General features: G+C 35.9%; 3 protein-coding genes across 5 annotated transcripts; 1 reads left to right on the plus strand and 2 right to left on the minus strand.

The window, feature by feature from the left end:
• Window positions 1-3,936: 3,936 nt before the first annotated feature.
• LOC128217276 (host cell factor 1-like) lies at window positions 3,937-32,693 on the minus strand. Of its 3 annotated transcripts, none has more exons than XM_052924307.1 (25): window positions 32,528-32,693; window positions 31,337-31,558; window positions 30,866-30,953; window positions 29,642-29,850; window positions 28,836-29,027; window positions 26,863-27,042; window positions 26,395-26,544; window positions 24,490-24,615; window positions 23,305-23,364; window positions 21,870-22,003; window positions 21,003-21,180; window positions 20,066-20,274; window positions 19,402-19,569; window positions 18,532-18,805; window positions 17,738-17,854; window positions 16,315-17,537; window positions 16,040-16,163; window positions 15,560-15,618; window positions 12,752-12,995; window positions 10,901-10,986; window positions 10,490-10,642; window positions 9,877-10,041; window positions 9,249-9,549; window positions 8,118-8,178; window positions 3,937-7,994 (listed from the first exon to the last, which is right to left on the minus strand). In XM_052924307.1, the coding sequence occupies exons 1-25, from the start codon at window positions 32,685-32,687 to the stop codon at window positions 7,931-7,933; spliced, it is 4,947 nt and encodes a 1,648-aa protein (XP_052780267.1). In that variant the 5' UTR covers window positions 32,688-32,693; the 3' UTR covers window positions 3,937-7,930. The 3 variants fall into 3 exon arrangements, with proteins under 3 accessions (XP_052780267.1, XP_052780266.1, XP_052780268.1); XM_052924306.1 differs by having other exon boundaries at window positions 9,865-10,041; XM_052924308.1 differs by lacking the exon at window positions 23,305-23,364 and having other exon boundaries at window positions 9,865-10,041.
• A 3,657-nt stretch (window positions 32,694-36,350) lies between these two features.
• Window positions 36,351-56,672, plus strand: LOC128218072 (urocanate hydratase-like). The gene is made up of 21 exons (XM_052925602.1): window positions 36,351-36,619; window positions 38,418-38,548; window positions 39,264-39,417; window positions 40,015-40,143; window positions 41,389-41,450; window positions 42,752-42,818; window positions 43,289-43,345; window positions 43,977-44,063; window positions 44,766-44,917; window positions 45,807-45,915; window positions 47,429-47,499; window positions 47,833-47,930; window positions 49,021-49,129; window positions 49,814-49,902; window positions 50,822-50,892; window positions 51,978-52,076; window positions 53,528-53,627; window positions 54,581-54,662; window positions 55,240-55,288; window positions 55,697-55,747; window positions 56,221-56,672. Exons 1-21 carry the CDS (start codon window positions 36,494-36,496, stop codon window positions 56,359-56,361), a joined length of 2,034 nt encoding a protein of 677 aa, XP_052781562.1. The 5' UTR covers window positions 36,351-36,493; the 3' UTR covers window positions 56,362-56,672.
• A 9,662-nt stretch (window positions 56,673-66,334) lies between these two features.
• Window positions 66,335-67,615, minus strand: LOC128215840 (lipase ZK262.3-like). Its single transcript, XM_052922451.1, has one exon. It carries the CDS (start codon window positions 67,598-67,600, stop codon window positions 66,593-66,595), a length of 1,008 nt encoding a protein of 335 aa, XP_052778411.1. The 5' UTR covers window positions 67,601-67,615; the 3' UTR covers window positions 66,335-66,592.
• Window positions 67,616-72,089: the final 4,474 nt, after the last annotated feature.

The following is a 72,089-nucleotide window of genomic DNA, read 5'->3' on the forward strand; positions in this document are numbered from 1 at the left end:
CTTATATGAAACTCACAAAAAAAATTATAAGCTAGGTCAGCTAAAGTAAAGACATGATTGATTTGCCTTTTAATATGGGAAAAGAAATTAAATATAATAAATACGGTTTTGTGATTTTATAAATGTTATGACTTTTTCAAATAAAATGAAAATATAAGTGATAGCGCTGTCGATATTGGTAATATTTGCATTTTGACATTCAAATGATTGTAACCTTGATTTCAAAATGCGTATGTCAGTACGAAGTACAATATGAAACAGTTATATCATCTATTCACTAAAATATGTTGCGTTTTAAAGATGCACTTTCACAGATTTACCGTTTTGACAACTTTTTTTTATTTTTGTCTCAGATCGCAGATTTTCATATTTCCGTTCGAAAATGAATGTTTTATGGCTATCACCGTTACTAACGGTTTAAGAAAAATGCATAAATCATCAATTTTTGAACTTCAAAAATCTGCGATCTGAATTTTTGTAAGCAGTCTTATATCAATGGTTTCCATGCATTTTCGCATAAATTGGCTCGTTCCAAGACACAAAAAAAATGAAAACACAAGTTGTCAAAACCTTCAATCTGAAAGAGCGTAGCTTTAATGCCGCGTTGGCAATTTTGCACCTGAGGTATATTTTTGGACGCGTTTATATGGTTAATGATAGCATTGTGTTTGTTTTCATGAAATCCATTAGTTTGTTTCGAAAGATCATGATGTATAATGATATCACGTAAAATATCAATATATGTATTTAATTCAACTCTTATTCACTAAGCGATATCATGTTACAGTAATTTAAGGACATTGGAAAATATACCGTTGTCAGAAATCGTTTAAACTGCTCACATCTGTTTCTTTCCAAAATATATATACCAAGAATTAATAATGTGTTTAAAGTTGATATTTTCCAACGTATCAGCTGAAATCTGAGTGTGATAGCTGTAATAAATAAAAGTATTTGAACTGTTAGCAATCCATTTTGTTAGTATTTTAATCTCAAAGAAGACCAAAGAGAAATTAAAATAAAAAATAAAAATGATATTAAAATGGGGTATTTTTCATAATCTGAACTTGAAATGACGATTGCACACGTGTACCTTGAAGTGGTCAATGTTGTTCCTATATCAATTTGAAGTACAATTTTAGAGAAGTCATAACCATGTGGTTATTCATCCTTATCTAAGTAAAAAAACAACCATATTTAAAGGGACTGTAAACCAGATTGGCATCAAAAAGTTTATTTATGTAACGAATCTCAGGACAATTATCTATAGAATGAGTTACGCTTTGATATCATTATTGTAAAAAAGTACCAAAATGTAAAAAAAAAAATGTGTCGGAGACCGGGTTCGAACCCGTGTCGCCAAAATTGCAGTCCAGCGTCGTACCCACTGAGCTACGAAGGCTTACTCTAATTGGGTGACATAATTAAGCTATAAACCTACCTCTGTAATATCACGTGATAACACTGACTAGCCAATCGCGCATAAGGAATGAATTCTACCTGGTAGACATACCCAGTAATCTTTTTTAATGGAAAAATACGAAATAACTGCTAAACTTAAATAAATTGTAAACTATGTGGTACTTCAGTTAGTAAGTTTCAATGCATTGTACACATCGATGCCAAGTTTATGTCAGTTTTCGACAATGTTCTTTTTCCCCGCTATTTTATCATACGGAGTACAGCCCCTTTAAACATATATACTAAATTGAAATTTTCGCGGCAATGTTGGACGCCATCTTAGATTTCTCGGGCCACACAACACTTTTGGAAATTTAGGCCATCGCTTCCATATACTTTTTTTTTTGCTTTGCCGAGTATTTTGATATATAACACTGCCTATAACCTACTCCATGAACAAGCCACTTTTTACCTAACTTAAACTCCATTGTTATTTCAAGTCATTTCAAATGATGATAACAAGGACAAGATGAAAGAAACTTTGTTCTGTTATTGCATTGATTTTATTGGTGCAATTTACTGCGTTCTTTAGGTTGTTTCCCATTGCGAAAAAATGTCCATATTCCCCCAAAACTTATATTTTTCCCAAATTTGATAAATGCAGATTACATTAATGAACACAAAAGAAAAGCAATTAATCTTTTGAAAATAAACAAAATCTTGACAAGACTTACTCTTTCACAGCATAATGAATGCATATAAAAGTCAAAACATGTATTTTTGCCATCATATTAGCTATTTTGGCCTGATTTTGCCTAAGGTCGACTGTTTCCCCAATTTGGAAAGCACAGGCGGTGAAAATAATTCCTAAAAAATCACGGTATTGAAATTTTTTTATCATCCTTTCAACATCAATGACTCAAAATAATAATGACAACATATATTCTATACTTAAGCTTACCAAAATATCTACAAAAAGAAGTAAATAGGTTGTTAAGAAATTAAGGTCACCAAGACATTGACTCGTTGACCTCAAAATGAATATTAGTGTAGCAAACGGAGAGTGGTTTTGTGCACTCGACCGGTCTACGTCAGATAACAGTAACTTTTATATATCAAATTATTCGTTAGGGCCTGTAGAATATGGAACAAGATTTCATTTTTACCTATGGTTTTATATTCTTATATGGTTCACCTGCTAGTAATGAAAAACCTGCCTACCAAGTTTGAGGGCCATTTCTCACAGAGCTCTTCAGTTATACACCGGAAAGGGCAAAGCATCACATGCTGGCTCTTCGCATAAGCTACAAACGCACCAACTTTCATAACTATCCATTAATTCTATTTTTACATTGACCTTGACCACAGCCCCTCAAAATCATTCCCAAGGAAGCTCTTCACATACGCTACCTACACACCCATTTGCATTACTATCCACCAATGAAAAGCTTATGGTATTGGACGGAAACGAATGGTTGACGTTATGCTCCGGACAAGAAACAATGGGCAATAACTCTGTAATTAGCTGAAATACATGTATGGTTCTTGCATTCTGACTTCCTCTCATTATGTTCTATCACTGAATGAAATTTTATTGAATACCATCCAGTAGTATATAATAAAGTGATGCTATGGACAAGAAAAAGTAACAAAGGGCAATTAGCCAAGTCGAGTTATGTTTCATTAACACTGCACTTCCTCTCAATGTGCTTTACCAATGTAGGAAGGTTAATTAAATTCCATCCTTTAGTTTTCAAGTTATACTGTGGACAAGAAAGAGAAGCAATGGGCTATAACTCTGTAATAAGCTAAAATACATTTATGTTTCTGAAAAACTGTACATTTTTTCATTATGTTTTATCATTGAATGAAGTTACTATAGAATGCCATCCAGTAGTTGAGATTTTGCTCTGGACAAGAAAAAGTAACAAAGGGCAGCAGTTGTGTTATTGGCTGAAATAGTTATGGTTCCTGAACACTGCACTTCCTTTCATAGGGCTTCATCATTGCATGAAGTTCAAATAATTTCATTTCTGTAGTTTTCGAATAATGATTTGGACAATAAGGTAACAAAGGGTGATTACTCTGTAATAAGCTAAAATAAAGTTATGGTTCTTATAAACTTCTCACCCACTAATCATATTCTATCATTGTAACAAGTTTTATTGAATTCCATCCAATAGTTTTGAAATTATGCTCCAGACAAGAAAAAGTAACAAAGGGCAATAACTCTGTGATTAGCTGAGTAAGAGTTATGGATCCTGTACACTGCATTTCCTCTCATTGTGCTTTACCATAGTATGCAGTAGTCCAGTAGAAGTCATCTTTCTGTGAAAGAAAACTGCAACAGACCGATCGACCTACCGACCGCAGAGTGACTCCAATATACCCTTCAAACTTTGTTTGGCGGGGGAGGGGGGGGGGGGGGGGGGGGGGGGGGTGGGGGGTGGGGTATAAAGACAAATGGTTCCCACTTTGGTTCATTTGCCGTAATAATACACAACAAGGTGCAGAAAAAAACACATGAAAACATACATGACTAAATGAATATTTAATATGTAATATACATGATTTTTGTACAATAGATAGATGTTAGCATTTATATACATCAATGAGTTACTCTAGGACAATATCGATCATGGTTTGATATCTGGTCTACTTATGACCAAGTTTTATTCGAAAATGTACACAGTTTTACTTGGGGAAAGAGACTACTGCTGCTGTTCATAATACAATTGAAACACCTCGGCCATTTTCCATGGAAAACAACCTCGGATGTATATGGACGGTTTACAATGTCAGAATTCTTTACATTTAACTAAGCTGCAAGTAGATCACTTAACAATTTCAATTACAAGTATGCAGTTAAGCCTAAGGACTTGACTTTTAGGAATCTTAACTATTTATGCTATGGCATACATCCTACGTTGTTCTCGATGGAAAAAGGCCGAGGTAATCCAACTTAATACTCCTCAAGCGCCTAATAAACAGTGTACATGATTAAAAGCAGCCAAGTAAACTTTAAATAATATAAAAAAAGATACCTTCGTAACTGAAATGTTAAAAGCTGATTTGAAATCTGCTAATTCTACCATTTCAACATGGTAAGAAATGGTGTTGTCATTTTCGGGCTGAGATCAAAATTATCTATTTTTAGTTGTTCTTGGTTCTAGTGCATACAGTTTATGTAGTACAACAATTCAACCTTTTGGTTTGAAAGGAAGTACTTTGACAAACAATATTGTTAGACCCTTGTGTGTTATTCAGTTCAGCATTGAATTAATACAGCAATGAATCTGTCATCTCCATGATGATGATGATGATGATGATGATGATGAATTTACAGCGATGTGATTTAACATATCAAACAAATAAGGGTAATGATGATAATGATGTTGACGACGACGACGTTGATGATGTTGACGACGACGACGATGATGATGATGATGACAATGATGACGATAATGATGATGATGATGATGATGATGATGATGATGATGATAATGACAATGATGGTGATGACAACAAAGATTATGATGATGATAATATTGTTAACAATGAAAATGATAATTAGTGATAATGATGATGACAATGATGATGATGATAATGATGGTGATGACAAAGATTATGATGATGGTAATAATGATCAATGATAATGATGATGATGGTAATTAGTGATAATGATGATGATGATGAAGATGACATGTAAATGATCAAAATTTGGTTATTCAGATATCAATGAGGATTGAGAGAAATCAGTGAGTTTAATAGGATTCTTAAAATGGCTGATGAAAATGATATTATAAACATGGCATGACAAGAACTAATTCATATATTTCAGAAGGAATAAAAATATACATGAACATGTACATAAATAGAGCAACGATGAATCAATTTCTTATCAAATTTTATAGCACTTAATTATTAGTAATAAAATATTCGCATGAACATGAATTTATGACCTTCGTGAATGGGCGTAAGTATGTTTAATATCAAACTTCATCATTACATTATGAAAGTTATTTATAGTGAGCCATCCATCATTGGGATGAAAAGATGTGTTTTTGCATTTCAGATCTAACATCCATATGATTTTTCTAAGTTGAATTTATAGTGATTAATCATTATATTTTTTTTGCGAGGATTACTTCTTTATTAAGACCATAATGACGCGACTTTTATATGATTTATTCAAGGAAGTTAATAAAACAAAAATTTTACTATGATTATATAGCAGTTTTAATTATTTGTTTTTTTAAGATGCACTTTTACACCCAAATAAGATTTACCACAATTAATACAAATGATATAATATACAAAAAAGAAAGAATAAATGTAGAAAACAAGGGTTCTTAAAAGTAACACTGAGTTTAATTTGTTAAAAAACACGGTTTTTCTACCTTATGAAACGATAGTAGATCCTAGTAAATCTTTAAGCACTCACCAATCATTTAATAGTTTTGCGTTTTCAGCAGATAAATACACGGTAACAATCTTGTTATCAGTAGCTTATATTTTCCATAAATGCATTGTTAAGTAAGTAGTTAAAGGTTTATCACTCAATTTTTTTTTTGTTATACATGTGTATGTATTGATTTTGAAGAAAAGTGTCACTTTACATAACATAATGAATTTATCAAAAAAAGCTCTCAGTAAAAGATAAACAAATATTTGATTTAAACATTTTCTAACTTTACAAGTAGCATTTTTTTTGTTTTAATGATGGATGGCTCACCCTAATGGTATGTATCTGAGATATAACCGATCATGATAATGAAAAACACAAATAATGGTAAATGCTTCAACATTATGTACATGTAACTCAGACAAAAACGAACCCTTGCAGAGGTCAAATAAAAGTATACTTCGGTGAAGGCAGCGGCATTTCATCTTAAACCAAAAATAAATGGTTTGGTTAGGGTTACATCCTTTTTAAAAACACTTTGGGTGGGTATTTTTTTTTTATCAGGCTTTATAGTCATCATTAGAGAATGTTGTTCAAGTAATCTTCTGTATAAAGCTTTGAAGGTTTTAAACCATGTATTAAAATATGGTAGGGTCTGCATCTATTCTGTAGGTTCCTGTAGAGACGGGTAACCTGAACCAATTTTTTAAAATTTATTTAGGCCCTATAGTAAAAGAGGTAAAACTGTCCTTAAAGTTCAATTGATAAAGCTTGAAATGAAGTTAATACATATATAGACAAGCAGAATATTGCTTCAAACATCCTTTGAATAAATTAAACTACATTGTATTTCCAATTCTCCACAACTGCCGAAACCATAACATATTTTTCTCGACCTTTTCAAGATGAATCATGCTGCCACATAACGTTGTACCCAAAATAATTCAACTCCTAAAACAGATTCAGAAATAACAATCCATTCTGAGTATAATGCCATCAAAATATCCTTAACAACTTATTTACAAGTATGTATACACGTTAACAACCACAAAAAATTAAAACATTCATCCAATTTTACCTAGATTAAGGCCACAATTAACAGGAATGTGATTCACCAGATAAAATTATTTTAGCAATAAGATTTTGGGTACCCTTAAGTTCCCTTTTTGGGGCTGGCCTCAGAATCCAAACTGGCCTTTTCCAAGCCCTTTTAAGGGCTATCAGGCCTTCAAATTTGCTCCCTGGAGCAATTAGATCCTCAGAAATTTATAAATAGATTCTTTTATAAATCCATACCTTCGTTTTTTAGGCATGGGTTGGTAGGTGTTTTTTACTGCTTAACTCATTAATTCCAGAATAAAAACAAAAATGGCTATCAGAGACTTTACAAACATTTGAGTCGTGAATTTTTTACTAGCTGGTCAGGAACTGGCAAACAACCTTTTTATTAATTGTGGCCTAATACTCAGAAATCTATCTTTTAATTCGAGGTAAAACATCTTCTAAATTATGGCACATTTGTTCCATCGAAACTACGGTGTATTTCCCTTGTTAAAGAGCTGGTCAGGTGTATTGCTTTATATTAAGAACAACCATATATTAATATTGCCATAATAACAATAAACTTAAAACTGAACTGATCATTTTCATCCATTTTACATTAACAACATCATGCTAAAATAACAAATTTCATTCAAGGTATTTTATAGACTAAAGTCTATAGCATTTTCATTACAACAATCAGCAACTAGAAAACAGTAACATTCATTAATAGAACCAACAACAAAATGCTCTGAGACAATTTTATATACAACTTTGAAACCTTCAGTCTTAATCATAAATCAGTTAAACTTTATACATCAACAAACAAGTCGACATTAGGATGCTAAAACCTCAAATCTCAACCCCATCCATGGTTAACACATGTTGCGGTGTGAAAGCAAGATGGTGTCAAATGATCCTGATTTAATTTCACTTGCAACCTTTTTCGCTTTTCACCCCCTTATGTATTAGCAACACAATGTACATGATATATTGTGTTACATTTAATTTTGACCATCCGTTTTAGCAACACAGTGTATATATTATATTGTGGTACATTCATTTACGACCACCTGTGTGCAGTTACAAGCCTTCTTCGTCTGGTCTCATTTTCTTCATCTGAGAGAGTGCTGTTTGCAGTTGTGACCTATGAATAGAAAAAGAACACAATTAAATATTCTGAGTGTGGTTGCTGGATGTTGGGACAAAATGGTAAATGAAACCAGTTTAGAGACAGTAAATAGTGTGGCTAGTAATAAAGATAACTTACGAGTCTACAGTTCTCTTGACAGCCATCTTGGTTGCAGCAGGCACTGCTCCTTGAGCTGCGTCTAAAATGGAAAACATTAAAGATATACTTTACCTGAAGATATAAAAATCATATTATAACCAAACAAAATGATCAAACAACAGATTGACCTATGATCAAAGGAAGGTATTCAAACACAGGGTGAGAAAAGTGTGCTGCCAGACTGGTGCTCGAACCCCTAGCTTACAGGATGAGTACACTACAGACTGAGCTACTGGGCGGCTTACACACTTCTCAACACCTGTATAGGTTATGACACTGTGACAATTACTTGCCATAAATTGCTTTTCAAACTATCACACTATCTACCTCTATTGTCTCTGTTCATCAGTTTAATATAAGGTTTTACACTTGAGTTCGCCACTGTTGCCAAATGCGACAAGATCAGAAATGTTGGGACAATTTTGGCAACAACATATATTTTGATTGTCCGTATAATTTACTTTCAAAATGACATATGCAACACTGAGTTGGCTACACAAGTTAATGAACGTCTCCATTATCAAGTTCTTGACAAAATAAGTAGTCATGAGATTGGCAACATTCCCTATCTGATAAACAATTATGAGCTAATAATGAGATCATTTTCATGACTTTAATCAAAATGATGAGCTTTACAATGATGGGAATGAAGCATGCTTGTGGATTTGATTCGGGTATAAGCTACGTTTATATTCTAGAACAAGAGCGCTAACTGTCACAAAACATGCTGGTCTTAATTTTAGGAGACAAAGATTAGTGATAACGGCTGTACGTTTAGCCAAATTTAGAGAGCAGACAATGTAAATTCAGTTTTTGCCCATTCAAGGGCATAACTCTTGAGCAACTGAGCCAACATGACTGGTTATAGAACCTGACCTAGATATTCTGCCCATACATATTCTGACCAAATCTTTTGATGATGGTAAAAGACTTCTTTAAGTTATTGAAACGACAACATAAGGAACTACGATGGTAGCCCACACATATGCTGCAGGTAAAGCTACAAAAAGGTGTATTAAAAACTGAAAATGAAACCATGAATGTACCATTCATGTACTTGCTTATGAAAACTTTATAATTATACATAAAACTCCAATATTAAACCCCCACCTTGCAGCCAGCGGACTTGAGTAGCTGGGCCATAACCTTTCTCATTTCTCGCAGCAATACGGAAAATAATGGCTGGCTTCGTCGTGTAGTCAATATGTGCTGAAGAGAGACTGCTAGAGTTCACCACACACGAGGCATTAGGCCCGCAGTACACACGGACAAATGCGAGCTGGGCGGCTGTACCAGGCTTCTGTTCAACTGGTTGGGAAGAGTTTCGTACCGCAAGATAGACAGAGTACTCTGTAATCTTCCCCGCTGTGTTCTGTGGAGGTTCCCAGGATAGGTGCGCTCCGTCTGTGCTCTGATAAAGCAGAACTTAAATGTGACTAAATAATATCAATTTGCATGTATGTGAGTCAAAGTCATGGAACTTGCTTAATGTCATAGTTGTACTTGTGTGTACCAAGTTTTATGTTCTGTTTTCATATTTTAATCTATTTTTGGAGTCATGGGTAATATGAAAGGTTTTTTAACACTATTGATGGTTTAAAATGAATACCAATTCAGAGCTCCAGGTAGGCGTAAATAGCAGGGTGAGGCACCCTGCTGTGCCCTTTTGTTTGACAGAGACAATTTTAAATTCAGTAAAACCAACAATAATTGGCCTGTTACTTACAATAGAACCCACCTTGCTGATCTTGATGGCGGATGGAGCCCCTGGGTAGCCGGGCAGGCACGTCTTGAAGGCAGAGATCTCGCTCCATGGCCCCCGACCACACGCATTGATTCCTGCGACACGGAACTTGTATGCCGTGCCTGGCATCAGTTCCTGACGCTTCAACACACTGTGATCCTGAGAAGTAGAGAAAAAATGTTCATGTGAATTTAGGGATGTGATTGACCTGGCAGCTGGAGGGCTGAAACTATTTTGGGGATGGGTTCTTCGGGCAATTGGGTCCAACAAAAAAAATTATTGCGATAAAAAAAATATCAAATATTTTAATTTTAATTTTCTTGAACCCAAAATTTAATAAGTTCATGTTAAAGAACTAGAATCATTAGATTAAACTAACTTCTATTTTCATAACATGCAAACTCTTTTGTAATTATTATTTTCATTTCATCTGGCAATGCAACACAACCTGTTCCGTATAATTTCTACACAAACCCGCAATATCATGCTGGACCTCTGCCAGAAGATGATAATATTAGACTAGACACAACGGCCCTGATAATCCCGTCCTACAAGAAATAAAATCCTCAATACAAAGTATGGTATCTCTTGTTGTACATATTTCTACCTTTTTCTCCATGAGATCCACGTTATCCTGCTGGCCCTCTGCAGGCAGATGATAGTACGAAACAAGACATGACGTGCCCTTGATGATACCCACGTCAAACCACTGGTTACCATCCTTCTTAGGGGTCGTAACTGTCATCACTGTTTTCAAATCCTGTGGAAGGGATCAGTTATTTAATGTTGGGTTATGGTGCAACACATCCACTTTCACTTAACAAGATACAATTTCGCTTATTACTGCGAAACTTTAAAAAAATTTTTTTTATCAAATTTGTTTAATGCTTGAATAACATCCTATGATAGATATGCTACAAAATATTCCAAGTATGAAAGTTTTTTGCAAGTTGATATTGAGGATGAGTACCATTTTGTATATAAATGCCCATGTTGTATAGTAATTAAGCTAAAATACCTGTACAGGTCTAGCTTGCTCCTGTTTCACAGCTGTTACAGCTCCTGCAGAAGATGCTGCCGCCAGGGCCAGTGTCGCTAGCGGGTCTGTAGGTGTAAAGAAATGGGCATTTAATATAATTTAACTACGAAATAAAATATTCATTAGTGTTTCGGCTAAGTCTCTGATGATCAGATCGCCAGACAGATTCTGGTTCTATCATTTAGAAAGTATTTTACAAAAGAACACTGAAAGTTTTATTTAGTCAAAATTGTTTTTTATTAAGTGGGTAATTCAATGGTTCGCTCATGTCTAGAGACATTTATCAATTTGCACCTGGCTTATGCTGATTTAATGGTTAGTTAGCGAATATGAACAATAACTTGGCCTCAGACTCAGAAGATATTTTTTTTTTCTGTTTTTAAAATTCTTTTACAGGAGCAGATGTACAGTATACTCAACGAGTTAGACCCACTTTCCTCGCTCACTCCGAGGGATAAAGTCAATTATCGCGGGTAGTAACAAGAAATGCCGCAATGCAACGAAACCAGGTTTTTAATGATTGACAGAAGAACTTCAGCCTGTGTCTGTTTTTCTATTTTTAGTAACAGTGACCTTGACCCTAGGGACCCCAAATGCAATCCCATGAAAGGTATCCATAAACTCTTCCTATAGACCAAGTTTGGTCAAGATACATGTATGTCAACCCTAACTAAAGTTATTCATTTTTAACTGTTTTTCTATTTTTAGTAACAGTGACCTTGACCCTAGTAGGGACCCCAAACCCAATCCCATGAAATGTATCTATAAACTCTTCCTGTACACCATGTTTGGTCAAGATATGTCAGCCCTAACTGAAGTAATTTAGTTTCAACTGTTTTTCTATTTTAAGTAACAGTGACCTTGGCCTTGAACCTAGGGACCCAAATCGCAATCCCATGAAAGGTATCCATAAACTCTTTCTATAGACCAAGTTTGGTCAAGATATGTCAACCCTTAATTAAATTATTCAGTTTCATAGGTGAGTTTGACGCCGCCCGGCTGCCTGCCCGCCCGAACAACAACGTTCGCCATTCAAATAACCAGGTTTCACTATGTGAAAACCTGGTTAAAAATTGCTGTATTCCTTACAAATAATCTCTGGCCCCAATTTTGCGAAACTTGCGTAGCTTATTTCAAAAGGCCAAAATACAAACTTAAATTGAATTTTGATAAATGAAAAATGGTTTATTGTGATTATCATAATGATAATTCCTATCTAAAGTATAAAAGCTCTTAGTTAATATTATGCAATTTATTGAACACCAAAAATAGTGAGCTTAGCTTAATCCTGTTATAAGGGACTTTTTTTGAGAAATCAGGGCCAGCAATATTTACAATTTTTACTACATTTATTTTGTCAAAAGCAGTTATATTCTAGATATAATTTTGAAGTATTTAAGAAATTAGTTTTCTGAACCTGAGTCTGATGCTCAGCCTCGAAACTTAAAGATGCACTCTTACTCCCAAATCAGATTTACCACAATAAATAATATTGCTTTAATATTCCAAAGAGGGTGAATAAATGTCAAAAACAATGAGTTTATTTTGAAAACAATGCGCATTAAACACATTATTTCTACCTTATGAGACTATAGTAGACCACAGTAAATCTTGTAGCATTCACCAATGATATAATATTTTTGCATTCTCTGCTATTAAATGCACGGTTAGAATCTTGTTATCAGTAATTAATATTTTTCATAAATGCATTATTAAGTAAGTAGTTTAAGTTTTATTAAAGTCAAAATTCGTGTTTGTTATACATGTGTATGTTGATTTTGAGTGTCACTTTAAAGTGAATACAGATTCTGGACGTTGAAACTTTCTTACCATTATCAGAACTTGTAGCAGCCAAGACAGCGAGATCAGATGGCTCTGACTTTGGCATCAAAAGATCCTCTGGTTTTAATTCCGCCAGTGCACCACCGTCTGACCCTGATGTGGCGAAAATCTGGTCCGGGAGAGCTGTGGACGAGCCAAGAAGACCGACACTGCTCGCTGTGTCCAGCTGTATTGGTGTTCCATTGTGTAGGCCCGTGATTGGGTCTATACTTTGTACTGGTACGGCAACACTCTGAAACATGAACCACAAAATGAAGATATTAGACTCAAAATCTTAAGCCAAAAATTTGAAATCAGTATTTGTTTAAAAATTCAGACCAAAAGCAAGGTTTTAAAAGTGGCAAAGACCCCTGGTAAGACTGTGTTCTAGGCGGTTTTCATATTTTGAGGTACTCAACTGTTTTCAATGCATATTAAAAGCCCTAAGCTCTGATTTCAGGATTAAATCATGAACATCATCTTTAGATAATGTAATATTTTTCATAGTTTAAGCATTTACTTCAAAATCCAAGTATTCACATTTCCTTTTCTTTGAGAGAGTCGCAGAGGGTTAACAACAATCAATCAAGTCTTCACAGCTCTTTTAACTGTTTGCTATTCTGCTGAATAATCGGATTATTTCCTTTTCGGTTATATAATCACAGAGGGATATGAACAATCATTTAATAAGTTTAATGTTATTTATCATTATCACAACTTTTGTGAATCAATTTACCAGTACTACAACACATTATATTAATCAGTCTTGTCGCAAGAGTTATGAAAAGATTTGAGTTCTTTTTATGTGGCAGAAACTAAAATATAAGTCCAACTTGGTGTCTACAAACCAATCTTGCACACACCAGGCCGGTAATCAAACCTTCCCGTGGGAGGCATGGTGAAAACAGTGTGCGAACCAGTGGACTTTCATATACAGTGAGTCGAAACATGCTAGGTCTTACTCTGTTATCTCGATGTTCTGGATATGTCCAAACTTTTTCGATATTTTTTTCAGTTTAATTAATCAATTTCTTTCGTATCTCGAATGTTTGTTATTTAAAAGTATTTCCCTAGGACCCAATGATTTTGACATGACGAGTTTAACTGTACACCAGGGATGTCATTGACCTGGAAGCTGGAGGGCCGATACTATTTTGGCGATGGGTTTTAGGGCACTTTAGGCAACCAATGGGGATCAATTGATGTTAAGGGAATGTGCTTTTTTAAGCACCCTGGCTTTTAAGATGCCCTTTTGAGGGCTCTCCTAAATTCAAATTTGAATCAATCTAGATTTTCAATACCAACAACTAACAAGAGCCGTCGTAAGACAGCGTGCTCGACTACGTTGCTTTGACTTAGAAGTGAATACAATAACGATGTAATATTACCAAGTTTGGTCTCTTTATGTCAAACCTAACTTAAATTATTCGATTACATAAGGTGTCTTTGATGCTGCCCTCCCACCAGCCCGCCCAAACAATGATGCAAGTCATTCAAATATTCAAAATTTCCCATTATGAAAATGTGGTTAAGAATATACAAATATGCCTTTCAAAAGAAATAAAAAAAAAATCCAAAAAAAATCATCAAGGGCCATAATTTGTATTTAGGGTTAAAATGGAGTTATGTTTCTTGTTGTAAGATGGTCGTAAATAATTTTGAATTTTATTAAGTGCATTGAATGAACGGTATAGAAGATTTTTTTATCAAAATCCCAACTTGCCCTTAACTTTTACTTGCCTAAAACTTAAACCTAAGTCAATCAGGGGCCATAACTTTTATTAAGGATGTGAAGTTATGTAACCTCATTGGGTAACGGTCCTAAACAATTGTGTAAAGTATTAAGTCAATTGAATGAAGGGTATAGAAGTAATTAATAAATATCCCAACTTACCCTAAAACTTTAACCAAAGTTCCATAGTCAATCAGGGGCCATAATTTGTATGAAAGATAATATGGAGTTATCTAACCTCATTATGTGATGGTTCTGAACAACTGTGTGAAGTATTAAGTCAATTGAATGAATGGTATTGGAGTTAAAAGTGAAAATCCCAACTTGCCCTAAAACTTTAACCTGCCCTAAAACTTTAAACTAAGTCAATCAGGGGCCATAACTTGTATTAAGAATAATATGGAATTATGTAACCTCATTGGGTGATGGTCCTGAACAACTATGTGAAGTATTAAGTCAATTGAACAAAGGGTATAGAAGTTATTAATAAATATCCCAACCTGCCCTAAAACTTTAACCTTAGTTCCATAGTCAATCATGGGCCAAAATCTGTGAAAAGAATAATATGGAGTTATCTAACCTCATCATGTGATGAACATCGGCCCTGAACAACTGTGTGAAGTATTAAGTCAATTGAATGAAGGTATTGGACTTTTAAGTGAAAATCCCAATTTGCCCTAAAATTTAACCGGACGCCGACGCCTGGCCGAGTAGTATAGCCCACCTTTTCTTCAAATAGCCGAGCTTAAAAAGTAACTACCAATAGCAAACACTTTTTTTTTGGTGCCTGGTGCCATTAAGATGGGGTGAGAGTGGTCTAGTGGTATAGGTACCCGCCTCTCGCCCAAAAGGTTGTAGGTTCGATCCCAATCTGGGTACTCTCTCATTGCCTCTCAAAAGGACACTACTGGTTTCTACACAGGAAGCAAACTCGAACGTGGTTCTACAAGCTATCTCGAAAGTGATTCTATAAGCTATCAGCTTTCATCTCAACTGAACTTTAAATAAATTAGTATAAACCATTAGATCTACAAAAATATGCAAACAAATCACATCCCCGTACATTCAATTCAATACAAACTTACCTGAGGATGTTCTGCAGTATCCATCGGCTCTTCCTTGATATCAGGTTTGGGTTCTTCAGCTGGAGCATAACAAGTTAGACTAATTAATCCATTTTCCATTTATAACTCAATTATTATTATTATTGCCAGAGCTTCAGGCCTTGTTACCATTTTTCTGACCAAATTTGGTGATGATTGGACAAAATACTTCGTGAGTTATTGATCAGACAGATTTTAGGTTATTCCTATAATTAAAGGGTGGTAACTCTCGAGTGACAAGAGTGATATGGCTGGTTATCAAACTTGTCTGAGATATTATGCCCATACACATTCTGACCAAATTTGGTGAAGATTGGACAAAGGCGTCTAAACATATTGACCGGGACAAAATACTGGACAAACTTAGGTCTCGTTCTATCAACGGGCATTTGAAAATAAATACAATGAAACATATTTTAGTCCCACTATCTTCAAAAAAGGCTTCATTAACATTACACCCACCAGTTTCTGGTTGCTGTTCAAGTGGTGAACTCTCGGCCCCTGTAACTCCCTGATCTCCTTCCGTTCCTATGGAACCATCCCCAGCTTCCATAGAAACCATAGCAACCTGGTCTTCTTCACCACCCTATTTAATAAGAATAATTATTATTTTTATCGATCTACATGGCCCAAATTCTCGAAATATCTTTAGAATTGAGCTTAGCTCTTTGAGACTCTTTTGAACCATTTATTTGTAGAAAAAAACGCAGAGAAAACAAAACATGATCAGAATTTACCTCTGGTATGGGAGATTCTTCAGCTGCCTGCTGTTGTTGTAACCCTTCTGTTATTGGCGCATTAACTGATTCCTCGCCATCTTGGTTTTCTTGCTGTTCCTGCTGTTCCGCTTCCTCTTGCGGAGGTGGAGTGCCACAGTGTATTCCATCATCACAAGTACCCTGTGGTGGTGGCGTGCCACAGTGTATACCATCAGAACATGCTCCAGTGTTTTCTTGCGGTGGTGGAGTGCCACAGTGTATTCCATCATCACAAGTACCCTGTGGTGGTGGCGTGCCACAGTGTATACCATCAGAACATGCTCCAGTGTTTTCTTGCGGTGGTGGAGTGCCACAGTGTATTCCGTCATCACAAGTTCCTTGTGGCGGTGGTGTGCCGCAGTGTATTCCATCGGAACATGCTCCAGTGTTTTCTTGTGGAGGTGGTGTGCCACAATGAATTCCGTCAGTGCAAGGTGGTGGGGTACCACAATGAATACCATCATCACAAGTACCTTGAGGCGGTGGTGTGCCGCAGTGTATACCATCAGAACATGTACTGTCTTTAATTGGTTGAAAATGAGTATCTTCTGAGGGGGGTGGTGTGCCGCAGTGTATTCCGTCAGTGCAAGGTGGTGGTGTTCCACAGTGTATTCCGTCAGTACAGGGTGGTGGCGTGCCACAGTGTATTCCATCGGTGCAAGGTGGTGGTGTGCCACAGTGTATTCCGTCAGTACAAGGTGGTGGCGTGCCACAGTGTATTCCGTCAGTACAAGGTGGTGGCGTGCCACAGTGTATTCCGTCAGTACAGGGTGGTGGCGTGCCACAGTGTATTCCGTCAGTACAAGGTGGTGGCGTGCCACAGTGTATTCCGTCAGTACAAGGTGGTGGTGTGCCACAGTGAATTCCATCAGTACAAGGTGGTGGCGTGCCACAGTGTATTCCGTCCGTACAAGGTGGTGGCGTGCCACAGTGTATTCCGTCAGTACAAGTTCCGTCACCTGAACCATCAGCCGGTGTTTCAGAAGTTTCCATAACAACTGGGGCCGCCGCAACCTGTCCCTGGGGTGTTATGGTAATCTGAACAGGTTTTGACTGCGATGCTGAGCCAGATTGGAAATGACTGGCCCCGGTGACTACGGTGAAATTTGATTGGTTGCTAAGAAAGGTGGGCGTGGTGCCGGTTGCTGAGGAGATCAATTGAGATGCAGGGATGGTTTTGATAATGGTGTTTCCTGATCCTCCTGAAAAACAAAATTTTGAGAAAAAAAATTCTAGCAAACAATATGAAGGAATTCGTCTAAAAAATATGCTAGCTCCCTGCCATAATGTTAGATTTTGATTTCTGATGACCCCAGCGCTACAGCTTATGTGTATAATCGCAATAACTGGGTTGAGGGTGCCATAATAATACAAATGCATAAAACAATACTGCATTACATACCTGGTGTTGTGGTAACTATGGTGATGTTAGACCTGGAAGTGGCTTGTGAGACGACATGCGGAGATTGGACCACGCCTTGCTGTAGGGCCGACACATTGATAGTCTTAGCATGACCAGCTGAGGAAAAAACATGTAAAACCTTAAAATACCATTTAAAAGACAAATATTTTAAAGATAACTGGTGCAAAACAGTTATCGAGGTTAGAATGGATAAAAACAAAATTCTGAAACTTTAAGCCAGAGTTGAGCCTAAGACTGCATTTATACATATCTGAACTGGGTTGTGTTTTGTTGAAAAACTCACAGAAATCTGTGAATCTGCATACAATATTCACCACTAAGTAATACGATAGTTACTGTTAAGGAACTTGCTTTCGATCGCTATTATTACTAGAACATTTTGCATTTTTATAGCTGTATTTTGACCCCCTTAAAGGTGCCTTTATTCTATGAAATGACACTGTGATCAATAGCCAGATGATATTTCATTTTTGAAATGCCTAAAGATTTTGCATTGTTGAAAACTTATATTAAAATTATACATACACACTTTACATATCTGGCAGTGGCAACCTAATAAAACTTCAATGAAACACAATTTCTAACATTTTCTGCCAAATTCATTATGTTCAATTTCTTCAAAGCCCGATTCGATGTGCCCTTATTACCATTAGCAACCTGTCCCTTTTTTGCAGCACCCAGTCCTTTTTATTTCAATCCATGCTAAAACCCTACTATAAAAATCACCAACAATCCCTCCCCACCCCCAATTCCAAAAACAAAAATTCACTCACCAACAGCAGAAGCAAGAGAGGATGACCCAGCAGTGACTGCAGAGCTGCCCTGTGGACTGACCACAATAAACTGTGTATTGCCCTGACCAGCGATCTTCGGCATGGAGGAGAGGATCTTTGTAGGGGTCTGCCCGGCACCTACACCCCCTTTAGGGGCTGCTATGACAATGGTTTTGGCCCCTGTGGATGTGGTTTGAATGCTTGCCTGTCCGGCCTTCATTGATGACAGCATGGAAGATGGGATGGTACGAATGACTGTCTTTGTCTGTGTTTGCTGCAAAAATGTTCACAATGTTTTCTCCTACTTTTTTGTTCAAGTTCTACAGCACCAAAGAAAAATTTATCAAAATTAATGCGGTTGTAACTGGCTTAAAATATGCCGCAACAATACTGTTTACACCAATGACCATGGGTATTGGATTGAAATATGGTGTGACTTGTTCTTGGAAAAGTTTGACTATTTAGAATAACAAAATATAACAGTGATAAAAAATTTGATTTTACATACTTTTCAATAATTCAAATACAAATACATTTACAGGGCTTTAAAGCTGCACTCTTGCAGATTGACCGTTTTGAAAACTTTTTGTCTTGGAATCAGCCAATTTTGCATAAATGTATGAAAAACGGTGATATAAGACTGCCGATAAATGATCGGTTCCCAGTTTTAAATATTAATGCTCGAAAATTGATGTTTTAAGACAAAAAGCATTACTGTTACTTTAAAAAATGAAAAATTTGGCCTATATGACTGATTTGAAAACACTGATGCCAAAATCAGCTGATTCTGAGACAAAAAATGAAATAGTTATCAAATCGGTCTATCTGTGAAAGTGTAGCTTTAAGTCATTTATCCACACCCTTACTCACCCCTGCGGGTCTTGCGCCTTGTGGTTGTACAGAACTGAGCCCGATGATGTTCGATGGTGTCTGTCCTGACTGACTTGTGATGATCGCTGTTGGTTTGCCTTGGCCCCCAGCCTGAGATGTGACCAGCTTCACTATGGTGGCTCCTTGTGGGAGGGTCCCGCCTTTGGTCTGAAATTAACAATGATTACCTATGTTAAGCTGTTTGGGCCAAATATATAATTTAAAGTACATAAGGAAGAATTTGGAAGAATATTACTCCCTAAAAATATTCTCTCAAAACATTGTAAATGACTTCTTGGATGTACAAAAACTTACACTATGTCGGAAAAAACTTCCAAAAGTAAAGGGTTGCAAGTTCAGAATATCAAAACCTGGTGAAAATGTTACATTATGGCAACATTTTCAATAAGTCATTAACTATAATGAATTCTTAAATACAATTTTGTGAAAATTGCGAGTTATAATTACAAATTATTTATATTTTAACGTATCTACATGTTGTTGGTAAATAGTGGAAAATTCTCAAGAGTTCAGGAGGCGAAAACTTCAGAGGAAAAAACTTTCAATACTAATGTCAAGGTAGTTCATACTTCCAAGTTTTAAATTCTTAATGAAACTCTTGGACTTTAACCAATACTTCAATTATTAGACAAGCAACACTCACCGTAGCCACTGTCATGCCTTGCGATGTTTTCACCAATGTGACAATCTGTGGCTGGCCGCCTCCACTCCCTGATGTTACATTGCCTGCTTTATGCACTGTTATGATCTGTTTAGAGCCTGGAGTCAGTGTTGCCCCGCTAGCTGCGCGGATTATGGTACTGCCAGGTGGGGCTACTCGAATCGTCTGGTTTCCACTGAATGTGGTGCCAGCTGGAACGAATTAAATTTTACTACATGATAGATTATAACCCAAATCTAATGGTAATCACACACAAATTGAAATTACCTACAAATAAAAGAATTTTTTAATTTATCCTTCAATGTCAAAATTGATTTACTCAACCTTTTTAATACTGGTATTTTATTTTGTAGACTGGTTAACCAATCTCTCCCACCAATTTTTTTTATTATATCCAGAGAATATTTAAAGGGACTGTGTACACACCAGATTGGCACCAAAAAAATACTTTTTTTCTGTAAAGAATCTCAGGACAATTATTTAATGAAATGATTGATATCATAATTGTAAAAGAATACCAAAATGTAAAAAAAAAAAAATAGAGTGGGAGACCGGGTTCGAACCGGTGTCGCCAAAATTGCAGTCCAGTGTTGTATCCAACTGTGCTACGAAGGCTTACCCTATATGGTTGGAATATTTGGTAATATCACGTGATAACATTGATTAGCCAACCACGCATAAGGAATGCATTCTACTAGGTAGACATATCTAGTAATCTTTTTTAATGGAAAAATACGAAAAAAACTGCGAAAAATAAATTAATTGTAAACTATGTGGTACTTCAGTTAGTAAGTTTCAATGCATTGTACACATCGATACCAAGTTTATGTCAGTTTTCGACAATTTTCTTTTCTTTTTTTCCGCTATTTCATAACATGGAGTACAGTCCCTTTAAGAGAAATCAATCCAAGCCACTTACAAATCTGTCTTGACACGGGTGTAACTTTCATGCCCTGTGGTGTAACAATGGTTGGAGTGACCACTTTTATTCCCGAATTCTGTGATGTAAGGACTTGTTGCTGCGTTGTACCAGGGATTTTCTGGGTAGCGGCAGCAGCTGCAGCAAGTGCTGCAATACCGGTCATTCCACCACTTGTCTGAAGAACAAACACATATGTAATGGAATCACAGATGAGAACTATTTAGAAATTATTCTCATGTACAGTATTAGAAGCAAATAAATTCATATTTTGTTATAATAGCTGTACTTATCAGTAGACAAAAAAATCGTAAGTGTTCCTCGTAAGGATAAAAACTTCATAAACTGATGGCAAGGAAGTTCAAACTTCAAACTCTTCAGAGAAGCCTTGTACGGCCCTTATTCAGGTCTTGAAGTGTGCCTAATTTAACCACAATCATCCCCTACCTTGGCGAAACTCTGTACAATCTGCCTTATTCCTGACTGTTGCTGTATAATTTGGCATGAGCCAGTTTTATTGGCCCCTGATAGCATCTGTACTGTGATAGCCCCCGATGAACTCATTTTTAACCTAAACACCACTCACCATAGTAGAACTCTGCACAATCTGCCAGATTCCTGACTCTTTGTGCATTATTTAACACGAGCCCGTTTTATTGCCTCTGATAGAGTCTGTACTGTGGTAGGCCCCCGATATACTCCATTTTAACCATATCATCATTTACTGTAGCAGTGCTCTGGACAATTTGCCTGATCCCTGCCTGCTGCTGTATAATTTGACATTAGCCCGTTTTATTGCCCCTGACAGCATCTATACTGTTATAATGAGGCCCTAATGTACTCAATTTTAACCTAATCACCACTCACCGTAGCAGTGCTCTGGACAATCTGCCGGATTCCTGCCTGCTGCTGTATAATTTGAGGTGAGCCTGTTCGCATTGCCCCTGACAGGGTCTGTACTGTGATGGGACCCCTGATCTGCGGTCGTGTCATGCTGGTCACTGAAATGTAGAAATGGGAATTCAATGCCTAAGAATTTTTTAGGAGTAATACAAGAGCAGAAATGAAGCTTCAGGTATATGGAAATTGAAACCTGAAAGAAAAATCTTAATAAAACATTGAACTTCTCACTGCTTAAATTTACATAAAATGTTTTCCTCAAAATTACATAAATTGTTTTACTCAATGTAATACGTACATTAATGTATGTAGTTTGTAATGACATGTGTTGCTTGATCTCATTCAGGATCAAATGGATTTCTTTAAGCAACCAGAAAATTTATCATTTAATTAACTTACTTATCACCTGACATTCTAAGCATAAAATATATTATTATTTTTCCAATATTCTTTAACAAAATAGTATTTTAAAAATTGCATTATTATGATATCTGATACATATAAAACCATTATAAAGTAGTTGTGGTGAAAATTCAATTGAATATGTATTGTAAAATAATTATATGATTTAAAAAAAAATGGATCATGCACAGTTATTACAATTTGAAGAAGCACATATTTTATTTCCGACATCACAATTGCCTTCCCTTGTACAAGAGTATCACTCATGCTCTAAACTATTAATACTGGCTAAACAATAATAAAGCATACAATAAGAAATAACCCAACCAGGGCTTTCGTTAAAGGACGTTTGGGAGTATACAATGTATTTCTTCATAGAAATGGGTTAAAACTTCCAAAGTTGAAAACTTGATGAAAGTTCAAAATATCAAAAACTGGTGTCAATATTACTTATATGGTCAATTGTGACCGTCACAATTTCAATCAGTCTTGATGTAAAATGAATTTTTATAATATACATCTGTGAATTTGGCAAGTACCGTAATAGTTGCAAATTATTTGATTTTTATTATTTCAAGGCAGTTGAAAATAAGTGGAAAAAAAATTGTATTCAGGAAACTTTAACTTCCAAATTTCAGGGAAAAACTTCCAATACATTGATGTTCCAATTTCAAATTCCTAATTGAAGCTCTGCCCAACACAAATTCCCATTACCAATTTTGTCTCTAGTTTCCAAAATGCAGTCAGCCTAGGCTACCTCAGGCAAGACCACAACGGTCTTCTTTGTTAAGCAGACAAATGAAAAACAATTTTGATACAATATAGATTCCCATACTCAAGATCTACCAAATTTCTTTTGTTAGTAAAATTACACTATAATGCATGCAATTATACTCTCCAGCATACGATGACTAAACCCGACTTACATATTAACATGCAAGCAATTTCCACAAGATACAAGTATAATGGTCGAATACACATTTATCGTGCAAGATAGTACCTCTAATTGTGTGAGGAGAGGCTCCGGCTAATTGGCCTCCGAGAGTTCGAATCTGAGTAACTAAGATTAGAAATTTTGCATATATTAGAATCCACCTAAAAACATGAACAGTAGATTTGCACAAAGTTTTAAAGAATACAGATGCGTAACTAAGATTAGAAATTTTGCATAAATTTGAATCCATCTAAAAACATGAACAGTAGATTTGCACAAAGTTTTAAAGAATACAGATGCATAACTAAAACCAGAAATTTTGCATATATTAGAATCCACCTAAAAACATGAACAGTAGATTTGCACAAAGTTTTAAAGAATACAGATGTAGCTATGGACCACTGAAGTTTAAAATGTCGAAGAAAAATCAGAAATTAGATCGTGATGTCAAATTAGATTTGAAGAACATAAAGAGCAGCTAAGTAAGTAATAGGATAAACATGAAAATCTTAAGATTTCATCTCAACATAAACAACACTTCAGAACTTTTAATTGTTATACCACGGACAATGAGAGATCAAGGACCTCATTCCTGAAAATTTTGTTCCATTATGAGGTATACAGGCTCAAATCAAGGTTAAAGGGTTAAGACCTCTGTTAAAATTTAATCAAATTTAATATCAATTCTGAACACTGCAAAATTCTTGCTTCCAAACTGGTGATGAAATTCACACTAGCCTGAAGGTACAACTAACAAACAAAATTCCGGACAATTCAATTTACTTATATATTTCTTAATGAGTCATGCGTGTATGCTCAATGCTTCTTTTACATACAAATATAGGAATATGGGCTAGTGCTATAATGATTTTTCCTGGTGTGATTACCTGCCTTCTAAAGGCTGTGTCCCCTTGCGAAAAAAATGTTCATTTGGAAAATCATAATATTTTCCCAATTTGATATATATACATATTCTGTTCATGAATAAAAAGGCAATGTATTTACTGGAAAAAAAAAATCTTGACAAGATTAGCTTTTCAGCACAATGTATTGATATACATACAAACTTATAACCATGTAAAAGCCCTATTATATTAGCCATTTTTAAATGATTTTGTACTTTTCCCTAAGTATTATTCCAAATTTTGAAGGCACAGGTGGTGAAAATAATTTCCAAAAAAATCACTGTGCTTGAAAGTCCCATTAAAAATCGCCCCGCCCCCTCCAAATCTGACTTGACATTCCACTCACCTGGTACTTGCTGCCTGACCACTTGGGCTACGGGTGTGTTTGTTTGAAGAACCTGGGGCTGTTGTGTCTGTTGAACCGGTTGTGAAACTGGCAGTGCCTTGACTAAAGGATTAGCAACCGGTGTAGCTGTAAGTGTAAGATAGCAGTCATCAAAATCCAGAATTTGAGCACATCTGGGAAGCAGTTTAACAGTGCTGCTTGTGCCAATTTTGACCACAGAGATAGTGTTTGCGACCAAAATATGATGCGTCGCTGACAATCGATTTTAAGACATTAAAAAAACAAATTTAAACTAGAAAATCATTATTTTGGGCATTTTTTTCTATTAATGATTATTTGATCTGTAACAATTATGAAGTAAGGCTTAAAACATTGCAATATGACTGATTTATGTTCAATTCATTCGTTAAATTTGTTTGGGACAAAAGCTGATAGCTTATACACTGGAATCTGTCAATTTCTAGATAGAAGTCAGAAATCAGGTCCAATTTATGAGGCAATGAGAAAGTTCCCCCTGGAGGGAGTCAAACCGAAAAACCTCTTGGGTGAGAGGCGGACACTTATACCTTTCTCTAGACTCACCTACTTAAAGCTGAGCAATCTCACTGATTGACTGTTTTGAAAACTGTTTATTTTTTGTCTTTGAATAAGCCAATTTAAATTTTTGCAAATATCTGAAAACTAGTGTTAAAAGACTGGTGACAAAATATCAGATTGCAGTTTTTCGTTGAAAAGTTGATTTTCTACTATAAAAATTAGGGATGCAAACGAATATTCGAATATTCGATCAAAAGAATGATATTCAAATATTAAAATCGGTATTCGAATATTCGTTTATTTTTTACTTTTTTCTAAATTTTGTTCCATCTTGAACATTTATTTAACATTTATATTTAAAGATTAAAACGCTCTAATTTACCCTCGTTTCGTCAATACACCCACGCATGTCACCAATTATCGAGGCGCGAGCATCTAGACAATACACAGTGGCGCGTCAAGTGTCAATTAAGGCCCATCATCATGGCGAAATAAACAAATAATTTTACGTGTGCCGTCCCCTGCCAATTAGCGGCAATGAAATAAATAAAGTTGAAAGGGGATTGGAACCTATTTTAAACGATGCCAATTAAGGGTTCGTCATGTCAGCAATAACACAAAATATTTCTTTTGTATGTCAATTAAACTGAGCAATGTAGCTAAAATCGCACTGAATATAATGCGCATAAAATTTAATGTCCATCATTCCTTGTGAATAAGCTCTCTCGAACTGTTCGTTAAAATCTAAATATGTTGTTTTCTTTATCTTTATTGGTATAAAAACAAGTAACAAACGAAAGACGGGTACAAAATAATAACAAGTCGACGGAAACCAGACCGTGAACGGTGAAGATGCCATGACCTTGACTTTTGATATATCGACGTAGTTTTTGTAATGAAACAATATGACATACTAGTATAATTCTAGATAACATATGCAAAGTTATTTTGAAATTGCACAATAAAGCCACTACACGTATTACAGACGACGTCATACAATCCGACATCAATAAAATTATTCGGCAAATGTCATACCGGAAGTCATTATTTGGAACGCAAATGATCGATGCAATATAGAAGTTTTTAGACAATCTTGCCTGTGATCGAATATTCGAATATTCGATCAAAAGAATTACCGAATATTCGAATATCAATTTTGCCATTCGTTTGCATCCCTAATAAATATTAATACTGCGATCTGATTTTTTGTCAGCTGTTTTATGACACTGGCTTCTAGACATTCACTGTATGAGAGTGCAGTTTTTATATAATTTTGTTTTCATATCAGTTTTTTTTTCCTGGCACTATCAATAACCTGGACATGTATTTTACAATTACACCATTGGTCAACTTGATCTTATAACCAACCTGTGGGTGTTGGTGTCTGCGCTGGCACGAGGTCATATTTCTGCAGCTGTAGGAGATAGGCGTCAGCAGTTGGCACAGACCCCCAGCAAACCTCCAGGGCGTTAGTGCTCGCTCTCACTAGCTGTACTCTAGATGGTGCAGGTGGCTTTTCTATTAATTCGAAATACAAGGATTACTTTATATTCAATGTTTCTGCAGCTGTTCAAGATGTGTGTTTATTCCTATCTTTTCAATAAACAAGTTCATGCAATGAAAAAAGCAATGTTTGGGAACAATTGATTGGAACCCAGAAACACACCTCAGTCAATTCATAAATAGCCAAGACGTTATGGTGGAATTTTGATATTCATGTATTAAAGAGTGTCCCTAGTCTTTTCTCCAATGATATACATATTCCGTATAGTATTTATAGTAATAATAAAGCAAAGGTTCCGATGATGCAAATACCTCTATCAGTCACAACCTTACCTGTTTCTAGAAACCAGAGGTCCTTAAAGCAGACTTGGTTATTCCAGGCCTTCCTGTAGCCGTCACGCCCACTCCAGATGTACAGACGTGTGTGTATGGCCACGGAACAGTGGCCAGCCCGGGCCCGTGGGAGGGCGTCCTCAAATACTTCCATGGCTAAAGGCTCCCATGTCATTGTGTCTTTGAAAAGTTGAAAACATTGGTTATATTTAGTTAAAAAAATTAATGTACATTCCGTAAGTACAAACGTGTGTGTGTGTGGCTGCGGAACAGTGGCCAGCTCAGGTGCAAAGGTATTAAATTATAACTTTTCGAATTTAAATGTTCAACAAAAATTTTATGAAACATAATTACATGTATATTTTCCAACTTAGATATTATTTGGATTTATTTCTTAACCATACAAGTTTATATTAAGATGAATATCAATATTTTCACCTGAACTCTTCCTTTTTAAAAATCCTCACAATGTACAAAGCTTAGTGTAAATACATTAATTGTATACATGTTCTAAATCATAGTTGTAAATAATTATTAACAAGAGATGTTTGTCAAACATTATGCCCCCCTGAGCGCCATGTTGTCAGGATTATATGGACAATTGAATGAAATATGCATGGACCGAAATGACAGCTGATTTGTCGCTAACATTGTATGCCGTTGAGGCAGTTTTAAGATTATGACCATTCAAAGTTTGAGGATAGAGTGTGTTATGACCGTGACCTTTGACCTCAAAATCCATAGTAGTCATCAGCTGGTCACCAAAATTCTAAATGTTAAGTTTAAGGGCCATGGGTGCAGGCATTAACAAGTTATCACACAGACAAGCATTTTTTGTTCAAGGTCACTGTAACCTTGACCTTTGATCCAATGACCCCTTAAATCATAAGGGGTCATCTACAGGTCAGACACAACTCCAAGTAAAGTTTGAGGGCCATGGGTGCAGGCATTGTCCAATTATCACTTGAAACATTTTCGCATTCAAGGTCACTGTGAACCTGACCTTTGACCCAATGACTCATAAAATCAATAAGGGTCATCTCCTGGTCAGGCCCAACTTACATGTCAAGTTTGATGATCAAAGATTCAGGCATTGTTGAGATATCACTGGGAGAAGATTTGTTAACTTTTTTGCGTTAAAGGTTACTGTGACCTTGACCTTGGCCTGATGACCCCCAAAGTCAAGAGGGGTCATCTACTGGGCAGGCCCAACCTTCATGTCAAGTTTGATGACCATAGGTCCAGGAATTGTCGAGTTCGCTTTCAAGGTCACTGTGACCTTGACCTCTGACCCCTGAAATCAATAGGGGTCATCTACTGGTCAGGCCCAACCTCCAAGTCAAGTTTGAGGGCCATGGGCGCAGGCATTGTTGAGTTATCACTCGGGCAACCTTTTATCGTTCAAAGTCACTGTTACCTTGACCTTTGGCCCAATGACCCCTAAAATCAATAGGGGCCATCTACTGGTCAGGCCCAACCTCCAATTCAAGTTTGATGGCCGTGGGTGCAGGCATTGTCGAGTTATCACTCAGACAACCTTTAACCATTCAAGGTCACTTGACCTTGACCTTTGGCCCGATGACCCCCAAAAACAATAGGGGTCATCTAATGGTCAGGCCCAACTTCCATATCAAGTTTGATGACCATAGGTCTAGGCATTGTTGAGTTATCACTCGGACAAGCTTTAAAATTATTTTACCATTAAAGGTCACTGTGACCTTGACCTTTGACCCGATGAGCCCTAAAATCAATAGGGGTCATCTTCTGGTCAGGCCCAACCTTCATGTCAAGTTTGATGACTATACATATAGGAATTGTTGAGTTATCACTCGGACAAGCATTGGTCTACCGACGGACCGACCGACCGACCGACATACTGACATGCCTGTGCAAAGCAATATACCCCTCTTCTTCGAAGGGGGGCATAATTATTATATTCATTAGAAAAATCTCGACTCAAGCTGCAAACATACCAAGATTCAATGAAGCCAGTGTGTTTGTACACTTCCATTCTTTCTCGTGTGTGGCAAACTTCACATCGTCCATAACCAGTGGCACCCAGCCTCCGAAAACAAACATCCGGTTCCCAATCACTGTTGCCGAGTGGAGGCTTCGGGGGAGGGGAGGTAATCCATTTACCACCGGCTTCATCCAGGTCATTGAGTCTAAGGAATAAAATAAATATTAAGAATCAAGTCTTTTTATGGGTTGTCTGGTTAGTACACTCCCTTCGCACCAAGGCATCCTGGGTTTGATTCCCAGGTTGGAAAATATGTACACTTGGTTGGTGGTCAAAAAAAAAAGCCAGCCAAGTTTTCCCCTGGAACCTTGCCCAAAGGGCTGCATCACAAGACCACACTAAGCATAAGCTAATAAAAAGTGATTGCTGCAGTCAGTATCCATTCACCAACACTACAGATATTTAACTTGATTTGAAAATTAATTGATAGGTATAAGCCATGATCATTTAACACATAAAATCCTTGGAATGTAAAGTTTATTTGCAAACAGTAGCAACTTTCTTTTCATGTCACATTTGTTTTACATTAAACATTTAAGCAATGCAGCCTTGCTGGCTATTCTCGACCACTCACCAGTCATCAATATTAGTCTTTTGGTTGAACAAGCAAATGCATTTACTACTGCTCAAGATTACATTTATAACAAGCCCAGCTATATAAAACTCAGAATTTGAGCAAGCTCTGAAAGCATTTTACCAGTGCAGGAATTGCAGGCTTGTGTTAATTTCAAACACTGACTCACAAATCAGACAACTAACCAATTTCTAACTGCCAAAGATCACCCAGACGACATCCACTCATTCCGCCATAGATGATCAGTCTAGGTCTGCGGCCATCTTTGTCAGTGTAACCCACTGCAGTATGGGATTCCCTGGGAGGTGGGGAATTCCCAACTGTAACTGGGTTTTCCCATTGCAGCATGCTGGAGTTTGGCTTCAATTCTAGAACAACACAGTCATTCAGGTACCTGAAATTATAATGATGCTATTTGGTTACATGAATATTGAAATTTGATCAGATTCTAAGGCCTTAAAACAAAAGCTTTGCTTCTGGTTGGCAGTTACCTGATCGAACAAATAAAGCCAATTGATATATTTTTCAGATTTATTTAAAAAACACTTGTATTTAAAATCAATACATACACATGTTTAACAAACATAAATTTTGGGTGATAAACCCTTGACTATTTACTAAATTATGCATCTATGGAAAATATGAATAACTGATAAAAAGATTGTAACCATGTATTTTATAGCTGAAAACACAAAATATTATGACTGGTGGATCCTTAATTTACAGCTATTAACTACCGTCTCATACGGTAGAAATACCCTGTGTTCTGAACCTTTCTTTAAAATTTAACACGGTATCATTCATAACAACCATTGTTTTTTAAATATTTATTCATCCTTTTCGATAATTTAACAATTGTATTAAAGGGGCTGTACTCCGTATGATAAAATAGCGCAAAAAAAGAAAATTGTCGAAAACTGACATTAACTTGGCAATGTGTACAATGCATTAAAACTTACTAACTGAAGTACCACATAGTTTACAATTTGTTTAAGTTTAGCAGTTATTTCGTATTTTTCCATTACAAAAGATTACTGGGTATGTCTACCAGGTAGAATTCATTCCTTACGCGTGATTGGCTTGTCAGTGTTATCACGTGATATTACCGAGGTATGTGTATAGCTTAATTATGTCACCCAAGGAGAGTGAGCAGTCGAAGCTCAGTGGATACGACGCTGGACTGCAATTTTGGATACGGGTTTGAACCTGGTGTCCGACACAGTTTTTTTTTACATTTTGGTACTTTCTTTTATACAATTATGATATGAAAGTGTAACACATTCTATCAGATAATTGTCCTGAGATATGTTACAGAAAAATTTGGTGCCAATCTGGTGTACAGTCCCTTTAATTGTGGAACATCTTATTTGGGAGTAAGACTAAGAGTGCATCTTTAAGGAAAAGCAAACCTTGGAATGTTGTTCTTAGGATCCTCACTGTCATTAGCCAAACCACCAAAGAGATAGACCTTATTTCCAAGGAGTGTAAAACTGTGTCCTGCAATAAATTGTTTTAGTTTTTTTAAACAATCACCAAGTATACTGATAATATCTCAACAGGATTACCTTTCAGAAAATGCCAGAGCTTACCAGTTTTTTTCCCAGTCAAACAAGGCCATTTAAAGCAAGACATTTAAGACTGAGTTATGGGCCATTGGATCATCAACGACAACGTTATGACTTCACATCAAAGTTTATATCCTTGCAAAGTCAGAGGAAAAAAATATAAAGCAAAATTACATAGATAAATAATAGATTAATTAACATACAGCCTATACATTTAAATTTATTACACAAAATTTGACACAATTGGAATAAAAGTTCTTAAAAAAACTTATAACAAAAAAACAAGAACACAATCAGAGAAAAACTAATATCTACCAAGTCTTGGGCAAGGAGGTAATCCTGTGCGGGGATTCTTAGGTTTGAGACGTTTCCATTCCCACCTACTGGCTTGAAGTTCATACAGCTCATTGGAGTATTTTCCATACTCAACCATTCCACCAAACACAAGGATTCTTGTGCCATCACATACAAAGCCATAGGCAGCACATCCAGGAGGGATTTCACCTCTAACTGCAGGAACAAACCACTGGTTGGTAGCTGAAAAATAAAATACAAATGGTTCATACAGAAGCAGGGCTTTTTTTAAGCTCCCACAGGTTCGACTATCAGACGGACCATTCCCAAAGCCAAATACAAGATAAATTTCCCAATTAGACAAAAAAATCTCAATTAATCACTTAAGTAAAATCATCTACAGGTACTGGGACCTGAAAATGAAAAGGTTCCAATTTAATTTTAATTCAGTGATTTTTTTTTGGTGCAATTTGCTGCCTTCTAAAGGCTGTTTCCCCTTGCGAAAAACTGTCCATTTTTCCAAAAGTTTCATATTTTTTTCCCAATTTGACAAATGCAGTTCAATGTAATGCATAAAAAAGCAATGAATTTGTTGAAATATAAACAAAATGTTGACAAGAATTACTCTTTCACAGCATGTATACATAAATAAGTTAAAACATGTATATTTGCCAAGGTATTACCCATTTTGGCCTGATTTTGTATTTTTCCGAAAGTTGACTTTTTCCCAATTAGCAAGGCACAGGTGTTAAAAATAATTCCAAAAAAAATCACTAATTTAATTAAGGGACGACAACAACACCATTATTATTTTAAATACAAAATTGTCATTTTCAGTAAATCAAACATTAAATAATATTACATGTCAATTAAGCAAATCTTTTTAAGTTCTGACCCTAAGTATTTCGGAAAAATAATTATTTCTTAAATTAAAATTTGCTATCTGTACGAAGCGGCTGGGTGCGAAGCGACAGTCGCCATCTTGAAAATTCGGCGGAATTTCGCACTTGACATTTCAAAGAAAAAACACAATTTACTGCATAAAAAGGTTCTTGTCCTTTAGCATATAAATTGAGCAATATTATAAGTCATATATTAAATATGTGCAAATTTTACTTCCGAAGAAAAAAGCTGCGTAAATGAAAACTAATTATGCCCAGTAGAGGCGGCCATCTTGAATACTCTTCAAGCTTTCGCAAGAAACAAACTCACCAGTATTGTACACATGCAGTTCATCGACAATGCCTTCATTTCCACCGCCAAATACTACCATCAAATCTTTAATTGCAACAGCTCTGTGTCCATGACGAGGTCTAGGTCCTGGTCCAGAAGTGTTAGTAACCCGCTTCCATTTCAAGATGGGAGCGGCCATCTTCGTTTCTTCCCAGAATGCAATTGAATGCCCGGATGAAAACTATAGGGACTGATGGGTAAATCATTTCTGAAATATATATTTTTTAATAAACCGTCAATTCAATAAAACATTTGTTTCATCCCTGCATATCAATAGTAATCTTATGTTTTAATTCAATTTGTAAAATAAGATGAAGTATTACTCTGAAAATGTTCTTTTCGTTGGTTACATTACACTATTAGTTTTCCTCAGGCGACTAACGCAGTTGCTTTTCCTAATACCCACATTGATTTAATCACACATGAAACATACATTTCTTTATCAAAGCAATGTGCAACTTGTGCTTTAATCAATTTGGGTGTTCGGACCTTGTATTTCATTATCATTGACTTGTATACGTATCATTTTCATTATAATGAGGCAGACAATAAATCGTTTTGGATGTTTCAGCATTTATACGTTCGCCTGTTTTGAAAAGAAAAAAAAACAACGAACACCCCGATAAAAACTCACTCCAAGTTAACAAAGGTAAACGGGTTATGACATTCAAATCTTCTCGCCATTATATCATACAACTTCCATATATAATACATTAAAATGAGGCTGACTACATAACGCCCCCCCCCCCCTACATACACACACACGTACACACATACGCACGCACGCACGCACGCGTACACACACGCGTGCACACACGCACTGTTCTGCGGTATTCAATGGGTTATTAAGGAGCCTGAGTATTCAGTAATGTTATTAATGGGCATTAACTGGTCAATCAATTTTATAGAATGAATACAAAACTACCATTGTGTCTTTCTTGGGATCCTGTGTCAAAAACTGTTGTTGTTGTTGAGTTTATAAAGGTCTGCCCGCGCCCTATAATGGCTGCATTATGGCTTGACCCCGTCACATCCCCAAGTGTGACTTAAACAGAATTTTGAAGCCAAAAGGGGAGTTTTACCCCCATCGGTTGATGGGATATTCGTCAAAGGAGTAATTTTTTACCCAAAATGCCACGAAACCTGCGATGAATGACATCTAGGGAGGTCCCACAGCTCTGAATATTGGATATGGTTTCATTTCTCCAGTCTTGTATCTTAAAAAACATTTACGTGTAAGAATGGTATTTTTTTGGAGGATGGGCAAGACTCACGGTCAGTTCATTGACAAGAAAGTGTTGTGAGAACAGGACTTTTTGCCCACTATATGTATTAATATTTCTAATATATATATATGAACTGACCACTTTGTTGTCGATGCCCGACTATTGCCTCACTATTTACTTATTGGAAATTCTTCAAGACCAGAGAGTGCGTTGACATTACTTCGCCTACATGTTTTTTAAATGTACATGTACATATATAGAGAGGGTTATTATGGTTGTTTTTAAAAATAATAATGATTAATAATATAGGTTGTTGTTTTTTTGTTTTTTGTTGTTTTTTTGCCTGCGCCCGATTTTTTCCATTTTAATATGTATGTGCGGGATAAAAAAAATACATAGTATACTTTCTATATACAGGTATGTAGCCCCTGGTCCAGTGCCTTCTCTTTTTTATCAATAGGTCGTAACCATGTATATTTTCAAAATTTCAATATCTTTAAGTGAATGAATGAATTAGGGCTAGGATCAAAAACTGTTTTTCCTAACAATAAACCTGGACCAGAAGCGTTATATTAACACCATCACCATAGCATGTAAAATCATCATGGACTTCTAATAGCACTATGGATGTAACGGTTTAAATCGGTAGAATTGTTAACTCAAAATGTCTTTATACAGTTTATACCGATATTGGTTTTCTTTCTTGACAACTTCGCCCGAAAAATAATTTGGTTTCGTTTTAGGTTATGGTGACTTGCATTTAATAATTTATGGTTAAATCGATGTATATCATCATACTCCTTAATACCTCATCCTTCGATCCATGTGAAAACGAAAGAAGAAAAGAAAAGAAATGTTTTGTCACCATAATGTAGATTAAAAAACCAGTAATTTATAGCTACTAAAAGTAGTAGAGATCCAATTTATACGCGTTCATCTCATAACTCCAGGAATGAAATGTTTTTTTACCGGACTTGATAATAATGGATAGTCGATTTGGTATTCATCGTTCCAAATAACCTGCTTAAATCCATGAATTCCATTCGTATGTTTCGGTAATTCCAAAAGGTAAAATATGTAAAACAATAAATATTCTATATACATTTGGCTGTTAGCTTAGTATTTTGTTCATCGTGTGAATCACTATCGTGTGTGTCGCTTAAGGCACCCGCCCCTGGCTTAAGGTGCCGGTTATCGTTTCGTTCCCTCTATGCTCATTCTTGTTCAATATAATATAATGTGTTTGTAGTTGTCAGGTAAACCTGCCATATTTGTTGTTTGTAATGAACGTATCTCTAAGCAAGGCGCCGGAGGGGATCGTGATGCCCCTCACTAAGATAAAGTTTTACTTATAGGTAATTATTTTCTAAGCTTCATTAGGATGTTTGAGCAGTCATTGTATTACCACCCTTTTGAAAAGGGCCCCAACAACAGGTACACGGCGTATACAATGAACGTGCTTTATATTTTACTTAGAAAAAAAAAGAAATTATTTATGCTTTCTGTTTCTTTTGGATGATAAAGCAGTCGTTGTATTACCACCCTTTTAAAAAAGGGCCCCAACAACAGGTACACGGCGTATACATTGAACGTGCTTTTTATTTTATTTTGTTTTATTTCTCAAGTTATTATTAATATATGTTTTTTTGCTTTCTTGGGATGTTAAAGCAGTCATTGTATTACCACCCTTTTAAAAAAAGGGTCCCAACAATAGGTACACGGCGTATACAATGAACGTGCTTTTTTATTTTTTGAAGATTATTATTTATGCTTTGTGCTTATTATTGATGTCAAAACAGTCATTGTATTACCACCCTTTTCAAAAAGGGTCCCAACAACAGGTACACGGCGTATACATGTTTTGCATATGTTGTTTAATAAGTGCTGTGCTATTTAGACCCTATTTCTTATAGAACCTTTTGTTTTGTGTGGTATTAAATTTTGTTTAGGTAGTTTATTCCCGACAGGTGTGTCAAAAACTAATCTCTGTCAAGTTATTCATTTCTTCTTTCCTTCCTTTTCTCACTCGAAGTTCGATATTTTTTCAACCCGTTCTCCTACTTTTCCTTTCTTTCCCTTTCCCACCTATATTCATACTCATATGTCCCTTCTGTTCTTCTGCCCATCATCATCATCATCATCATCATCATCATCATCATCATCATCATCATCATCATCATCATCATCATTAGCAGCAACAGCAGCATGATCATCATCAGCAGCAGCAGGAGTAGCAGCAGCAGTAGCATCATCATCATCATCATCATCATCATCATCATCATCATCATCATCATCATCATTATCATCATCATCATCATCACCAGTAGCAGCAACAGCAGCACCAGCAGCAGATCATCTTCATCAGCAGCAGCAGCAGCCTCCTCCCCTCTTCCGCCTCCCACTCCTCCTCCCATCCTCCTCCTCCTCAAATGTTAAATCATCTACATTCAGCTTTGGAATAAGAAAAACCTTGACACCTTTATCGTACAGTGATAACGGCAATAGAGATAGGGCATACATAACCACACTGAACATGAGTATAATAATATATCTCTCTATAGCACTTATACAGATTTGTGTAAGGAAATGTCAGATACAACCCTTAGTATTGTTATTTCAGTCGTTGGATGTTGGACCTTTTTGTGAAAAGGGCTAAAACAAAGAAAAACGCAGACAAAAGCAGTTTTTGTTTAAACTAAAATAAATCTGAGTATAAAACATGTCGTCTTTGAAGGAGATATGTGAAGGGATACCGACAAATCCTTTGCCGCCAAGGAGGGAAAGGGAGGAGAACGTCCCGCACGCACCAGTGAGAACCCCCGGGCTAACACGAGATGAGGAAAGGGTAAGAGTATAGTTCATTAACTTGTACACAATAATATTATGATAATATTAATAACAGCTACTACTCCTAGCCTATAACCGAAAATTATCGATATACTAGTATTACGAGTAAAGCCTTAGATGATGGGACCCCGTGCGATAACTCAAAGGCTTATTGAAGAACCTTCTTGTGTATCCATATGGTAGCACTCTAAACGAGTATCTGCTTGTACACTTTTTTAATAGATAAGAAAAATACGTTCTACAATTTCATGTAGATTCTAGTATACGAACTAAGACAATATGCAGTTATATAATTATTTTGCTTCACTCGTCATTTTATGAAAGCATGTACTATTAAGTATCTTAAGTTTATTTAGCTTGTTTGTATAGAAAGCTAACAATATCTAAAACACGCTCGAGTCCGCTTTATGGGTAACGAGTGTCCATGCATATGAGAGGCCACACGATCGTACCCAGGACCTCTTGGTCGAGAGGCGGACACTCTACCTCTGATACATCCCGACTTGTTAAAGCTGCACTCTCACAGATTGAACGTTTTGACAACTATTTTGTCTTGGAACGAGCCAACTTTTGCGAAAATCCATGGAAACCAGTTATATAAGGCTGTTGACAAAAAATTAGATCTTAGATTTTTATATTTAAGTTCAAAAATTGATGTTTATGCATTTTTATTGCCATAAAACATGAATTTTCGAACAGAAATATGTAAATCTACGATCTGATTTTTTGTCAGCAATCTCATATCATTGGTTTGCAGATATTTATGCAAAAAATGCTCTTTCCAAGACAAAAAAAAATATAAAAAGTTGTAAAAATGGTTTATCTGTGAGAGTGAAGCTTTAATTGTTACTGCATGTAAACGTTGCTTGTAGAAGGCATTCGACTTGATCGTTGTTATCGTTAGACATAGATAGGTTCATTTATGGTTCATTTAAGGTTAATTAATTCGTCCACACAGTCATGTGAAACGACATCTGCTGTTTCAAATAAAGAAAGATTACTCACCGGACTGAATGTTATAACATTTATGAGCATATGTTGTTTATTGCGCTCATGGTTATGCATATACTTTAACTTAAATACGAACCTTATGTCACACCATGGTTTAAAAATAACTAAATGTTCAGCAAATTAAGTTAGTCAATAAAACACTATGTCGTTTAAAAAATCCTTCCATGTTGCGGCCAAAATTAAAATCTTCCCGAGGGGGCAAAGATAAAAAATACCAGTATTTAAAATTTAATTGAAATACATGTTTTTCTAAACTTTGTTTTACTGAGGTGGGAAAAAGGCATAAACCATGGCCGCTCGTGTATGAGTTCATCTCAACCCTCGAGCAGGGTGCTCGGTACTAACCTGGTTTCTGCCATATACACTACACCTCACACTTTCCGCCTTGAAATCCATATTCTCTCACGTTAGTGTTTTTTAAAATTAATTGTGACATTACACCAATCATTCATAAATATAAGATTGATTGCAAAACACTACTTGTACGGGTACGTGTATATGCGGACTACTTTTTGTGAACTACGTCATCAATGTATGTGTACATTGTACAAGTTAAGAATTACTTGAACGATAACACGAGAAAAGTATTTTATGCAAATATAATATTAAGCGACTCTAGAAGTTCAAAGTTGAATACAAGCTTTGTCAACGACTTTTAAACTCAATTACAACTTGAACAGTTACGTATTTTCACCCACAGGTATGTGTACTCGTAGCGTTTTTCAATTATCTGTCTTGTACTTTTCGATCTTTACTATTTTCATGATATTTTTTCCATGCTACAGCTCGCTCTGCGGAATGCTCTTCGTTATTTTCCACCTTCCGTTCATGAGACGCTTGTCCAAGAGTTTGCGGATGAACTGCGGAACTATGGCCACATCTACATGTATCGCTTTCGCCCCACCATAGAAATGAGGTAGGACACAATCTGTTCCATTTTTTGTTTAAAAAGCGCACTCTATTGGTTGATGCCTAAGAAAAAAATCTTTAATTTTGAAAGAATGCATTATTAACTCATTCGACATTAATGATCAAAACAAAAACGCATATGATTAGCGATATTTTGGCGCTTTTTAACTGGAGATTTTGTGGCTACGCAGCTGTTAATGAAAAAAATACATTTAGGAATGTTAATATCTTTAATGCAATAATTTCTAGTCTGGTGGTATAAACATAATGCATTGTATCTTTATTAAACAACCTTTTTCTTTTTTATTAGCCATACATGTTAAAAATGCAAGTATATTCAGTATAAAAGTGAATGAAAGAGGCATAGTTAAGACGTAATTCATCCATCGACGTGCATGTACAGATGTAATAATTGATACTCATGAAATAATAGGTTAAACATGATTGGAAAAACACATACACGTATTTATAGAGTGAACGTTTCAGTAAAAAAATAGCGGCGGCGTCAATGACGCTGCTTGTTTCATGGACGGCAGATTTCTTTCAACGTAATTACAATGTTATTTGACGAATAACAGTCTTTGGTTTTGAAGCTATTCTGAAGATATTGCGTTCATCGAAAATATGATTCCAATTGAAAGGATGGAAATCAAACGTAGGAATCGCAACGGAGTGTAAAATCGTAAGGCCGCCAAGTTCATTCATATGTTCTCTTTCGACAGAGCGTACCCTATCGGAGACTACCCAGCGCGATGTCGCCAGGCCGCCGCCCTGATGCACATGATCATGAACAACCTGGATCCGAGAGTCGCTCAGTTTCCCCATGAGCTCGTGACATATGGCGGGAATGGTCAGGTCTTCTCCAATTGGGCACAGGTACATATTTATGTTGTTGCTGTTGTTTATGTTGCTGTTGCTGCTTCTGTTGTCGCTATTGTTGTTGGGTTTGTTGTTGTTACTGTTGTTGTTGTTGTTTTTGTTGTAACTTCTGCTGTTGTTACTGCTGATGTTGTTGTTGTTGTTTTTGATGTTTGATTTTAATTATTGTGCTCGTGAACAATTTGGACCCGAGAGTCTATCAGTTTCCCCAACCAGCTCGTTACATACAGCAGAAATGGTCAGGTCTTCTCCAACTGGGCACAGGTACGTGTTGTTGTTGGAGTTGGACATAATGATGCTATGTTTTGAATTTGATTGTTTGCCCTTATGTTCTGAGCGATGGGTTGTATTGAGAGTTGCCAGGAGCTGAGACACTGATACGATAGTTGTTGTGGTAGTAGTGATTGGGATGATTATGATGTCTATATAGTCGTTGCGGTGATGTTGCTAATGATGAAAATAAAACCTCACAATAGTTCTAAGTTCTAAGTACATATTATGTTGCCGTTATTGTTCCATTTCACTTTATAGTGATCCAGTATATTTTTTATTTATCCAGTGTGTCCACGTTAGCATTTCATTGTTTTGTTCCAGTTCTTGCTGGTGATGAAGTATCTGTCGGAGATGAGCGACGAACAGACCCTGGTCCTGTATTCGGGCCACCCGGCAGGGCTCTTCCCCAGTAGCCCCGAGGCCCCCAGGGCCATCGTTACGAACGGAATGGTGATATATTTGTATAAAATATTTTTTATGGTTAGGTTCTACACATGCGACAAACTTATTATCTCTGTGTGAACATGGCTGCGCGTTTTATTAATGTTCTCAAATGCATTAAAGCTGCACACTCACAGATTTACCGTTTATAAAACTTGTTTTGTCTTGGAACTAGCCAATTTATGCGAACATGCATGTAAACCAGTCATATAAGACTAAAGACAAAAAATTAGATCGCATATTTTTTTTATAATTGAGTTCAAAAATTGATGTTTTATGCATTTTCGTAAACTGTAAGTAACGCTTTAGATCATAAAATAATAATTTTCGAACGGAAATCTGAAAATCTGCGATCTGATCAATTGTTAGCAGTCTTTTATATCACTGGTTTGCAGAATTTGCTCATTCCATGACCAAAACATAGTTGTAAAAACGATGCAGCTGTAAAGGGACATTAGATGCAATTATGATGTTATCGAATACAAAACATATCTGATTTTTTATAAAAACGTCATATATATTGTTAAATTCATTTCACTAACAAACTCCCAGTAAAATTAAAATACAAAATAGAAATAAAAATGCTACGCCGGCAGTAGAGGTCGAACTTGGGTAATTTCGGCCTGCAAGCGGGTGCCATGTTTTATGAAACATATAAACACAATTTAAATTTTTGGGAGATTTTGTAAACATTGAAGCGAAAGATTCTTACGTTCGAATATGTATGTTTATGTTCTGTAGGTTATTTGAACATACTTTTTAGCAAAGTCCTTATTTTTTGTCGACTTGCTTCGCTATAAATCAAAACGTATCCAAAAGACCAAATGAAACGAGTAAATTCATTTCTTTATTCGTAAATATAAACAAAAATACGGGTCAAAATAGAGTATGTGCTTTCAAGGCGCACACTAAAGATTGATGCAAACTTTTTTTAATGCATTATTATGTTTAACTCAATTGACTTTAATGATAAAAAAATGCATATAATATGTACAAATAAAATTAAAGCCTTTATTAATGAACCAGAAGTTCCCCAGTTAAAATCGCCAATATATCGCTATTTTTTCGAATTTGACTTGATGACATTATCTATGAATCTATGCCATGAACCACATACCGATATAACAACAATTATAGTTACACAAAAAACAATCAATCCGAAGACAGAAATCATACACATCTACACGTTATTCCATTAAATCACTGTACTCGTGTGAAACTTGTCAACTATATATTATTTTTTATTTATTTCAGGTTATACCAAACTATTCATCGAGAGAGATGTATGAGAAAATGTTCGCTCTTGGCGTGTCGATGTAAGTTTTATACACTGTGCATTGATAAGAATTAACTCCTGCTTTGGTATCATATGATCTGTACACAATTTAGTGACATTAAATCTAAAATATTTCATTGTTTTTCTTCAGATTTTTCAAAGGGGTCACTTATTCAGATTTAGAATAAAATAACTATGAATGACTGCAGTTTAACAAATTCAGAAAATCTCGAAATGCCTTAATATCTTTGAAAAATTTGATGAAATTAATACTTATTAATAATATTTTAGGTTAAATGTCACTACTTGTTGTATAGGTCATATTGTAACAAAGCAGGAGCTTGTTCCCATCAAACCACTGTGGTTTTATACAGTTTTCTTTCAGTTGATTTTAATACTTCATATGTCCATGAATATACAGATTAAAATTGATAAATTGTTATATATATATACGTAGATAAGTCATAGATTACAAGACATGATAGGATGAACAGCGAAAGGATGATATGTTTTTCTCATAATTCTTATATTGTATGAAATGCTTTTCGTAATTCAAACGCCCCATACACATACATTACCAAGCTTCCAAGCTTCTATTAACAACAGTGTTTTTCAGAGGTCATCGACTTAATAAACTAAATCATATTCGGTATTATAAATTAATATGTATATTTCGTTTTTCAGCATACAATTAAAATTTTCAATTAAAAAGTGAAATTCGTCTTCAAGACAGTTACAAAATACATTGACATATTTTTTTATTACCAGTAATTGCGGTTGTCTTACATGAAATCAACCGGTGACATTTTTATGTATAGAAAGAGATCATTTTTAAATATGAAGTTCAATACATATGGTCGACACAAAACCAGGGCGATGAATCATGTACAACTTAAAGTGTTTCTCACATACAGTCCTTGGTCAAAATTTCAGCGTTGCATGGTTCTACAAAAGTACGTCAATTTGAAATTTTGGCCAGGATTGCAGCATTAAATACAAGCAAATCTAAACTATTTCACACGTGTGGAAGCAGAAAAAACCATAGTATTTTATAGATTAAGAAATGTTTTCATATCTTTTCTGTCAAAAAAGATATTTAGAAATGAACGTCGCTTCTTTGTTGACATCGGTTGTGACCCGTGGTGACCCATGTAAGAACCGCAAAACACTAGTCCTTCGATCGTATTATTTGTATGCGCACGAGGGTACGTATTTGTTTTTAGAAACATGCCGGTGACGTTTTATCATTAATAATACCGTACCAGTAACCAAATTTAGAATTAAAAGGACCAAGTCGGTGATTTATTTATTTATTTTCATGATTCTTCCACCCAAATGTAGGTATGGTCAAATGACTGCCGGGAGCTACTGTTACATTGGACCACAAGGCATCGTCCACGGAACGACGGTTCGTTACCTACATTCAGATTTCAACTGATAGTATATGACACTGAATTGTCTTGAGCTACCGAAATAGTTTCATTCATTTTTATCAACATGATCTAAAAGCTGCACTCTTACAGATTGACTTTTTTTTTTAAATGTTGTCTCTGAACCAGCTGAGTTTTGCATCAATGCCTTCAATTTAGGCATATAAGATATCTCACTATAGAACAGACCTCAATGGTTTGGTAAACTCCTGAAAATTTCATTTTTTCTTAAAGCGTTAGTAACGCTTTTAGCCACAAAACATCTTTTTTTTTCAAATAAGATATGAAAACTGCGATCTGGTCTTTTGTCGGCAGTCTTATGTCATTGGTTTCCAGATATTTATAAACAAATATGCTCATTAGAAGACAAAAAAATAATTAAAAAAATGTCAAACAATCAATCTGTGAGAGTGCAGCTTTAATGAATGCAATTTCTTTTGTTTTGCAGTTGACGGTACTAAACGCGGCACGGAATCAGCTCGGCACGAGTGATTTGTCTGGAAAGGTATACATTTACTACACTTGGTCGGGTTATTAAAAACAACGTGCTGACACTGAAATATTTCTAAAATCGTTTTTCCCCACAATTTGCGGATCAAAAACAATGGAGACAAATGATGCAGCTGACAAATATAAATGGTGGCAAAGCATTTGTTGTGAAGATGTCAGCTTCATTCGAACACATTGTCAACGAATATGAACGTTTGTAGACCATGATTTATAGCATAGAAATAATGTTTAAATACAGAAATACCCATAACTAAAAGGTCCTTGTTTTTTTTATAGATCTACATGTTGACAAAGACGATATACGTCCATTTTCATTAACTTTTTATTAGTCAGCTGGGTCAGTTATCTGTATTATTCTTATACGCATCCTTAGACACGCCTCAGTGATTCCATTCTGCCTTCAGCTTATTGGCTAATGAATTGTATAATCAATTAAATAAGAAAACACACGCAGTTTCTTAAATCTGGAAAAAAAGTTCTTAATTTAAATTAATTAAATCTATGTTGGTTATTAAAAACGGTCCCATGGTGTGACAATAGGAGAATAAGCAGGCCAATACAAATTCCTGTCTTATGAGGCTATGTATAATCGCAAACAATATTTTCATCGCTTATTTATTTCCAAGATTTTCGTCACATCCGGTCTTGGCGGGATGAGTGGAGCCCAGGCAAAGGCGGCTGTCATATGCGGCTGCGTCGGCGTTATTGCAGAGGTGACATTGTTTTGACGCTATCACTTCAAAGATAATTATACACCGATATTTTTTATATTAAGAATATCTTCTTCCGGAGTATTTTTTATAGTTTTTTTTGTCAGTTCTAACATGTTTTATTTTATTTTGTCACTGAAATACTACATAACTAGAAACACACACACAAAACAGTCATTAAACAGTGTATGGCGTTGACGTCACTTCCTCTCTGTCATTGACGCCGCGTGGAAACGCGGCTCATTATTGATTACGTTTCAAATTTGTACCATGGAAGGTCACGTGATCAAAAAGGACTAGCCAACACTATTATTGTAAAATAAAACTATATGTTTGATAAAAACCAATCTTTATGAACAAACAATTGTATAAACTGATTAAAGAAAAAAGAAACATCAATATACAAAATCATTTACATGTTTGTCTTATACCGTTATTACAAACCTTTTGACACATTAAATGGATATTAAATAACTTGTCCTAAAACTCGTAGGGTACGTTTTTTAAAGCTTGTTTTTATTTATTGTATGCTTGTCGGTGGTTTATAGAGATTTATCAGTGCAACAAAACTGATATTTCACTGTTTCACCGTCATGTTAAATTGGCATACTAAACAAAATATAACCTTTGGACAACTTTTCAAGTGTTAAAGAATTGGCTGCCTACACTTTTTGTAACATACATGTATCTATATGATTTACGCAGGTGTCTGGTGACGCGCTTTACAAACGTCACAACCAGGGGTGGCTGGTCGAGGTCACGGACGACCTTGATGTGTGCGTCTCAATGATCCGGAGAGCCAAGAAGGAGCGAAGAGCAACAAGTATTGGTTACCATGGAAACGTCGTGTCTCTTTGGTGAGTTCTTAAAGCAAGTTGTTTTTTTGATAAAAGGGATTCTTATTTTTTTACTTTACGATGATCCTGTCTAAAAAGGGTAACATCAAAGCCAAAAAGAGACAAAACGAGAAATACAGACTGTACTAGACAAACGCACGTATACCACATAATAATCAACATAAAAATCCACATATGAACCACAACAGACATACAACATACAACACAAAACAAAACATAAATGCCACATAAACACCACAGAAATACTACATACAAAACAACACAGAAATGCCACATTAAAAACACCACAGATATACCACATACAAAACACCACAGATATACCACATACAAAACACCACAGATAGCACATACAACACACCACAGGCATACCACATACAAAACACCACAAACAAAACACCACAGATAAACCACGTACAAAACACCACATATATACCACGTACAAAACAAAACACCACAGATATACCACATACAAAACACCACAGATAGCACATACAACACACCACAGGCATACCACATACAAAACACCACAGATATACCACATACAAAACACCACAGATATACCACATACAAAACACCACAGATATACCACATACAAAACACCACAGGCATACCACATACAAAACACCACAGATATACCACATACAAAACACCACAAAAATACCACATACAAAACACCATATATATACCACATACAAAACACCACAGACATACCACATACAAAACACCACAGACATACCACATACAAAACACCACATATAAACCACGTACAAAACACCACATAGAAAACACCAAAGACATACCACACAAGCCCTGAAGCCAAAAACCTACATAGATCTTTTTCAATGGCGCAAGGATCAAAAAGCCAATTTGTAGAACATGTTCACTTCAGGGAGCGTTTGGCGGATGAATTTGACAGGACCGGTGACCTACTTGCTGACCTCGGCTCGGACCAAACCTCCTGTCATAACCCTTACCTTGGAGGCTATTACCCAGTTCAGGTACACGTCTCACATGATGTTATTTATTATGGCTAAAAGGCAGTAGACGGGGTTCTCGATCTGCGTATTAGTACTATAAAAGACCGCATTTCTGATCTATCAAAACAGTCTCGTAACAAACTGACCAATTAAAACGTGCAATACACAGACACCTTTGGCTTGGTGCAAGGGACCGTAAGATATGCGCGTAGTCTAAGTAATGGCTTACAGATGCCGTCAATATTTTACAATGACGCTTTCTTTGTTTACCATTGGTAATCTATTTTGACTTATGTTTGCATGAACTCAAGTTTGATGTGAAAGCGATGACCTGTATGCATGCGTCTTGTTTGCTATTGTTTTGCAAAATTGTACAGCGCCATAAAACCAGGCCTGACCTAAGTTTATTATTTGCTACTAACTTCAGCTTATGGTTGTGGCTTGTTTATTAGATTTCTGCCAATTGTATGTTTACTTCAGTCTCATAATAGTGTCATCGTTCAATATTTTCCTTCTGAACGTGTCCCTATACTTTCCATTGAATTATAATTGTATCCCTAATTTTGCCTCCTGGATGTGCCCCTGTAGTTTCTGTTTTAGTATTATGTAATCCCAAATTTTGCCTCCTGGACGTGTCCCTGTAGTTTCTATTTTAGTATTGTGTAACCCCAAATTTTGCCTAACGGGCGTGTCCCTGTAGTTTCTATTTTAGTATTGTGGAACCCAACATTTTGCCAACCGGGCTTGTCCTTTTAGTTTCAATTGTAGTATTATGTAACCCCTTATTCTGTCTCCGAGGCGTGTCCCAGTAGTATACATTTTAGTATTATGTAACCCCTTATTTTGTCTCCGAAGCGTGTCCCTGTAGTTCCAATTGTAGTATTATGTAACCCCTTATTCTGTCTCCGAGGCGTGTCCCAGTAGTATACATTTTAGAATTATGTAACCCCTTATTTTGTCTCCGAAGCGTGTCCCTGTAGTTCCAATTGTAGTATTATGTAACCCCTTATTCTGTCTCCGAGGCGTGTCCCAGTAGTATACATTTTAGAATTATGTAACCCCTTATTTTGTCTCCGAAGCGTGTCCCTGTAGTTTCAATTGTAGTATTATGTAACCCCTTATTCTGTCTCCGGGGCGTGTCCCTGTAGTTTACATTTTAGTATTATGTAACCCCTTATTTTGTCTCCGAAGCGTGTCCCTGTAGTTTACATTTTAGAATTATGTTACCCCTTATTTTGTCTCCGAAGCGTGTCCCTGTAGTTTCAATTGTAGTATTATGTAACCCCTTATTCTGTCTCCGGGGCGTGTCCCTGTAGTTTACATTTTAGTATTATGTAACCCCTTATTCTGTCTCCGAAGCGTGTCCCTGTAGTTTCAATTGTAGTATTATGTAACCCCTTATTCTGTCTCCGGGGCGTGTCCCTGCAGTTTACATTTTAGTATTATGTAACCCCTAATTTTGCCCTGTGTCCCTGTACTATCCATTGTGTTAATAAGAAACAAGTATTAACGGCAGTACATATTAAATTTCCAGCTCACTTTCGAAGAGGCCAATGACATGATGCATGAAAACCCGGTGAAATTCAAGAATCTGGTACAAGAAAGGTAAACATTTATTTTAAAGAAATACAAATTAATCGTCCTATATAATCCTTGTGTACAATTTATTTACCCATTTTAACACACTTCTCTTCAGGATGTTTTTCTCTCCGCTCACCAAAAATACTAGTTTTTTTATAACAAATAATAACTAAAATAAAAATCGCCATTTTTAGACTTCGACGACAAAATGCACCGTCATAAATGATGCCTTACTTCCCCTCATCAAAGAATTCTAGTTATCTTTGTTACAAATTATAACTTAATTTACAAGCGCCAACTTAAGACTTTGCCTACAAAACGAACCGTCAAATTAAAATAATTTGTTTCGTTTTTCAGTCTGAGGCGACACATAGCGGCAGTGAATCGGCTGGCCGACAAAGGCATGTACTTCTGGGACTATGGCAACGCCTTTCTCCTGGAGGCTGGAAGGGCAGGTCTGAATGTGTTTTTTTTTCAAAGTTGATAGCTAGTTAAACCAAGAGTGCAATGTATATTGTAGTTGCTTTTATCAACCTATGTTCTTTAGTCAATTTAATTTGGATTAGAATCATAAACGCGCTACATTTTTTTCATACTACAATATTTACACATCAACTTCCATTCCTTAAATGAACTGCCTTTCGGCAATTGCGTTCATCAATCGATGAACGCAACATCTTCGGATATGTTCGGATCGTAATTCATTGCATAACAACTATACCTGAAAGCGATTGATCTTGTTAATGGTTGTATTGTGTCTGCAGGTCCCGTAAAATATAGATCAACATTTTTAAAAGTGTTAGTTTATTATATTTTAAATATATTGGTACCAGAAGTGTTTCAATTTTACGTTTTAAAGTGATTTCAAGTGGTTGATCTTTTCCCGCGTTATTGTGACGTCATTTGGAAAAAATGTTTCCGGTTATAGTCGGGTCTTTCTATTTACAGAATGGGTAAAAACGGATTACTGAAAAGTTTTCTTAAATAAATGAAGTATTTTTTTAACGTTTCTTGAATAAAATAATGGACTGTTGGTGTAAATATAAGGAATGAATTGCGGGGTTGATGTCATTATCGGGGATATGAACGCAATTGGGTTGGTCAAAGTACGCGTGGAGTCCGTCGGACTCCACACACATTGACCAACCCAATTGCATTCATACCCCGATAATGACATCAACCCCGCAATGCATTCCTTAATTGACGCAAGAACTATCGGATTGTGATAAATGCAGGTATTGCGCTAATGTCCGATATTGCAAGACATTTCACTAAAGACAAACAAATTGGAAACTTATATCAACACGTTGTTTTTGCATTAAACTATGTCCCTTTAATTTATATAAATAATTCGGCAAAGAAAGTCCTGAGCCTTGCATCGGATTGTATAGAACTTTCTTGGGGTTTCTTAGTATCTTAGACCCTCTAGTCAAGGAATCCGTTTGATAGTCTCGCGCCACCCTTGGAGAAATTAAGTTATTCAAGATGGCGTCTAAGATGGCCGCCAAATTTTACCAAAAATCAATAATTGACATTTATCTACAGGAGCTGACGTAGGTCAGAGAACCACTCTCAACGGTACTTTCTTCCGTTACCCTAGTTACGTACAGGACATCATGGGAGATATCTTCTCGTTAGGCTTCGGGCCGTTCAGGCAAGTAAAGCACTCTTAGTTCTAAGGCTTTAAAGGCGCACAATCGAATTCAAATTCGAGTGCATGAATCATGTTGAATTCATTTGACTTTAATGATCAAAACTTAAAAGGAATATGATTTAGGTACAATTAAACATATTATCTATATTTTGGCGCTTTTTAACTGAGGAGAGTGTGGCTACGTAGCTAATAATTAAACACAATTATCAAGGTTAATAAGTTTTAATCTGGACCTTAATCGTGTACTTTTTTGAAGTCATATGAGTTAAACATGAACATGCGTTAATATTTTACGACCTATAGACTACTGCACTCGAGTTTGATTGCTTTAGAACTCGGTACTTGTTTCAACAAAACAACATTGAATTGTTGTTTTCTTCTTCCAAAAACCAGCACCAAAAACATCAGGGCAACAGGTAAAATTTATTTACCATTATCTTTCAATTCTTCTCCATTACTAAATTGTTTACCAATATATAGTCACACTCCGTTGGTTCGAACTTGCTTGGCTCGACGTTCTAGTTGGCATGAACTGGATGTAAAGGACCGATTTCTTTTTACTGGATGTTAGCATTCACTCTTGGCTCCAATTTCCACAGGCTCGAAGAAGTTTGGCCGGTCCCTGAGTTCGAGCCAACAAGGGTTTGACTGTAGATCACGTGTGAATATGCCTTACTTTTTCAGGTGGGTTTGTACCAGTGCCGACCCCACCGATCTGGACAGTACCGATGATATTGCCACGACCGTGTTGGAAGACATCATAAATGAAGGAGGTAGTTTGCTTTACTTTTAGTTAGAGCCCTTCATTTTGCCTTTTAAAACTTATTGCTGCTTAACTTCTTAAAGACATCTTTGCTTTCCCTTTTAAAACGTACCTTTTTTCGTTTTTAAAACAGATCGTTGCTTTTCTTCTTTAAAACAGATAAAACACACCTCTGCTTTGCTTTAAAAACAGATCTCTGCTTTGCTTTAAAAACAGATCTCTGCTTTGCGTTTCAATTTCGTTGCTTTTGAAATATATATTTCCTTTTTTATTTAAACAGATATTTGTTTTGCCTTTTTGCATCTTTGATATGCTTTAAAGTATACCATTTGATTCGCCTTTGGCTATTTACTACATATACCATAATTATTACTTCACATTGAAACAAATTCAATAATGCAATGCAAACTGCAGGGACAAGTTATTTTGTCGAAAAACTTAAAAAACAAACCCTACAAGTCAATGATCAAAACGACAATGAACTATAAACACCACGTTCACAAATGATAGCTCCACAAAAGACCACACATTCATAAAAATATTTACTTGTAAATTATGGGATTATCGCATTGGAACAGTCAGTGAAACACGAGTCCACTGGGAACCGAGTCTATTGGGCGCTTAAACAAGTTGGCATGGCCATTGGTCACAACATTTATCACAGATGCATTAGTTACAACCACTAAACGAGAGACAAACTACGTCATAAAACAAGAAAACCATGCCACAGGCACAGCTGCGTATTTTTTACATGTAACATCTTTTTTAATTCTTAATGGGGTAACTGCTTTGAGACGTTCAGGAAACCACGAATTCACGGGGGTTAAACTTAAGTTTTGTCCCAAGGTTTAAATAAAGGGTGAGGTTAGATTTTTACACTAATTACTGGTTTGTATTGCCGTCATTTGAATAATAACTTCATATTTCAGTGAAAGAGAATGTTAAACAGCAGTACAATGACAACATCAGGTGGATCAAAGAGGCTTCCAAAAATAAAATGGTAAGACAAACCTATTATTTTGTTACCAGAATAGCACTTGGTAATCTATATTTATTTCAAAAGGGCCTTTTAAGGATATACAAAGTTAAAGAGACACTCAATACATACACATGTATAACAAACATAAGTGTTGAGTGATAAACCTTCAACTACTTACTAAATAATGCATTTATGGACAAATATTTATTACTGATAGTAAGATTGCAACCATGTTACAATAGCTGAAAACTCACAAATATTAAATGACTGGCGGGTCCTAAAAAGTTTACTGTGATCAACTATCGCCGCATAAGGTAAAAACAACGTTTTTTTCTGCACTTTTCTATTAAATTAAACACGGTATTCTTCATAAGAACCAGTGTGTTCGATGTATTCATTGTTTTCGGTAAATGAAAAGAATCGTATTTATTGTGGTATATCTTATTTGTTTTTAAAGCATAATCATTAATTACGATTTTTCTGAGATTATAATACATAAAAGGTAAACAATTGATATATACACAAAACAAAATAAAAATCGACAGAAGTGAGAAGGAAGTATATAAGCTAATACTATGCCCCCCGTCTTTAACAGACCATTTGACAAAACTGACTTTTAATAAACAAACATATTTTACCTGTTTAGAATAAGTCAACAATTTGTATCGGTATTGGCGACTCTTTCCAGTTGCAGAATGAGTGGCAGTCCATAACGGCGTTGTTGCCGGAAATGTCCCACAACTATTTACTAACATGTTTCAATAGTTGCAATGTTTTTCTGCGGAGGGTATTAATAATTATACTAAAATTAAAAAACAAATACTAAAACGACTCTTTAACACTCTCTTCCGCTAACATTAAGTTTTACAAAAGTGATTTCCAAAAATGGGCCAAAATAGCTTTCAATATGTCTGAGGTGGAATAGGTGAGGATCCTGTACCAATTACAGTTAAGTCATGTTAAATACAAGTTGAAACTATAAGTACCCCGTATACATCATTTCATATTTCGCTACAGGGCGTTGGCTCTCGTCGGCGGGAATTTTGTATGTTAAATTATGATAAACAAAAGTGCTCCGTTTGACAGACTCTCATATTTTGCTGTAGGTCGTTGGGTCTCAGGCGAGAATTCTATATGCAGATGACAACGGCAGGGTAGCTATCGCTGTGGCCTTCAACAAAGCGGTTGCCGAAGGAAAGCTGAGAGTAAATGATACTAATTTATTACATTAAATGTTCGTACGATGTCAAGGGTACTTGTAGTAAGTTTAATTTATATTTATTTCTTAAGCTCTTGGGCTACCCAGGAAACGGATGTGATTTTTTAAAGGAATTAGACACCAGATAGTCCCAAAATCAGCAAAAAACGTATTTCCTCAAAAAAGGTTTAATATTGTCAATACGCGCTAGTATGAGACCGATAATACATCACTTGACATGATTAAAAGAATATTTGTCGCTATCTCAGCTGAGTTTACTTGTTTAAAATTTGCGCATAATGGTTTCTTAGTTTATAGTGAGTATATTCAGCATGTGAAAGTCACGTGGTTAGTTCATATACATATACCGACGCTTTTTTAAATTTACTTGTACACGTATTAACGTGGTAGACACACCCAGTTAATTTCGTTTTGGAAAAAATACACAAAAAACAGCGAATGATTCATGTGTCGAAAGCGATGTGATACATGAGTAAGTAATATTCAATGCTTGGTACGCAACAATACCAATATTATGTTAGTTTTTTACTTTTTTTTTCTTTTTTCTTGCAATTGTATCAGCTGGTGTCTAGTCCCTTCAAGCTATCAGCTTTCATCACATTCGAGAAATTAGTATAAACTTTAAACTAAAGATGATAATTTTTTCTATGGATTATTGGAGACATTACCATAAGGGAGTACTGTAGCAATTAGAAATTTGAAGATTATTAATGTCATAACAAGTTAAAACTTATTCTGTTTCAAAATGATCATATGCCTTGGCCATGTCCATGATATTTAAAAAATAATAATATTGAAACTTATTGCGATATAAATTTCATTGGATATGTAGTATATAAAACAAACATAATAAAATAATTTATTGTATGTAGAGCTTAATTCGTAAAATATTGCAGTTTAAAATTACATCCGGCAGTATATATTCATTTGCATTCATCAGAGGTTTGATAATGATAAATCTAAATCATAGCATCATCCCATTTGTTGAACGATAATGTATATTTAAGAAATATAACACACCACTGAGGGTCATATGACATTATAAGGACCGGCCAGTCAGCCACCGAAAGTGTATATGGACCGAGGCGTTAGCCGAACACTTTTCATTATATTTCAATATTTTTAAAGCGATTTAAATGTGTTTTATTGAACAAAGCTAATAATGTTTACTTGCGACATGTTTTCGTCGTTGTGAAAATAGCAAGCCGCACTTACCAATTGTATGACGTCAGCGGTCCATATTACTTTTTGGCGAGGTCCGGACCGGCCAAAAATATAATATGGACCGCTGACGTCATTAAACTGGATTTTCATCAAAATACAGTGATCTACGGACCGATCGAGTTTATATATACAAAGAAGGGACAAATTTATGTGAGGTATAATATTTCTTGATTTTCGGCGCTTTGATTAAAAGATTGTTTTGGTTGTACACAGGGTCCCGTTGTAATAAGTCGAGACCACCATGACGTTAGCGGAACGGACAGCCCATACAGAGAAACGTCAGATATTTACGACGGATCAGCCTTGTGCGCTGGTTTGTATGATTTCTTGTTACCGTTTTAGATGTTTTGTTACAATTCTCGTCGAAAGTTAACAAGGGATTTGCATTTTGTGTATGTTTATTTGTTAAAGACTATAGTGATACTCGATTTCTATTTGGTATCAATGACGGCTCAATTATTGCCATCGTCGAAATGAAGAGTACAAAGTCCGCGCCATCGTCGAAATGAAGAGTACAAATTCCGCTTTCATCGCGTGTCTTATAAAATGGATTGTACGGACTCCGTTTTCTCTTTCAAAATGCACAGTAACAATTCCGCTGTTTTCGTATTTCTTACAAAATGCCTTGTACGAATTTCGCTTTCACGACATGGCTTACAAAATGCACAGTACAGCTATATTTGTAACGCAGTTTTCGACAAGAAGCTATTGTACGCAGCTCGATCCTTTAATTTGACATTCTTTATTTAAAATTAAACATAAAACAACATTATAATAAAATAACAATATTATTAAAAAATACTTTGCCGTTAGTGACGTTTTGAAAAACACTGAACAAACAAACAAGCGAACGAGTGTACGAATGAAGAATTACAAAGAAATGGAGAAAATTGCACCATGTCGCCGCTGCATATGTATATAGCATAACATAAATCATATCACAGATTTAATTGTAATGTAAGATATAATACGACAAGTTATCCATACATGTACATTTTAACATTTTAAAAAAGTATGAAATGAAATTCATTAATGAACAAGATATACTTTGTAATGATCAAATTCTTTCTATTATCACAGGTTTTGTTCATGTTTTTCCCGCTATTTTCCCTCACGGAAGAAGGAATGTTTCTACAAATATATTTCCAATATTAGATTTTCTAAAAAAAAATCGTTTCAATTGAAAAAAATGAAAAAAATAGAGTTCTGGCCGTCGATTTATGATATTCACGACAGTGTGCTAAAATAACAAGCGTTTCTTCACAGACATGGCCGTACAAAACGCTATCGGCGATTCGTTCCGAGGTGCAACGTGGGTAGCGCTTCATAACGGCGGTGGCGTCGGATGGTAAGGATTTTCACGTTATGATACTATGTATTTACATTGCCTTAGACTGTTCCATTGATAAAAAAACAACTGAATCATATGTTGCATTATGGCGAGATTGTTTGCAGCACTTTTGTACTCTGATACATTTCATTTACTAAATGGAAAACAGCGATACAAATATCTGCCGTTCCTTTTTCTCAAACGCCATATGTCGATGGCACATTATGATTACAACCTTTATAACATACATTTAGACTAACCATTTTAGGCCGTATGTTAATGCAGTATGAACGCTCGGACGTGATCATGCAATTTTTCAGAGAAGCGCTAGCGCTCTTCTTGGATGCCCGAAGGTTCATACTGCATGCGAACACAAAATATTAGAAGATTTAATTTTCAAATATACGTGTTCACAGTGGTTTTTTAGTCCTAAACATTTTCCAGTAGTTTCGATTGCATTTTATGTATATGTATACATTGCCTTCATTCTGATGTCGGCATTAATTGTTATCTGGCAAGGAATCTGTTTCAACATTTTGGCATGTTTTATATCAACAATTTACAGTTTATGAAATACAGATATCTAATTTTGCAGGGGCGAGGTGATCAATGGCGGCTTTGGGCTAGTGCTGGATGGAACCAATGTACGTATAGCTCTGGATTGAAAGATAAAGTCAAACCTGATCGTGAGGCCACCTGTTTTAAAAAGGCCACCTTTTTTATCCGGCCACTCCAAATTTCTCCTGTACATTTTTACTTTATAAAGTACATGCATTAAGCGGCCAAATGACGCACGCGGCCGCGGTCCCTAATGGTTGATCCCATGAAGCCATATAGACACTAACTAAACGGCTACGAATCCGTAATTTTATGTTGATAAACTACAATATATTGATGTTTTAAGAAATACGCATTTCAGTCATATTCAAATAACGAAAAAATGCGTCCCTCAGATTTAGTTTTCTAACACTTACTAAAAATGTTAAGTAAGGTACTTTTTTACCCCATTTTAAGTCCATCCGGATGTTTGATGACGTGTTTGCATGTTTCAGGAAGCAGAAACTAGAGCCCGTCGTATGCTATCATGGGATGTTTCTAATGGTGTAAGCGATACGTTTCATCTTTTAAAAAAGTTTGATTTGTTCTTGATCTCAATTTTGTTATTTCATGTTGTAACTCAAGAACTTCTGGTACTTTTTACTGTGTTTTTCATGTTTTTCTGCGTTTTATTGTATCATGGTATAAATCTGCAGGAAGACATGCCGTTTTGCGATGTATATAGTATTTATTTTCTATGTCTGCTGGAGGCGTAACACTGCATAAGGCATTTCAATCGGCAAACACTACCTCATTTTGATTGCTGTTATTTGCGTATTAAGTGATATTATAAATGCAATTATGATGCTATGAATTGTTTAAATCGGCAAGGCAACTTTGAGAAGAAAAAATGAAAACAATGAGGATATTTTATGCGTTTAATTGACCGTTCATTATTAAAAAAATGCTTATAGGTATTAAAAAAGCTTAATATTTATAAGACGTAACAAAATTCAAAGGACTTTCGCTTTGCTTTCAGGTTGCTCGACGGAGCTGGGCTGGTAACACTAAGGCTAAGGAAACCGTCTGTAGAATCATGGGCGAGAACTCTAACATGAAGGTTACACTGCCGAACGCAGTCGAGAACGACGAAATACTGGACCGAGCACTCAAAGACTAAAGTCCTAAATTACTTTGATGGAAGCAGAAATAGGGATTATAGTTCCTTTTTGAAATTATCAGTTTTTGGCGTAATATATCCCTCTAAAAAGGAACACTTAACTCCGTCAAAACTTTGGCCCGCCATTAAATTTCATTTACAGAAAACAATTTCGTTATATCTCCCGCTAACGTCCCATTTGCTATAAAATCATTTTCTGTTTCTCATAATTCGATGACCGACTATAACTGCTATGTAAACTATTTAAATATCTTAGCCGATAGCAATAATTTGGTTATGATTACGTGTTATTGGATTTAGAAAAATAAAGGGTGCCGGATAAGATACATTTGGTTGTGGAGCTACGAAAACGCGTTTTTCTTCCCCCGAAATAAGGCATATATAAGTCAAACATTCCGTCCGTCCTTTACAACAGTGTTGCAACTGTATCCTGTGTGTTCGAATTTCGATAAAACATGAACATCATAATGGGAATGTGTGTCGGTCATATAATTTCGCCTCTTAGGTCAAGGCCACACTTAGAGGTCAATTAGCTATTTTCCGGCAGGGCCAAACTGTGTGATGTGTAATGTTCCTGTAAAAGCTCTTGTTTATTGTCACATTCAATTGTCATTCTGAATTACACGCATTTATATCATGAACGTATCATGAGGTAAGTACTGTCATGTCAAGTTCGATTGAATTGCTGTTATTTAAAAAAATGGTTTAAGGACCAACAAACAAATTTTCAAAGAGTTGTATGCTATTTTAAACATTTAATCTTCATCAAGCGTAATGCAAACACCCTTTCATAAATCTTTTAAAAGTTTTACGAGCATTACAAAATAGCCTAATAAGACGCCTAATAAGACTTTATAACATTTTGTTTCCATTTTGTTTGTATTTATAATTTGAATGGAATAATTATAGGTTCCCATATAATTGACATGATCAAAAAGCATTGTCCAGCTTTCTGGCGATTGTTTCTTTTTGCAAACTGTAACCATGGACGGTTTAAGTCAACATTTGTGTTGTTGAGGTAGGTATCACGATCATTAACAACTATAAAATTAGTTTACAAAATTAATGCTGTGTTATCCAATTGACAAATTGCGGACACCGATATTGTTTATGGAGGCGGCAGTTTAAGTGTACGCTTATATGCACAAAGTACATGCATATCATATAAATGATACCATTCATAGTATCATTTAGTAAGACATAAACGTATTATGTCATGTGATATTGACTGCATCTTGTTAAGATTCCCATTTCCGGAGTCTTATAAAAGAATATAGTAGTCTTATAGTACAAACTCTTAGAGGTTAAAGATTTGTTTAAAAAAATAGCAACTATAAAATGATATAACCACACAATGACCAAGTGATCAATTTATTACATTCCATTTTTTTGAAATTAGCAGGGTTTGGTATCTCTCTGTCGTTTAAAACATTTTGCTGTAAAATCTTAACCGCAGCTAGCAAATATCGATCCTATCGTTATCTTTTGAAAGGTAAAGTTTTTAGATTCATGTTAAATGTGATTGCCATGAAAAACATCGGCTCATATCATTGAAAGAATGTTTGACCTTCATTGCGTGTTACCAGGCGCCATCATTCTATTATCTCATATATTCTGTTAACGCATTAATTACTACAATTATACAATGAAAACTACAGAGACAAGCTTAGTAGTGAAACACACAAATGTATATCCAGTTTAGAGGGACAAGATTAGGCCCAAAACGACACTGCACGAAAGACCCAAACTTACAATCACCACGCACACAAGTAAGAACACCTCCAACACACCACACATGCATCGCTTTACCGATAAATGATGGGATTACTGCATTTGAACGGTCAGTGGAACTCGAGTTCACTGGAGCACGGATTTCCTGGGTGTTTGAACTAGGTAAGATTGCCATAACATCATACTTGTCCAAATATTTATTTTAATAGAATAATTAAAAATATAAGTCTCATAATAGCAAGCATCATCTTTTAAACAATGAAGAATTAAGTAAAATAGCAAATACAATGATAGTTGAGTTCAAGTATTCATCGACCGGATACAGACATATCCTGCCATAAATCAAGCTGATTTCAAGTATTCATCGACCTGATACAGACATATCCTGCCATAAATCAAGCTGATTCAAAAGTTCTCACTCTAAAAAGTACGATGCAGTCATTTAAAAAAACTTTTTCTAATAGTTCGCCTCAGCAAATTCAAGTTTTAAATATTTGTCTTCAAATGATTTAACCATGAATGAATCACTGTACAATCCAGAAATAAACACAAAAATGAAAATATAATAAAACAATAAAATATAGATAGGCCGACGAATATTATTGAATACATATTTCTGTTCGTCATTTTAAAGGCACGTTAAATGTTCGCAACATTACACATCTTACATAATTTGATATGTAAGTGCTTCAGTCGTAATTCACTAAAAAATAATGTTTCAGATTTGCAACGATGAAACAAAAACTGAAAGTTAGATGTTTGTTTTCATTGTTCGATAAGGATGAAAATTTGGAATAATCTTCCTACATACATTAAATGTCAAGATAAGCTACCAGCCTTTAAACATGCATTAAAAGGCTACTTATTGGCAAAATAATTTTATCACATGAACAAAAAATCTTGACACTTTATTTAATTCACATTATAATAAATAGTTCATTGTTTACATGAATTGTGTTAATGTACGTATATGACATTCTTGCAACAACTTGTAATGGATACTACCAAATATATAAATATATTGATTGAATGTGGTTTTACTGAATATATCTACATTATTTACAGTATGAAATTATTGTAATTTATAATCATCATATTAAACTGAGTTGTGTTTGTCGAAGAAATGTATGATAGTGATAGTGTGATTGTATGTTTTGTATGTTGCTTAATATGTAACTTAGTACATGTGTTTTTGTAATACTTTTTGTGTGAAGGCCATGCTGGAAATAAGTAGTATGTCTGTAATGATTGTACACTTAGTATGTAACCTTCGTTAAATAAAGTTCTTATTATTATTATTATTATTATTATTATTATTATTATTATTATTATTATTATTATGCAGCGTCAGACGTGGTTTTAGAATGGGATGCATCTGCAGACTTGTATAAGTTCGCTATCTTTAACCGTTTGCATTCGTCTGCCGACAAGAGCGACCACATACGAGAATGACCAGATGTTTCAGTTGATCTTCTTTTCCTTGTTTTCTGATCGCAGTAGGAACCGACTGGAATTCCAAAATATATTTTATGGTCATTCATATCTAAGAAACGTCCGCCCCTGCTGCATTGTTTGCCTTCATTGATCTCGCAGACTCTGTAATAGCTATTCATATACATGCCATCCGACGGATAAAATACTTCTGTCTTGTGGTGAAAAGGGCCATTGGGGTAATCGCACCCATACAACGGATTGCATGGAGGTAGATGTGCAACAGGGTCGTGACTGTGGACTACACGCCAGCTGGTGTGAAGCAAAATATCATGCTGGAGAGCGTATTCCTTATCGCCAACTCGAGGCATTCCAAAAGTATACAATGACATTTTCTGCGAGCTTACAATGTTTTCGTTGACCAGAGACGCAGCTGCTATAGAAGCTATAGCGCCACCAAAAGAATGCCCAGTTACAACAATATCATATTCAGGATATGTTTCCAGCAGCTCCAGTATGCTTTGTTTTGCACATGGGTAAAGTTTTTCGTATGCATTCAAAAAATACTTTTGTACTTTGCCTCCGCCGATAAAGGAAACTTTGGGAGTTATTAAAACGGAAATGAACTCATCTAAAAGTTGTAAAAGTTGAGTTGTTCCACGAAAAGAAACACTTATAACTTTCATTTCTTCGGAAACAGCCGTGAACGCGAAGCACTCTTTGTAATGAAACAATGAAAGGTCGTCACAGCGGATTGCAACAGCCTCCACCAACCTAAAACCGCTGTCGGGATAGATTGCATCAATACATTCTTGTGGATCGTCAGAGTATGCCACTGCGGACAATACAGTATTTACAAATGCTGAATTAGGATTATATACTCCATGTGTTTTCGCATAGCATTTGTTCGGCGACATTATGTTTTGATCCTCGCTGCACAAATTAACTAAAGAGGCGTGTGCGTGGCATGCATTGTCAAGCGGACACCCACGACAACGACTTCCCGTCCAACTTGTTTTACGTGAGCACGAAACACAGTCTTTTTCAATATCACAATTACTTGTTGCACTCACTCCAACGCATAAAGTGGCAACAAATATGACCAAAAACATGGTTAAAAATAAACGAATGATCCTAAAACACCTTGAAGATTGAATGAATTTATCTTCGGTCGTGTATTTTAAATGTTATTATTGCAAGCTTAAGAGATAACGATTTCGTTAGGTGGCTGATTTATGCCATATCGCGACGAAAATAGCGCGACAATAAGACAAACATAAAGACGAGAATGTTTGAAGTAACTGATAATAATTTGTTTTACAAATTTACTTAGAAGCAATGCAATGCGGCCTTTACATTAACGTAGCTCATTGTTTTACTTTTACTGATTTGAGAATGTTTTATTTACCCCCAAGAGTTCTTTTTGAGTTTTCATTGGCAGTGCAAAGGCGATTCACCAGCTCATAATATTCTCGTCAGTTTGTCAGTAATGTTGTCTTGTGACGTTGAGCTTTGTTTAGTGTTTGTTTGGAAATGATCCGTGTGTCTGTAATCAGGGTTTTGGTTACATTGTATGCTAAAGGTCTGGTATTGTGATTGGGTTTTGTTTGGTGTTTGTTTTGCATTAACCCGCGTGCCTAAAGCAGGATCTTAGTTAAATTTTAGGCTATTTGACGTCTCCCTGTTGTTTCCATTAGTTAATGTATCCCTTCCTTCTGCTAATGTTTAACATATATTTTTTTTCTTAGGTGAAGTGTTATATTTTTACATTTGTGAAGTCAACCGAATAACAAGCAGACAATCAATGCATTTTAAAAACCACCCCGAAAGTATTTCTACATATAGTGATCATTTTAGGTTAAGATAGTTCTCGTTTATTTTAGACAATCTGACCGCCTCAAATGTACTCAATTTAAATGTATATTTATCTTATATTAAGTTATCTTGATGTTCTTGAAACTATCATGATATTAAAAGTGTTTTAACCTTCTGATATCGCGCAAGATAAAGCAGATTTGAAGGATGACACGGTCTTTCACAAATGTCAAACCTTACGAGATAATGTTTGAATTGAACTTGTACTTAATAGAAATAAAATGCATTACAGAATTATAAGTATGATCTGCATATGTATGATTTGCTGTTGCACAATGTTTATGGAATAATTCAACGTGTGTTGTATTTATGTATGTAGAACTTGCAGCCAAGGATAACCCGTGAAAGTGCAAGCACTTATTTCCAATGGGGTCCTTTGGTTTTGCTGAAGAGACAGCACGCGGAAGAGACAGTGTTGGAATATAAGGAAGTCCGGTGCGATACCCTAGCCCTTTTTGAAGAGACTCCTTGGTTATTTTACGTGCTTGGTGTAAAGCGATACACGGGGTACAACTTTCCTGCGTTAAACCAGTACTGAGTACACCACTTTTCCAAGCACTACCCTTTAAATGCCGAGCGCCAGGCAATGGAGCTACTTGTACCAACTTATAACGTCTTTCGTTATGACAAGTTCATTGATCGAACCCACGACCTCCTGCTCCGTAGGCGGACACCTTAACCACTAGGCCACGGAGACGGTTGGAGACAATCGGCATATTTTGTCGTGCATGGCTCCAAAACGTGGGATTATCATACATTAATGAGTAGCATCTAGATTCCTCTGCAGCACCATCAGAGAAATGATGCTTAAAAAGTTTCGGATTTTTGAAGTTGTATATATCAGCTAAGTTCTGCAAACGATTTATTGAACATCTCAATATCAAGGCAAAAGCGACGCGCCATTTGCATGAAATTGATATAAATTGTTCCAAAGAAAAATGACCAACATGAGGTCCTAAAGAAAGACCTTTGTAATGTTGAAATCCTTTCAGTTTTCTTTAAATTTACATTTGTATGTGTTAAGTTCTAGCGTCATTTTTAATGTCAGTTTAATATCCGTCTTAGTGTTTGTTGGTGTTCAATTTTGGCAATCTACGGAAAAACGAGAATGCGTATCTGGCCGCTGGCCGAAATAGACCGCTTTAATTTTTCAGATCGTCAAAATTGAACCTTAATATATTTGATATTTGCTGGTGACTAAGTAAGAACCGATCTATGTTAAATTTGAAATACCCTTTTTTACATTGCTCCTCACAAAAAACAAAAGCAAACTTGTGTTTGATGTAAACATTTACTATGGAAACACAGTTATTTCCTTTTTTGTCTATCTTACAGCCTACAAAATATATTTTATGTTGTTAAACAATTTGTTATTACCATATTTCCTTAGCAGAGAACTTATGGTAGATCAAAAATTGATTAATGTAGAACATTTGAACAAAAATTGTTCGTAGTCCCCTACTTCCTTACAGCAGAAACATAAAGGACAATATTTCAGCTTCCAAGTTCTAACATTCACATAAGTTAATCATATGTATAGTAGTACCAGGACTTCCATTCGAAATGGTCTCCTACTCGTCGATTCTAGTAACTATGGATATAAGGTTTTTCGGAAGTTTTCTTGATAAAAAGCTGATATATTTCATTATTTGTCAAATCTAATAGAGCTTTGGTTTGAAACTTTAGTCGTAGTGTTGTGTTGACTTTGGTATTAATGGATACGCATGATTTTACAGTATTCTTTCAGGTGAGTGGAATAGCCTTTAGTACCGTATTTTGTTCTGCAATTCAATTGTTGTTGTTTTAAGTAACTTTAAAACTAAATTTATTCCCATGTTGCCAGTATTTGAAATAATGTCGTTAAGAAAATTAAATAAGGGTCAATCCACCATTGTTTGAGAAAGTCTTATTTTATTGTATTTTCAGAATGTTTTACCCCAAATAATTTTAATACTAATAGATAAAAGCATCAGCGGTCTAACAGAATCTATCTAAATAAAGTTATTCAGTACCAAATATTTTATTTTAATTTTAGTAACAATATTTGAGATCTGAGTTAAAAACCAAAGTTGCCCAAACACTTTAAACAAACTTTATTAGTCAATCGAAGGCCATAATTCATATATTAAGATAATTTTGAGTGATGCAACCTAATTGTTTGATTGCAATTAACCGCTGTGTGATGTATTAAGTCAGTTGAATAAAGGGTATAAAAGTAATTGGTGAAAATCCAAACTAAAAATTTAAACCAAGTTTCTAAGTAGCCAACATTTGTTTTAAGGTTACTATGGAGTTATTTCACCTCATTGTGTGATTGTCTTTTGTGAAGAATTAAATGAATTGTATTAGAATTACAAGTGAAAATGCCAACTTGCCCTAAAACCTTAGACCGGTTGCCGACACAGGGGCGAGCCAACTTGACCTAAAACCTTAGACCGGTTGCCGACACAGGGGCGAGCCAACTTGACCTAAAACCTTAGACCGGTTGCCGACACAGGGGCGAGCCAACTTGCCCTAAAACCTTAGACCGGTTGCCGACACAGGGGCGAGCCAACTTGACCTAAAACCTTAGACCGGTTGCCGACACAGGGGCGAGCCAACTTGACCTAAAACCTTAGACCGGTTGCCGACACAGGGGCGAGCCAACTTGCCCTAAAACCTTAGACCGGTTGCCGACACAGGGGCGAGCCAACTTGCCCTAAAACCTTAGACCGGTTGCCGACACAGGGGCGAGCCAACTTGACCTAAAACCTTAGACCGGTTGCCGACACAGGGGCGAGCCAACTTGACCTAAAACCTTAGACCGGTTGCCGACACAGGGGCGAGTATTCTTCGATATACTCAGTATTCTTCGAATAGTCGAGCTGAAAATTAACAGTTTCATTTTCTTGATTATTAAATAAGACCTTCCGAACATTAAAATAACAAACATGTAATATACCACGAGAAACTTATTTGTCTTCAAAGTGGTATACAGATACCGACGTATTAACAAGAATATTTTTTTAATACTGTCAATACTGTTTTGTGAGTATCAATATTATTGTACATACAAATCATATCAATCAGATGAACCGCTTATATCGTACAGTTATGATCTATAATTATACATGTATAGCAAATACTTAAGCTTTACGGGTTAATGCAATAATTTGGTTATGCATAATTTGTTTCTATACTGTTGTGAAAAGAATAGATTGTATGAATCACTATCATACAAACTACATTTTTCAACATCAGTTTCCTTATTTATGATTTATATAAGGCGAAAGGCCGATAAGTAGACATGAGGCAACGACTTATATAATTATCATCTTGTTGTTGATGATAATTATATAAGTCGTTGCCGCATGTAGTCAAAAAACATTTACCTTTTCTTCTTTGACTTTTTACCATTGTTCGTTTGTGCCCTGTCGTGAATATATTTTCTACATTGGACCTTCTCTTTATAACCCACGGAGACCTTTCGCCATATATAATTCATCCTGTTTTACCCATTCAGCTTGGCTAGGCTTTACGTTCCCAAATAAATATCTCTCTTTTTGTCATGAAAACCAACGGCCCGTCGTGACCGCCATTACTGTTAGTGACAGACTTATCATTTTCACTACTAATCGAGATTTCAACAAATAGAATACCTGTTACGCCAATGCTAGGGTGCGTATGCAGTGTATCTCTTTTCACTGCTTTCTCCAAAAAAAAGTATACTCGTCGTCTTAGATATTCCACTGTGGCTTGCTGATAGGAATGTCATTAAGGGTCCTCCTAATGCTCTTAAATCAACGCCAAAGTTCATTTTTTATATACTCTAAAACATAAATAATCCCCATAATGCATTCTAAAAAAATATACTAAATATACGGTTTGACTATTTTCAGGTATACCATATACTGTCAGTATTAAATGACACCACAAATATGTTTTGAGAATGCATTATCATATGTTTAAGAATTTTGCTGGATGGAGTGCTATGATAAAATGGTTGTAGTAGGGCCCTAAATTGCATTACTATCATCAAGCGACTCCATGATATTAAATTCCTCCATGATCACAAAGTACTTAATTTTGGTACCAACATGACGTGCAGGTTTCTACCAGAATAATAAGCTAGCACTCTTTTCCTAAAAGTTTTTTCAGCATTTCTCGGTCGGTCGCATGGCTGGAGAAGGTTATGTGTACAATTGACCCATGCTTCTTATTGATCCTAAGGTACACGAGGGTTATGTAGAAACATACAAACAAAAGTAGAGTACTTGTTTAATTTGTGCATCATAAGAGTTCGTTTTCACTTCGTTCATAGCTCTCAGACCAAGAGATCATTCTAGAGACCGAATCGTTCGTTCCGAAAGGCTTGACGGGTCAAAACCGCCGTCCAAATACCAGGTTGCTGGGGGGGGGAGTATGTGGCCAAAATCTCACACTTGTTTAAACATTTATTAATAATTGCAAATTTAAGCCTCATCAGAGCCAGCATTAACTTTAAAACAATAAATATAATAATAAAGTAAAATTAGCATATACGAGAGTACTCAACAACCGGCTACATACACTACATGCTATTAATCAAGCGGGAGCTTAAGTGCTAATTCTTAATAAGTACGATGTAGTCATTCAAATACAGCCATCTGACATAGATCGCCTTACCAAATTCAAGGTTTAAAATTATGTCTTGATATAGTCTTATAATTAATGCATCATTCTGCAAACCGGAAGAAAAAAAACTGAAAATTGAAATTTGAAAACAGGATAAACAAAACAATACAAAATAAATGCTGTCAATTATTTTTTTAAAGACATGATTTATGTTTCGTCGATGTTGATTGTACTATAAGTGCGTGCTTAGTTCGTCATGCCGTAAATTTTCAATACATATATTGCTATATACGCACTTAAATCGTAGTTCAAAACATTAGTGCACCAGAATTGTAACGGCTAAACACAAACTGAATATTAGATGAGTGTTTTGATTGATACAGCATGATGATACGGATGTAGCCTTTGACATGCTGTTTCCTGAACGTATTGCCTTTGGAGACTTGTATAAATTCGCTAGATCGATTATTTCGCATTTTTCTGCCGACAATAGCGACCACATACGAGAATGGCCAGATGATGTTGCAGCTGATCTTCTTTCCCCTGTAAATTCATCGCAGTAAGTACCGACAGGAATTTGAAAATAATATTCATGGTCTTTTTAAGTGATTATATCATCACCGTCACTGCAATAGTCGTCTTCATTGTTTTCGCAGACTCTGTAATAGCTGTTTACACCCATATAATCAGACGGATAATACACTTCTGTTTTGGCGTGAAAAGGACCATCGGGTATTTTGCACCCATAACCAAGACTGCAAGTAGGAAGATGAACTACTGGGTCTCGATGGTGGACTACACGCCAGCTGTTATTAAGAAGAATGTCATGTCGAAGAGCGAACTCTTTATCACCAACTCGAGGCATTCCAAACGTGTACAGTGACAGTTTCTGAGCCCGTACAATGTTTTCGTAAACCAGAGACGTAGCTGTTATAGAAGCTATAGCGCCACCCAAAGAATGTCCTGAAATAACAACCTCATAGTCCGGATAGGATTCCAACAGTTCAAGTACGCTTTGTTTTGCACATGGGTATAGTTTGTTGTACGCATTCAAAAAGAACTCCTCAACTTTCCCACCACCGATGTAATTAACTTTGGGAATAATTAATACTGAAAGGAACTCATCTAAAAGTTGCTGTCCTTGATTTGTTCCCCGGAAAGACATACTAATAATCTTTTCCTTTTCGGACACAGTCATAAAAGCGTAACACTCTTTGTAATCAAAAAAGGGAATGTCATCACAGCGCATTGCAACAGCTTTTACTAATCTAAAGCCACCTTCGCGATAAATTGCATCAATGCATTTTTGTGGATCGTCCGAATATGCCACTGCAGACAATAATGTATTTGCGAAAGCTCTACTAACATTATACACTCCATATGTTTTCTGATAGCAATTGTTGGGCAATATTATGTTTTGATCTTTTCTGCACGAATTAACTAAAGATCCAAATGCGTGGCATGCATTATCAAGCGGACACCAGCGACATGGGTCTCCATCCCAAGATTCCGTTCTTGTGCAAGAGACACAATCCATTTCACTGTCGCAATCGGGTGAACATCGTATCACGTGAAAGAAAAGCAGCAAAAATACAAGCGCACGAATCATTTTTAGTAGCAATAACTGAACGATTTTAAAATTTCCCAATAAAAATATGGCACGTAACGACTGTCGCAAATAGTTTGTGGCTGGATAAAGAACACAAAATCACGTTAGTTATCTTCGATAAAGCAAGAAGCAAATGTATCAGTACGTCTTGTTAGATTGCGTTATCATTAATAAAGCATTATCGCTTTTCAACAGATAATTATATGCTCACTTTATTAATTATGGTACACGTGTCATGTTATCATGACATTCTTAATGGAAATTCAAATATTTATCGGTTTACCTTCTTCGTAATTAATACTAGTTGACTTAATAGGTAGTGTTACCAAGCATTTTATGGAGTTAATTTAACCACCAGACGTACAACTTGTTAACAGTTTTAAAAACACATATCTATACACTCCGATTTCGGTTAGTATCGCTCAGATGTTCTGTAGCCCCTAGTTGGTGTAGATATGTTTGCGCAATCATGCATATCTTGAAATATTTACTATCAATTTATTACCGGATTTTTTTTCCATTTTGTCATTCGAAAGTTCTTTTCAAAACATTTGTACATTTGTAAACTAATTATTCACTTATCTCAACATACAACAACACAAACAGTTTAGGAATTGGCAAAGTATTTGGGACATTTTCACAGGAAAAGGTAGTATTCGGATGTTGGAAGATTGGTTATAGCGTCTTAGCACATCAGGATCGTAACCTAGGCCAAACGTGGCCACGTCCGCAATATCTTTAACGACTGGTTTCTTAGAAAAACATCATGAAACAACTGCAACGAAACTAAACATACGTAAAATCTTAATCATAAAAGTATCAAATACGTATCTAACTTATGTTAGGCAATCAAACAGTGGAATTCTTTAAATAAAAATGCATATTAAAAGAACACCTGTTTCAGCAAAATTACCCTTAAAATATGGATGGGATGGGCGGGAAATATGATCAAATGATTACTATTCTTTCAGACATTACAAAATAACTTCTTATTTCACCAAATACAAAACCTTAAGCGACGAAAATAGAATAGTTTTCCCAATATACCCAACAAAAACACGAGGAAATCATGTTCCCGCCAACCTAATCCACCTAAATACTGAAGTACTACTGAAGTACTACTGTACTTAAACCAATCTCCTGAAAACAATAAAGTTTATATTTTTCACAACGTGAATAATTGTATTCATTATAATTAATAAATATAAAAGACGGGCTATCAATCGTTTTTTAAATGAAATCATATTGGACTCTTAACGTTACTTATTCATACATGTAATATATAACATTGTGTGTATACCATGTGGTACTTAACTGCTACGTAGGAAGACAAGTGTTTGCTTTAAACAAATATAGCTTTACTATTTCTTCAACATTTTAAATCAAATTTAAAAACATGACGCAGTCTACGCTGCTAACAAAGCCTTGTGCCATAGTTTGATTGAGCGTGCAGTTCTGATTAAACTCATATGTTATTTGTTATTTCTTATCAACGATTAATGTTGACAATCCTGTTTTCCCAAACCGCCACCTGATGACGCATTGTTAAAACATTAGTTCGGAAACACACTTGTCGAAGTGTTTGAGGAAACTTATCACATATTCAAACTCCAGTATTAAAAAGCGGGGCTCGACTGGCGACATGACTGCACTTTGTTGTATTTAAAATGGTAAAGAAAAAGAAAAAGTTATCTTTGTTTTAAATCCCATTTTTAGCAAAATGATGCCTTCCTACGTCCCATATATGACTTATTTGTGCACGTGGTATACACACACTGTATAACCGGTTGTACGGTTAGCACAGTGGTTAGCGCACTTGTTCATAACAAAGACTTCGATTCCAGGCATGTGCGCATTTGAGCATACTTAGTGGTCATCAAGTCGGACATCCAGTTGTTAGTGTCACGATCTCTTTTCTTTATAAACATGTAGTTAGATTTAAGGAACTTTTAATAAAGATAATAGCATCTGATCTTCTCATGAACAGTACCATTATCTCCAAAAATGTCGATAACATTATTATCAGCTTACGGTATATTACTTGCTCCGGTAGACCACGCGGAAAATTAGCAAGTGCTATTAGAAAACCGTATTCTCCGGTATTGTACTCACAAGGTTAATCGCGACACTTCATGTTTATGCTGCGTTGTTTTTTTTGATAATAATTTTCTAAAACGCTTTATATTAAATATAATATTTAATATAATGTCTGTTTGTATACGTTATATATACTATATTCGCAGTTATGCGACATTCCCCACCAACACATACCTCACAACGGCAACGTGCAATAGTAGCAATACACTGCATTTTAATGGGTCGTGTCTACACTAATTTTTACACTCCAGTTTCAATATTGTCCATTTACACACTCTGTCAGCTGAAATGATTTCAGCTGACAATCTGCATGGGGGCTTTTCATGGGTTTCATCCAAATATGTCCTATGGCTACTTGTTCTGACAGTACTTCCGTTGCTACACTCAAGTGGATAACACATATTCAGCGGCCTCCCAATCACTGTCTTGGAAGACAACATCACTTTAGCTGACCTTACACACCCATCATGGCTTGTAATAAGCTTTATCAATTTGCCCAATTTCCGGCTGCCCAAGTTTAAATTGAGTTGCGTTATCACATATTACGAACGTCGGAGCGCCACGTATTGCTATAAAACGTTTGAATGCAAGTAGAAATTCCTCCGATGTCATATTTTTAACAACTTCGAGATGAATGGCTCTAGTAGTCATGCATGAGAACAAACAAATCCACACTTTCTGTGGCTCATCATTTATTCTGATTGTCAAAGGACCAAGGTAATCTAATCCAGTTTTAGAAATTGCTGGCGATTCTTGAACTCTTGAATGAGGTAAAGGTGCCATGGGTGGCATTTTGTAGGGTCCTCCTTCGTGGCGACGGCAAACTGCACACATTCGCAGCGTTGATTTCACTACAGATCGACCATGAGTAATCCAGTATTTCTGGCGAGTTCTAGCCAGAGTCTGTGACACACCAGGATGCATACACTCTCTATGTTGTTTTTCTATGATGAACGTAATAAACCGAGCACATTTTGGTAGGAGTATCGGTCTCTTTGATCCTTCCCGCAAATCAGAATTGTCAAGCCGTCCCTGACAACGTAACAGTCCGTTGTCATTGATGTCTTACCCCAACTGTTTCGGCAATTGATTTGACTTTTTGTTCACTATCGCATCGTAAATCTCTGAATAGTGATTTTTTTTAACAAATTTTATCCAAAGTGTTTCTGCATCTCTAATTTCGGCACTTGTGGTGTGCTTACTCTCACAGGACGCCTTTCTTAACTTCCGAATGAACCGTTGCACTATAGCGGTAACACGTAAAAGTTTGGATACCGAAGAATATCTTCCAATGTCGATACTAAATGGGGTTTGTGGAGTTGGAAACACTGTATCACTATCTTTAACACTTAAAGAAACACTGTCTTCGGTATTGTCCATCTCATCGATGTTTGGAGCAAATAAGAGAATATCAGGTTTCGCTGAACTCCCAACAGTCTGTTTTATTATTGAGCCATTCTGGGTCAATCGTTCTTGAGTTTTTCCGCCAACTCTGTATTGTAAGTGTCTAGGTGTGTTTCAACCGTTGCTCCAAGCAAAAATGGACTGGAAATAATTCCAAAGGGAACCCGACAAGAACGATATACCAAAATGTTTTCAGGTTTGATATCTGCGCACTTGATATCTTTCACCCAGAAAAATCTTGAAACGTCACGTTCTGAAGGTTGCAAGCCAATTTGCAATTTGCAGAAATACCTTCTCGATGTCTGATACAATAGCGACAGTATGCAAACGGAACCTAATTAAAAGCCCTAACAAGTGATGGAGCATAACTGGTCCTCTGAAGAGGCATTCATTTAAACTCTTTTGTTCTGCTGACGTTTTTGCCGACGCATCGTACACCACTCTTATCTTTATCGTTGTTTTCTGAGGAGTGATAACAGCATGATGAGGTATATAATGTACCAAATCATCTTCAAAGGGCTCGTCAACCTTTTCAATCACACCTTTGATAAGTTGATCCTGGATGATGGCATCATAATTGTTTAGGAGTTCTGGTTTATCACGCATTCTTTTCAAACATGACTTTAACCTGCCATATGCCAACTGTCTGTTATTTGACAGCTCGGGTTCCTCATCTTTCCACGGCCACGTCACTTGGTATCTCTCATTTTCAAATGTTATTGTGTCTTTGAACTTGTTTATTGCATATTCATCATTTGCTCTTTTCACGTTGTCAGTTACACCAATAGATTCGATATTCCAGAATTCATCTACGTCAGGTGTAGGTTTTAGAACACTATCAGTATCACAAAACATCTTAGTTTTTGTATAACTACTTCCGTACGTGAGAATGAGCAAGTTAGGCTCGGTGTCATTTTCATAATCACTCTTAGTTCTTCCTGTGAGTATCCAACCGAGTTTTGACCCTAACAGATATAGTCCTGGTGAC

Source organism: Mya arenaria, chromosome 14 (assembly GCF_026914265.1).
Source record: "Mya arenaria isolate MELC-2E11 chromosome 14, ASM2691426v1".
In the NCBI taxonomy this organism is placed as follows: domain Eukaryota; kingdom Metazoa; phylum Mollusca; class Bivalvia; order Myida; family Myidae; genus Mya; species Mya arenaria.

Bases quoted from the DNA above. Each gene is read 5' to 3' on its own strand.
- LOC128218072 (XM_052925602.1), top strand. From the start codon at position 36,494: ATGTCGTCTTTGAAGGAGATATGTGAAGGGATACCGACAAATCCTTTG. The intron at 41,451-42,751 runs GTAAGTTTTATA...ACCCAAATGTAG, and splicing joins TTCGCTCTTGGCGTGTCGAT to GTATGGTCAAATGACTGCCG. The intron at 44,064-44,765 runs GTGACATTGTTT...TGATTTACGCAG, and splicing joins GCGTCGGCGTTATTGCAGAG to GTGTCTGGTGACGCGCTTTA.
- LOC128217276 (XM_052924306.1), bottom strand. From the start codon at position 32,687: ATGGCCGCTCCCATCTTGAAATGGAAGCGGGTTACTAACACTTCTGGA. The intron at 31,559-32,527 runs GTGAGTTTGTTT...TTTATTTTTCAG, and splicing joins ACTGCATGTGTACAATACTG to CTACCAACCAGTGGTTTGTT. The intron at 8,179-9,248 runs GTGGGGGTTTAA...TTTCCATTTTAG, and splicing joins TCAAGTCCGCTGGCTGCAAG to ACGCAGCTCAAGGAGCAGTG.
- LOC128215840 (XM_052922451.1), bottom strand. From the start codon at position 67,600: ATGATTCGTGCGCTTGTATTTTTGCTGCTTTTCTTTCACGTGATACGA.